General features: G+C 47.4%; 5 protein-coding genes, 1 long non-coding RNA gene and 1 pseudogene across 7 annotated transcripts; 4 read left to right on the top strand and 3 right to left on the bottom strand.

The window, feature by feature from the left end:
- Window positions 15,360–17,356, bottom strand: LOC110431352. The gene is made up of 3 exons (XR_002448850.1): window positions 16,540–17,356; window positions 16,212–16,329; window positions 15,360–16,033 (listed from the first exon to the last, which is right to left on the bottom strand). It is a non-coding gene; the product is annotated as an uncharacterized LOC110431352 (long non-coding RNA).
- LOC8076413 lies at window positions 24,562–28,726 on the top strand (annotated as a pseudogene).
- On the top strand, window positions 32,269–37,871 carry LOC8073755 (disease resistance protein RPM1). 2 transcript variants are annotated; one of them, XR_002448427.1, is made up of 3 exons: window positions 32,269–32,586; window positions 33,784–36,813; window positions 36,893–37,871. XR_002448427.1 is itself a non-coding variant. In XM_002438212.2 (2 exons), exons 1-2 carry the CDS (start codon window positions 32,471–32,473, stop codon window positions 36,722–36,724), a joined length of 3,057 nt encoding a protein of 1,018 aa, XP_002438257.1. In that variant the 5' UTR covers window positions 32,270–32,470; the 3' UTR covers window positions 36,725–37,871. The 2 variants fall into 2 exon arrangements, 1 of the variants encoding a protein (XP_002438257.1); XM_002438212.2 differs by having other exon boundaries at window positions 32,270–32,586; window positions 33,784–37,871.
- On the bottom strand, window positions 39,167–40,315 carry LOC8073754. Its single transcript, XM_002436847.2, has 2 exons — window positions 40,205–40,315; window positions 39,167–40,116 (listed from the first exon to the last, which is right to left on the bottom strand). Exons 1-2 carry the CDS (start codon window positions 40,313–40,315, stop codon window positions 39,538–39,540), a joined length of 690 nt encoding a protein of 229 aa, XP_002436892.2. The 3' UTR covers window positions 39,167–39,537.
- Window positions 41,867–43,922, bottom strand: LOC8076412 (leucine-rich repeat receptor-like serine/threonine/tyrosine-protein kinase SOBIR1). Its single transcript, XM_002436845.2, has one exon. The coding sequence runs from the start codon at window positions 43,852–43,854 to the stop codon at window positions 42,319–42,321; it is 1,536 nt and encodes a 511-aa protein (XP_002436890.1). The 5' UTR covers window positions 43,855–43,922; the 3' UTR covers window positions 41,867–42,318.
- LOC8073752 (disease resistance protein RPM1) lies at window positions 51,710–57,398 on the top strand. Its single transcript, XM_021448851.1, has 2 exons — window positions 51,710–52,248; window positions 54,293–57,398. Exons 1-2 carry the CDS (start codon window positions 52,235–52,237, stop codon window positions 57,138–57,140), a joined length of 2,862 nt encoding a protein of 953 aa, XP_021304526.1. The 5' UTR covers window positions 51,710–52,234; the 3' UTR covers window positions 57,141–57,398.
- Window positions 62,545–64,247, top strand: LOC8076410 (UDP-glycosyltransferase 708A6). The gene has a single exon (XM_002438210.2). It carries the CDS (start codon window positions 62,617–62,619, stop codon window positions 64,045–64,047), a length of 1,431 nt encoding a protein of 476 aa, XP_002438255.1. The 5' UTR covers window positions 62,545–62,616; the 3' UTR covers window positions 64,048–64,247.

Genomic DNA, 70,809 nt, shown 5'->3' with positions numbered 1-70,809 from the left:
GTCCCTGTAGAGGGTTACCGAACCCTGTAGGGGTCGCGGGGGTCGGATCGCCGGTACTGCTGCGTATCCTGTCAACAGTGGGAAAAGACCTCAAATTGTGGTGCTGATTAACCTCTCCCATTCCCTTTCTACTGTGCGGCAGTGTGCTACAGTGAGAGGGGTAAGGATGTATAGTGACAGAGGTAAGGCCACAGTGACCGGGGTGGTTGGAACAGTCGGCACCCTGCCCTGCCGCGGTGCTCAGGGTGGTTGAAACAGTCGTCGCCTTGCCCTGCCACGTTATGGGAGCCATCGCGTCCGTCATGTCGTGGGTACGGGCGCCGTGCGGTGGAAGTCTTGCTGCCCAGGTGGAGTGGGGTCCGGTGCCCGAGCCTGGACGGCGTCCGAGGCCCTGAGGGGTCGGGCGAGTCGGAACTGGCGTCCGAGGCCCTGAGGGGTCGGGCGAGTCGGAACTGGCGTCCGAGGCTCTAGGGGGTCGGGCGAGTCGGAACTGGCGTCTGAGGCCCTGAGAGGTCGGGCGAGCCGGAACTGGCGTCCGAGGCCCTAGTGATTGTATTTAGTATGTTTTTTTGTGTTTTTTAATTGCTCTGATTTGGGTATCCCATATTATGGTACCCAACAGTAGCCCCCGAGCCTCTGAAGGGGTGGGCTCACCTCTTTAGAGGTTCTTTCCCCGGGGACTGCTTTGGAGTTGACTAGGAGCCTTTTACTCTTCTCCAGGGGGGTGCGCGCGAGCGCACCCGCCGGGTGTAGCCCCCGAGCCTTTTGGAGGAATGATGTCATTCCTTCAAAGGCTTTCACCCCTTGACAGCTTTGGTCTGGAGTGTTTTAAGGGATAGGTTGCGTGTTCTTTACACGTAGTGCCTGTTCCCATGGTGCGAGGAAGCCCCCGAGCCCTTTCCCCACAAGGGTCGATCAGGTTCTTTCTCGTCTTGTAATTACGTCCCTCATTCTTCCTTTCGCTCGGAGGAGGGGTGGGTCGTGCCGTACTACCCTCGATGGGCGAGTGACGACGCTTCCCGGGAGCTGCAGGCGGGTAAATCCAAGTGGATGTCCGAGTCCCGTTCGATAGGGGTCGGCTAGTGGCCTTATGGGCACATCTCAAAAAGTACCCGAGGGCAGTCACGGTGGATGTCGGAACCGTTCGCTAGGTTCCGAGGGCTCGATGCCTCCCTCGATGGGATCCCACTCTCGTGACACCCGCATGGGTCTCGGATATGACTTGCAAAGATGCGCCGACTCCCTGTAGGGTTCGGACCTTGGCCTCTATTGTGCTCATCTCCAGTCATCCCTCGCTCAGTTATCCTGAGGCGACTGTTCGAACCTGTGTCGCAGGTCAGTCTCGCAACCTCTGGAACGTAGGTGGCCATGGCCTGGGGATTTTGGGCCTCGAAAGGCTTTTTTCAGACTCGTTTTATAGTGTTGGGGGTCGGGCGAGACGGAGAACTGCGCCCGACGGAGACCACCTTGCAACTTCGGCTCGAGGTCTTGATGGGGTCGGGCGAGACGGAAAATTGCGCCCGACGGAGACCTCCCTGCGACGCTTGGTCAGCGGGAGGGGGTCGGGCGCCGCGTCCCCTAGAAGGAACCGCCCTGACATAACTTTTCAAGGCGCTTCTTTTGAGGCGCGGCACGCGAGGACTCGAAACGGCCGTGCCGTCTCGCCCCGGCTGGATGGGACGTTTCGTCTGCGAAATTAATGCGCGCGTGCGGCGGGCGCGGGAATCGGAGGGAGTTGGCGCTTCGAGTTTTTCACCTGAGTGGGCAACGGTTGCTCGTCTAGACTCGCTTGGCCTTCCTCGCAGGGGCGTGGTCGTGGCTCGTCCCTTCTATAAAAACGGCTACTGGGGGCTTGATTTCTTTCCTCTCGCTCCTGCGCCACCAAGCCTTTGCCTCCTGCTCTTCCTTGCGCCGCCATCCCCTCCACCTCCATCGCGCAGACTCTCCTCTTCCTCCTGAAGCCATGGCCGGCGTCGAGGCGTGGCCGCCCAGCAATGTGACCAAGTCCGCGCTGGAGACGCGCGTGAAGGTCGGGATTCTCCGTCCTCTCAAGGACGTCGGGTTCCCGGAGTGGATCGTTCCCTCGGCGAACGACAGGGAGCCAAACCCGCCGCCGGGCTATGTGGTGTGCTTCCTGTCGTTCTTAGACCGGGGGTTCGGGGTTCCGGCCGGCCGCCTGATCAGGGCCATCCTCCACCACTACGAGGTGGAGTTACACAACCTGAACCCAAACTCGGTGATGCAGGCTGCCGTCTTCACCACGGTTTGCGAGGGGTTCCTGGGGGTTCCGGTCAACTGGAATCTCTGGCTTCACCTCTTCAAGGCGGAGATGTCGGCCCGTTACGTGGGGATGGAGAAATTCCCCCTGCGGGCCGGTGGCTGCACACTGCAGCTTCGTCAGCAGCGGGCCGGACTGTACATATGGAGCTCGATGCCTTCGTCGAACCGGGGGTGGCAGAGCGGGTGGTTCTACCTCCGGAACGACGGCGGCTTGCTCCCGAAGTACACCGAGAAGATGGTGACGGAGGTTCCCATGAAGTGGGCGTGGGGTGCTCCGACCGAGGAGCAGAAGAGGCTCGCCCCGCTTCTCGCGGGGCTTCAGAAGTTGCGAGATGCCGAAGTCACCGCGGCCACGGTGGCAACTGCCTTCCACAAGAGGAGTTTGCTTCCGCTGGCGCAGCGGCGAGTGCCCATGTTCGAGATGACCCGGGGGGTCCCCTGGGCAGGGACGAGGATGTTGGCCGAGCCGATATCAGCCTCAGACATCTCCGCCCGGGTCGAGAAGACGACGCACCCAGAGATGAAGAATTCCCGGGTGGTGCCGATGCGCCCTGAAAAGGGCTACATTTCCCTGGTAAGTATGGATTTTTTGCGCCTTCTTTTCGTTTCCTTCTTGCCTTTTCCTTGACTCCTGATCGTTCGCAGAGGATGGGGGTCGTCAAGGATTCCCTGCCCCCTGTCCCAGAGGACAAGGAGATCCGGGCCAAGAATCGGGCCCGGAACGAGGAGCAGAAGAAGTCCAAGGAGGACAAGAAGGCCAAGGCAGCGCGGAAAGCGCAGCGGCGGGAGATCTCCGCCAAAAATCATCGTGAAGCCGAGAAGGCGGGGGTCGCCCCGCCTCCGTCTCCCGAGACTTCGGTCTCGGAGATAGAGGGCAGAGGAAACAACACCGACTGGCTCGACGAGCTGGCCGAGGAGGATGATGTTATCCCTCCGGCCGGGGGGGAATCGAGGCCCCGGAGGGGTCGAAGGCCCGAGGGGGGTCGGAGGCCCCCCAGGGGGCCCAAGCGCCGGGGGCGGACAGGATGCCACCCATATCATTGTGGTTGATGAGGATAGCGCCGCTCGAGAGGGTTCAGGCCCGGTGGGTCCTCAAGATGGGGAGAAGGCGTTGGAGGTCAGATCCGAGGTGCTACCTCAACCGGTAGTGCCAGAGGCTCTCGGCGAGCCCGCCCCACTGTCCGGGGCGGGAACTGGTGCCTTGGTGGAGGCGTCGCAGGCTGAGACCGCCGTGGTGTCTCCTGCGCCGTCGGCAGGCGAGGCGGGGGTCGGACCGGCGGCCCCTGGCGCCGCGGGAGGCCCCTTAGGAGCTCCGAGCTCCCAGAAGAAGTCTGCTCCCCGAGCGAGGTACGTATAGGATTTCTGATTCCTCTGCTGATTTTTTGTTTTTCTCTTTCTTCTAACTTGATGTTGTTCCCCCAGCCGTAAGCAAAAGGCGCCTTCGGTGGCGCTGGCCCCCCTAAAAGCTGTGAAGAGGGGGGCTCAGTCAACTCCTGGGTCGGCTAGGCCCGTGTCTCCGCCGCCTCCAGGCTACGAGGAGGCAGGGCGCCACCAAGGGCAAGACACGGGGGTGCCGAAGCCCCAAGGACTGGAGGACGCTGACCTCGGAGGTGCGGCCCGGCCTGCGCACGCTGAGGAAGGCCGAGCCATCGTGGTGTCCAGCGCGGCGCCCGAGGCCCCCACGGCGGGAAGGGAGGAGGAAGCTGGATGGGGCAAGAGTCCCGTAATCTGGCCCAACCTCGTCGATGCCGAGGGGGGAGCCAGATTTGTCCTGGATGACCCGTCAGAGAATTACCTCTGGCAGGGTCTGGATGCGTGTGGGCGCGCCGGTGTCGAGGCCCTCAACCGAGCTACCCAGCTCGTGGGCCGTGACATGTTTAATTTGGCTCAGGTAAGATTTTTATCCGTGTTGTAAAGTAGTTTTGTCCTTGCTTTTGCGGTATTAACTCCCTGTGTGACCTCTGATCTTGCAGGCGCTCAAGGCCACCTCCCAGGAGAAGTCGGTATTTCTCCGTCGGGAGAAGGATGCTTGGGCGTCCTTTGAGAACGAGAGGGCTGCCAGGGAGGCGGCCGAGGGGGAGCTTGCGAAGGAGTGCGAGATTTCTGCCGAGCTTCGGCAGAAGTGCTCGGCACTGGCCACCGAGGCTCGGGAGGCCCGGGACAAGGTCGGCCCCCTAGAGGAGAGGATTGGGGTCCTCACCCAAGAGTCTGAGGCGCAGAAGGCGGCGGCTGAGGGGTACAAGGTTGAGGTCGCTCGGCTTGAAGCTTTGCTTGCCGAGAAAGACCTTGCCTTGAACCAAGCTCAGACCGACCTGGCCGGGGCTCTGAGCCAGGTGGCCCGCTGGCATCAGAGCTCGGCGGAGCACGAGAAGCGTGCCGAGGGTAAGACTTGCGCCCTTTACCTCGGACTCCTTTATACTTCTGAGTTAGCTTTTCCTGACTTTTTGTTTCTTGTTCTGTTTTTCGATCAGAATTGGAGAGGAAGGCGGTCGAGACGTCTTCTGCTGCCGAGGCCCTGCAAAGGTCCCTTGACGCCAAGGCTTCAGACCGCTCGGCTCTTGAAGCCGTGGTCACCTCGGCGTGTGAGGGGCTCGGGGTATCGGCGTCGGGGTCGTCGCTGCGGAGTCGGATCGAAGCCCTTTACTCCCGGGTCGGGGAGAGGATGAAGGAGGCACTCCACGCTGGGGTGAAGAAAGCCCTGGCGGTGGTGAGATCTCACTATGCCGGCATTGATTTGCCGGCAGTCTGTGAGGGCTATGTTCTCCCGGATGATGAGGCTGAGGCCCAGGAGGAGGTGCAGAGGCTTGAAGATGCCGTGGCTGCCCCCGGAGATGCCTTGGCCACCTTCTTCGACGACGAGGTGGAGCTTCCGCCCCTTGGGGCTCGAGGACCTGAGTAGACAGGGCAGAAGGCCCTTAGGTTTCTTTTCTTTTTGTGGGTGTTGAGGCCGGTGGGCCTTGTAATATATATATACAATGTTAATGTAGATATTTGTGTAATTGCTCTTTAAGCTGTTTCCTTATGCCGATCCGACCTCGGCAGCGCGAGGTCGGGTAAGCTCCTTGCGATAGCCAGAAACCCCAAGCCTAAAGTCCTCTTCCTTTTTCTCTTAGTGGTTTTTAGAAGTCCGAATCTGTCCCCCGAATCTAAGGTGAGTAGGAGCGGTCTCTTGCTCGTGAGCGCTGACCTTTCCTAGTGCTCATGCCTTAAGATTTGTGGGGCGAGTTTCCGGTTTTCCTAAAACTTTCTATGAGAAAAAAGGTTTGGAGTTCTTTTAACTTGCGCGAAAAAAAGGAAAAAGGTTTGGAGTTGACACGGGGGGCTCCCTCCAATGTAGCCCCCGAGGGGGGCTCAGACTCTGCTGGGCAGGTCCGAGGCTCCCTGATAAAAAAGGGCCATATGACTTAAATTTTCATTTATTCCTTCATGGTGGTGAACAAACGAAAATTTTTTTACAAAAGTTCTAAGGGTAAAAGCGACGTAGCTGTTCTATGTTCCATGCGTTTTTGAAGACCTCTCCCGCTTCATTGGCGAGCTTGTAGGTGCCGGGTCAGAGGACCTCGGCGATGATGAAAGGTCCTTCCCAGGGGGGTGTGAGCTTGTGACGACCCTTGTTGCTCTGTCTGAGCCTTAGCACCAAGTCGCCGACTTGAAAGGCTCGGCCTCGGATTCGTCGAGCGTGGTATCGGCGGAGGGCCTGCTGGTATTTGGCAGAGTGTAGGAGGGCTACGCCCTGGCTTCATCCAGCTGGTCCAGCGCGTCTTCTTGGAACGTCTTGCCGCTATTTTCATCGTAGGCTTGTACCCTCGGGGACCCGTACTCCAGATCGGTGGGGAGGACGGCTTCCGACCCGTAGACCATGAAGAACGGGGTGAAGCCTGTGGCTCGGCTTCGGGAGGTTCTCAGGCTCCAGAGTACGGCTGGTAGCTCTTTGAGCCACCTTTTTCCAAACTTGTTCAGTCAGTTGAAAATCCTGGGCTTGAAACGCTAGAGGATCATGCCGTTGGCACGCTCCACTTGACCGTTGGTCTTGGGGTGAGCCACTGCCACCCAGTCCACACGTATGTGGTGTCTGTCGCAGAACTGCAAGAACTTTCGCCCGGTGAACTGCGTGCCGTTGTCGGTGATTATGGAGTTCGGCACTCCGAATCGATGGATGATGTCTGTGAAGAACAACACTGCTTGCTCAGCCTTGATCCTTGTAATGGGTCGGACTTCGATCCACTTAGAGAACTTGTCGATTGCGACAAGCAAGTGGGTGAAGCCCCCAGGCGCTTTCTGCAGAGGCCCGACCAGGTCGAGGCCCCAGACAGCGAAAGGCCAGGTGATGGGGAAAGTTTGCAAGGCCTGAGCGGGTAGATGTATCTGCCGAGCGTAGAACTGGCATCCCTTACAGGACCTGACGATCTCTGTGGCGTCGGCTACGGCGGTGGGCCAGTAGAAGCCTTGTCGGAAGGCATTTCCTACCAGCGTCCGAGGCGCGGCGTGATGGCCACAAGCCCCCGAGTGAATGTCCTGTAAGAGCTTGACCCCCTCTTGACGTGGGATGCACCGCATGAGGACGCCCGAGGGGCTTCGCTTGTACATCTCCCCATCAAGGAGGACAAAGGTCTTGGCACGACGAGCCACGCGCCTTGCTTCAGCCTGGTTCAGGGGCAAAGTGCCGTCGACCAGGCGTTGAAGCAAAGGGTAGCGCCAGTCGGGCGAGTCGTCAGGTGCAGGTGGCTCTGGCTCGATGTCCATGGCCTCCTGTTCTTGAACGGCAGCGTCCTTGGGGTCGGAATTCTGTTCGCTTGGGGGTTTGTCCGATCTCCCGTCGTTCTTGTAGTCGACGAAGGGCTTGTAGAGGTCGCTGACGAAAACATCCGGGGGGACCGTGGCCCGCTCGGATGCCATCTTGGCGAGCGCGTCGGCGGCCTCATTATACTTCCTTAACACGTGGTTAAGTTCGAGGCCGTCGAACTTCTCTTCCAGGCGTCGAACCGCTTTGCAGTACGCGTTCATCTTGGGGTCATGGCAGCCAGACTCTTTCATGACTTGATCGATGACGAGTCTGGAATCGCCTCGGACGTCGAGCCGCTTGATCCCAAGTTCGATCGTGACGTGAAGACCGTTAAGAAGGGCCTCATACTCTGCTGCGTTGTTCGAAGCAGGGAAATGGAGCCGGATTGCGTATCGCATCCTTACCCCGAGAGGTGAGATGAAGACAAGGCCCGCACCGGCCCCAGTTTTCATCAGAGACCCGTCGAAGTACATGGTCCAGCATTCGTGCTGGATTTGTGGTGGTGGGAGCTGAGTCCCAGTCCACTCCGCCACAAAGTCTGCCAGGACCTGGGACTTTATGGCTTTGCGAGGCTCATAGGTGATCCCATCACCCATGAGCTCTATGGCCCATTTGGCAGTCCTTCCATTGGCCTCTCGGTTCTGAATCACTTCTCCCAAAGGGAAAGATGAGACCACTGAGACCGGGTGAGATTCAAAGTAATGTCGGAGTTTGCGCCGGGCCAACACTACAGCGTAGAGTAATTTTTGGATCTGGGGGTATCGGTCCTTTGTGTCGGAGAGTACTTCACTGATGAAGTATACCGGCCTTTGGACCGGCAGGGCGTGCCCTTCTTCCTTCCTCTCGACCATGATAGCCGCGCTGGCCACCTGGTCAGTGGATGCGACATAGAGAAGAAGTGGTTCCCCCTCGGCGGGGGGCACCAGGATGGGAGGGTTGGTGAGCAGAGCCTTGAGCTTGTCAAGGGCTTCCTGGGCCTCGAGGGTCCAGGAAAAGTGCTCAGATTTCCTAAGTAACCTATACAGAGGCAGCCCTTTTTCCCCGAGGCGAGAAATGAAACGGCTTAGGGAAGCTAGACATCCCATTACCCTCTGTACTCCCTTTAGGTTACGAATGGGGCCCATATTTGCGATGGCCGAGACCTTTTCTGGGTTGGCCTCGATCCCCCGCTCAGACACAATAAACCCAAGGAGCATGCCTCGGGGGACACCGAAAACGCACTTTTCGGGGTTGAGTCTGATCCCTTTCGCCCTAAGGCATCGGAATATTTCTTCCAGGTCGGCGACCAGGCCGCTCGCTTTCCTGGACTTGACGACGATGTCGTCTACGTAAGCCTCTACCGTTTTGCCTATAAGGTTCCCAAAAACCTGGAGCATACATCGTTGATATGTAGCCCCCACGTTTTTGAGGCCAAAAGGCATGGTTACGTAACAATACATTCCGAAAGGGGTGATGAACGAAGTCGCGAGCTGGTCGGACTCTTTCATCTTGATTTGGTGGTAGCCGGAGTAAGCATCAAGAAAAGACAAAATTTCACATCCCGCGGTGGAGTCAACTATCTGATCAATACGAGGCAATGGAAAGGAATTCTTTGGACATGCTTTATTTAAACTAGTATAATCTACACACATCCTCCACTTCCCATTTTTCTTCTTAACTAGCACGGGGTTGGCTAACCACTCGGGATGGAATACCTCCTTGATGAATCCGGACGCCAGCAGCTTGTGAATCTCCTCCCCGATGGCCCGACGTTTCTCCTCGTCGAATCGGCGCAGGCGTTGCTTCACGGGCTTGGAGCCGGCTCGGATGTGCAAGGAGTGCTCGGCGACTTCCCTCGGTATTCCAGGCATATCCGAGGGGCTCCACGCAAATATGTCGGCGTTTGCGCGGAGAAAGTCGACGAGCACCACTTCCTATTTGGGGTCGAGGCTGGAGCTGATCCTCAACGCCTTGCCCTCAGAGGTTCCGGGGTCGAGGAAGACTAGCTTAGTGTCCTCCGCCGGTTCGAAGCTTCCGGCGTGACATTTGGGGTTGGGGACGTCCTGGTCGCAGTCGCCGAGGCCGGTAAGAATGGCCAGAGATTCTGCCAGAGCCTCGGCCTGCTCGACGCACTCGACGTCGCACTGGTAGGCGTGCTGGCTGGTCGTGCTGGCGGTGATGATGCCCTTTGGCCCTGGCATTTTGAGCTTGAGGTAGGTGTAGTTGGGGACGGCCATGAACTTGGCGTAGCATGGTCGTCCCAGGATCGCGTGGTAGGTTCCTGGGAACCCGACCACGTCGAAAGTGAGGACTTCCCGTCTAAAGTTGTCAGGGGTCCCGAAGCAGACGGACAGATCGATCTGTCCGAGGGGGTGGGCACGATGCCCCGGCACCACTCCATGGAATGGCGCAGTGTCGTTCCTCAGCCGGGACTTGCTGATCCCCATGAGGGCCAGAGTCTCGGCATAGAGTATGTTGAGGCCACTGCCTCCATCCATCAGCACCTTAGTGAGACGGGTCTCGGCGATGATGGGGTCGACGATCAGAGGATAGCTCCCGAGATTGGGGATCCGATCCGGGTGATCCTGTCTGTCGAATGTGATCGCGCTCTCGGACCATTTGAGGTACGAGGGCGCGGCCGTGCTGACTGCGCAAACTTCTCGGAGCTCGCGTTTCCTTTGACTCACGGTGAGGCGAGCCGCGCGTCCCCCAAAGATCAGAAGGCAGTTCTTGATCTTGGGGAAAACCTCCCCCTCGGGGTCGTCGTCCTTGGGAGGCTCTTCGGCACTCTCCTTGGTGATGATGTCGGTATAGTACCGACGGAGGACGGTGCACTCCTCGAGGGTGTGCTTGGTTGGCCCCCTGTGATAGGGGCACGGCTTCTTCAACATCTCGTCGAAGAGACCGGGGCCAGTAGGAGCCCTCTTGGGGTTCTTGCGATCAGCCGCGGCGACTAGATTGTTGTTCGACTGACCCTGCTTCCCCTTGCGACCCTTCTTCTTCTTTTTGGGGTCGCGGGATCCCGAGGCTTCGGCGGCTTCGGCCTTCTGCTTCCCTTTGGCTGCGCCGTCGGAGAAAATGGCGCCGACTGCCTCTTCGCCTGAGGCAAAGTTGGTGGCGATGTCGAGCAGCTGGCTAGTGCTCGTGGGGGTCTTGCGTTCGAGCTCGTGTACCAACTCCTTGCAGGTGGTACCGGAAATGAAGGCTCCGATCACGTCGGAGTCCGTGATGTTGGGGAGCTCGGTGCATTGTTTGGAGAATCGCCTGATGAAGTCTCGGAGGGACTCGTCAGGCTTCTGCCGGCAGCTCCTGAGGTCCCAGGAGTTCCCAGGGCGCACGTATGTGCCCTGGAAGTTCCCGACAAAGATCCTGACTAGGTCAGCCCAGTCGTGGATCATGCGCTCAGGGAGGTGCTCGAGCCATGCCCTGGCCGCATCGGCTAGGTGGAGTGGGAGGTTGCGGATGATGAGCAGGTCGTCATCCGCGCCGCCCAGCTGGCATGCTAGGCGGTAATCCGCCAGCCAGAGCTCAGGGTTCGTTTCCCCTGAGTATTTGGCAAGGTTGGCGGGCTGTCGGAATCGTGCCGGGAACTTGGCCCTGCGTATGGCCTCGCTGAAGACGCGGGGACCCGGAGGCTCTGGTGACGTGCTGCGATCGTGATCGGGGTCGTACCTCCCACCTCGGCGGGGTCGGTAACGTCGGGACTCGGCTTCGTCCCTGTCACGTCGCCTGGCCTCGAGGGTGGCCCGCACGTCCGCGCCTGCTCCGACGCGCTCATGTACCGACGGGGCCTTGTCGCCCCTTTGGGGGTCAGGGGGCGGCGGACCCTGTACCGTTGGTGCCTTGTTCGGAGGGGGTCGGTCCCCATGACGTCTTGTGCTATGGGATTGTGAGGCAGAACTCTCCACATTCTGCACCACAGCCTGCTCCAGGAGGCCACGTAACCCCTGGCGCACTCTTCTTCCCTCAGGGGTCGATGGCTCGGGCATCATCCTGAGGAGGAGCGCGGCGGCCATCACGTTTTGGCTGGCCGTGCTGAAGACCGGGGCATCACCCCCTTGGTCCTCGACGATACGGCGGTTGACGTCACGGGCACGGCGTCTAGCCTCGCCCCCATCCCCGCGGCCTGACGGCTCTCGGACCAGGGCCTCGCGGAGTTGGCGGAGGCGTGTGCGCTCTTCTTCGAGCCTGGCCTCTAGCTCATCGAGCTGTGCGAGGTCAGGACGGTGTCCCCCAGCGGGGGCAGATGCTACCCCACGGGCTCCGGGATTGGTTCCGGGAGTTGGATTGGGAGGTGGAGTTGCGTCCTCTTGCCTAGAGGGCCCTGCGTCCCCCTGGGCGTCATGCGGCGTGCCTCCGACTTCTAAGTTGAAGCACTCTCGTGACGGGTCGTAGCTTCCGTCGTCGGAGTCGGAGTAGCCGAGACAATAGTTGCTGGCCTCCAAGAAGCGCATGAAAGTGTCCGGGTCGCCATATCCGGAGAAATCAGTGCCAGCCCACTCGTCGTCGCCCGAGGTTAGGTCCTCTGGGTATGATGAGAAGGGCGGTGTGGAGACGAGGTCCAGTGTAGACCTCAAATGGTGCCCTGGAAGTTCTGCGTACGCACTTAATGAAGTGCTCACGGAAGAGGCGTAGGTGGCGGCGGCATTCCTGAGCCCAAAAGGTAACTCAGGAGGTGCCGCTGCTGCTCCTTCATCCATAGGTGGAGGAGGACGGGACGTTGAGGCCCCTTTGTCCCCCTTGCGGGGGACGGGTGTGGTCCTTGCCTTCCCCTCCGACCGGGGCGGAACGGGAGGCCGTGATGATCCTCTGTTGGTCCTGGGAGCGGAGCATGATGCCCCGCGAGCCCTTCCTCTAGCACCTGTCGGGCCGGAGGAGCGGGCGACCTGGTGAGGAATATGCGGGGGGAGGACCGGACGGGTCCTAGCCTCAGAGGTAGGGTCGGAGATCCTAGATCTCTGACGCCCCCTCCGTGAGCCCCCCGCATGGTGTCCCGAACGTCTCCCACGTACTGACTGTGGTGGGATCGGTTCGGGGCTAGGCTCGACGTCATCACGTGGCGGGAGGAGGACCATGTCGTAGCCGGAACCGAGGGACATGAACTCCAAACTCCCAAACATCATGATGGTGCCGCGATGGAGCGGGTGAAATCCGTCTGCCATCCAAACCTTCCTAGTAGGGACAGGTGAATGTCACGCAGAAGGCCCCTACCTGGCGCGCCAACTGTCGGCGTCTAGACTCGCGGTCTAGGCACTAACAAGTATAAGTCTGCATGACTGACCAAGCTTGGATGGTGATGCAAGTGAGACACAGAGGGTTTATACTGGTTCGGACCAAGAATGCCCTACGTCCAGTGTGATTCGGGGCTCTGTTTAACCTTGCACCCAAAGGTGCTCGTAGTAGGGGATACAAGCAGGTTGCGAGAGAGGGCTAAGTCCCAGGTCTCGGCTTGGTGTGGACAGTGTGCGGGTAGCTGCTCTATGAAAGAGTGTTGTGTGTGTATACTTGGCCTTCTGGACCCCTTTTTAGTTGTGAACCCTGGCTCCCCTTTTATAGCCCCAAGGGAAGACCAGGTATTTACATGAGTAGATTTCTTTTATTGAATGGTGAAAACACAGTCCCGACCCTGTTGAGGCTGGCTCATCTTGTCCTTGAGGGATGGTTGACAGCATGGCTGTCCCTGTAGAGGGTTACCGAACCCTGTAGGGGTCGCGGGGGTCGGATCGCCGGTACTGCTGCGTATCCTGTCAACAGTGGGAAAAGACCTCAAATTGTGGTGCTGATTAACCTCTTCCATTCCCTTTCTACTGTGCGGCAGTGTGCTACAGTGAGAGGGGTAAGGATGTATAGTGACAGAGGTAAGGCCACAGTGACCGGGGTGGTTGGAACAGTCGGCACCCTGCCCTGCCGCGGTGCTCAGGGTGGTTGAAACAGTCGTCGCCTTGCCCTGCCACGTTATGGGAGCCATCGCGTCCGTCATGTCATGGGTACGGGCGCCGTGCGGTGGAAGTCTTGCTGCCCAGGTGGAGTGGGGTCCGGTGCCCGAGCCTGGACGACGTCCGATGCCCTGAGGGGTCGGGCGAGTCGGAACTGGCGTCCGAGGCCCTGAGGGGTCGGGCGAGTCGGAACTGGCGTCCGAGGCCCTGAGGGGTCGGGCGAGTCAGAACTAGCGTCCGAGGCCCTAGTGGGTCGGGCGAGTCGGAACTGGCGTCCGAGGCCTTGAGGGGTCGGGCGAGCCGGAACTGGCGTCCGAGGCCCTAGTGATTGTATTTAGTATGTTTTTTGTGTTTTTTAATTGCTCTGATTTGGGTATCCCATATTATGGTACCCAACAACTCAGTTAGCTAATCAAAAGGTAGCAGGCTACTTGTTCTTCTTATCAACTAGAAAGCTCCTACAAAGGCATAGATACAATAATAATATGTGTTACACATTACCTGAAGGCCCTCTTGGATATCTTGGAGACAAGACCAAAAGGTAGCAGTCTGCTTGTTCTTCTCATCAACTAGACAAAGTTGTTAATTAGTTTACAAGAAATACTAAGAATTACGACAAGTTAAATATGTTGAATATACCTTTGTACTTGTTCCTAAGCCAATCCTGGGAGCACATAAGAGCCTCCGACATTTTAGTAGTGAGCCTACTACGATGCTCACTAAGTACTCTACCACTAGTACTAAAGGCATATTCAGAAGCAAATGTGGTAACACGAATAGCATATATATCCTTAGCAATTCTCCTCGGAGTGGGATATCTAGTTCCAGCAACCTTCCACCAGTCCAAGACATTGAAGTTCTTTGTGTGCATATTCACCATTTCTTCATCTAAGTAGCGATCAGGCTCAGACTGGAACCCCATACTTGCTGGCCTTCTACTTGCAATGCGTGCACTAATGTCAAATAAAAAATCATCATTATTGCCTAAAGGTGTTGTTGATTCGCTGCCCTCAACATCTTCAGCCACATGATACTCACACATCAAATCTGCCAATAAGTTCTTAACCTGCACAACCCTGTCCTCACATGCATTACCTACCTCTCCAAGCAAGTCCTCAGAACAAATCAGCAGCACGACCGTCTTAAATCGAGGATCAAGAATGGTTGCAATACCCATTAGCCCTTGGATGTCAGACCAATACTTGTCAAAGTTAGCTATCATGTTAGCCGACATAGCTTCTACCAATGGATTGCCACAAGATGACCACTGCCTAATTTGCTTCCTAATCTTTGCAATTCTAGTGAAGTAGATATTGGCAGTCACATAATCAGTTCCAGAAATTAAGACAGTGATATCATAGAACAACCTAAGCCTCTCCACAACATCCTCAGCAATTTTCCACTCTTCATCACTTGGCAAAGAAGTATATTGTTTGTCTACACGACTTGCTCTAGTGAAAACGACCTTATAGGGCAGCGCAGTAGACAACATGTTAAAAGTTGAGTTCCACCTAGTTCTACAATCAAGATGTATCAGGATGAACTGAAATAAATTGCAGCTAACCATATACCTTATTGTGTTTCTAGTTCCCATTTTGAATAGGGGCTGAAGTGCACCTACAAACCTCCGAAAACCAACATGATCAACCATGCTTAAAGGGTACTCGTGTAGTACTATCATTGCACTAAGTTCCCTTCTAGAGCATATCTCACTAAGTCACTCTTGAATTAGGTTTCTTTAGCAAGAGTTGAAAAGCCATGTTGACTGGTAAAAAAAAGTACGGCTTACAAGCGAACGAAACCCAAAATGTGGTTTTGGCTTCACCTACTACACCATAATGTAGGGCTACTGTAACAAGAGCTGATGAAGCCACCTCAAGATAGCTTCACCGGCTCCTCTCCCCCCTCCCCCCAACAGTTCATTTTGGAAAGAGAGAAGTATTATCTCACTAGGATCATGCCCGTGCGTTGCAACGGGAACCAACTAATGCTATAATAATTTTAAATTTAAACTTGTATTAACCTGTGAGCGCTATTTTTTGTGTAATTGCGGCACTTCACCTGATTTCATTGGTTAGTGGGTTCCCTGACACTGAGCATACACTTCAATTCTAGACTCTTGCAACACTCCGCCAGGTACAAAAGTCATAAACATGATTGAAAAAAGTACAAAGATCATCCATTGTTATCGAGGAACAACATATTGCTACAAAACCTAGTGCAGTAAAATTTGAATAAGAAAAGGTGGAACAATAATGCCAGAGATGGAGCAAAAATGAACAGCTTGTTCAGAACCCCATGTCAAATTTTCAGTGGATACGGTTTTAGGATAAACAAAAAAAGGCAAAGAGGCATGTCAAAAATTCTGAAGTCCATGTAAATCACGTTTTATCTTCAGTTTTTGTCTCATATAAGCAAATATTATAGGGTACAATAATGCCAGAGATGGAGCAAAAATGAATAGCTTGTTCAGAACCCCTCCCATGTAACGACATCAATTTTATAGTGACAGTAACTCTAAAAAAAATCTACAATGATAGTATGATAAACTCCCTACATCAAATCCTTCCAGATCAACCAACTGCCACAGCTGGTATCCATCATCACGCATTGTGGTTTTGGAGTTCAGACTGCTGCTCTGCAGCCGGTCTATGAACTTTGACCTTGATTGCAATCTTTGCCCAGTTCTTTGTCTTGCTCTGTCATACAAGATCCCTCTAGAGATATGTTTGGTGTCATCACCCACAACCAAAATCACCTAGAAATCAATAAAATAGTTTAGAGTTGTGCAAATATTTTGACAGAATTTGATGAGTCGTATAGGTTAGGAGCAGACACCCCTTTTTTGGGGTGAAGCTAGCCGAAAGAATCAATGGACTCTTCAAAATTACAGCAAAATGGCCTAGCGTAAATTCCATTGGGATCGGCTGACCCCAACAAGGTGGCCTAGCTCCAGCCCTGCTTTTTCCTCCTCGGGGGATGTGTTTTCCAAGAGACATTATATCCAGCATCCCAGTATTGGCAAAGGGTATTACAAATGGAGTGCTGCCAGCATCTGGTAAAACAAGAGGCAATAAAACTGACTAAAACTCAGAATTGATACACAAGTCTATAACGCATATGTATCAGCAGAGTGTAGGTTTTGCTATACAAACAGAAACAAACGGATGGCGATCGATTGTCTAGTATTTCTTTAGAAAAATGACAGTATAAGAGGAAAATAATTTCCTAACCTTGCAACACCTCTGGCAGGAGCAATGATTTTCCCTTCTTTCGTTCAACAGCTTCCATCACAAAATATATACGAACCCATCCACCACTATTAAGCTTTGAAAGTGCCATATCCATTCCCTAAACAAAGAAAAAAAATAGCTACAAGTGAAGAGTGAATCTGGTGATGCATCCAACTCAAGTCCAAATGTAATCAATAATACTCATTATTTTAGATCAGAAAAAGATGAAATATTCAAAGCATGAAGGCATTAACATTGTACAAATGGGACAAGGGCAAAAGGAAGTATGTAAACCCATGCAGCTAGGAATTTATTTAGAATAACTCACAGTTGCACATGTGCTAATCTCTTTGTGCAATGGAGAACATACAGTAACTAAGTTCTTGGACCAAAGCTGCTTGCTGAAGCATCTTCCACTTTCCAGTGGTGCCTAAACAATTTGGAAACAGACAAGTATATAGTGAACCTAAAATGATTGGAATAATTGAAAATCTTTGAACATCTGTGCCAAACCATAGGGCTACATAAACTTAATATTGTAGGTTTCGAAAACTTTATATTTTAGTTATAGCTGCACAATTAAGCAATATATGACATTGAAGATGCCAAATCAAAGATAGGGCCAGGAAGGGGAGGTCATGTACCTTAAGCAAGGAGAGCAACAACACCTGTAAGTAAGCAACTAAAGAGATTTGAAGAATGGGTTAGGGAACACACCTGCCAGCAAGAAAACACATATTGCAAGCACGGACCAAACCTAACACATGTCCATCACTCCATCTCCAGAGGGAGAGATGGGAGCTGCTCTGCTCTTGCCAGCGGCTGCTGCAGCGGATCGGACTTCACGATGTACACCCCATCCACGGCATCTACACCCCCATCCATGGTCAAGCGAGAAAGGGAGGTGAGGGGGCCAGGGGCGTTTGCCAGGCGGCACGACACGACGGAGCAGGGGGCGACCGGGCAAGACACGGAGGGGAGGGAAGCAGGCATTGAGCGCGAGGCGTGGCCAGGTGGTGGCGGTGTGGCGACGAGGGCAACGCGACTGCACGGGGTGAGGTGGGGCGACGTGCACCTAGGCGGCTGGCCCACATGTCGGCGCAAATAGGAGTCACCGAGCTAAACTGCGTAGCAGCTTCACTGGCTTAGTAGACGGGTCATCTTTGTATTTTTTAGTTGTAGACTAGGTAAATGTCCGTGCATTGCATCGGGAATAATAAAATTGTTACGACATAACAATCATCATGATCTGCATAAGGATCAGGATTTTTTTTGTCAAAATTATCGAAGATGAGTTGAAAAACAATTGTACCCGTGGTATAATGTCAACACATGCATGGCAACGACGATGTAAACCCCTTCTTCCACCTCTACCTGTAGCTTTATAACTAAACCGCATCTACCAGCAAAATTGCTAATTAACATGACAATTGACATCACCAGCAGCACAGATATGAAAAAAACCACAAACAAATCTTAAGACTGGTGAATTATATGTGCAGTTAAGTTTCAAAGTGACAAAGCACTTGCAAACAACATTTAGGTATATGAGACAACAAATAATCAGTCAAAAGTTTCACTCAACCAATCACAGAAGATGACCCCCTACTCTAAGCCTTCCTAGTAGCGATCTAGAATCCAGCCTAAAGAAACCATTGACCCAAATAGCACAACATTAATCCCTTGCTTTGACTCAAATAATCAGGCACAAAGAGTATACAACCAAATATAACTCTTTCTTCACAGACTCTTCCTTCTTCGACAAGATGAGCTCAATGTGGCACGGGGAGGACATCTAAGCTGCACCAGGTAGGTAAATAGGATGTTACGCTGCAAATAAAGAACCGTTCATAACATAACAAACTTTAACTTTAGAAAGATGTACAGATACCTGCAATATAGTATGATGGAATGTACATACAGCTTCAGTTATATAAAACCATTCATTTCATCTAAAAAATATTAAACTCAATTATACTGCAGTGCTCTAAAATACATAAATAAACTCAATTATATGTTAAGTGATACTCTAAAACCATTCAGGTACTTATTGAATTCTTTTATCATTCATCTAAGTGTTTTAGTTAAACATAAAAGAAAAGAGCTCTTATTGTTAATTTCATGAGAATGATTGTAGGTTGTAGCCATGTTCAGGTAAGATAAAAGGAATTAAATAGCAATTGCTGCATTTTGCAAGAAGCACCAGTGAGCAACGCGTACTGTCCGTGTTGAAATCTAACCTACTAATTGACATACTATCTTAGCTTAGTTAGATGTAACCTGCAGATTTCAAAACAAGACATGAATAAATTTGTCATGCCAGCTACGTCATTTGTTGAAAATAAATCCTATCTAAACTTTACCTGAATAAGAAGGTCCGCCAAACAAGTTAAAAAATTTCCCTGCGTCCCCTTAATTATTGTTATTTATGCATAATACTTAGTACCCGTTCCCTGAATGGAATGAAAATAAAGCCGCTAAAACAAAAACTCATTATCAGATTTCTCTACCAAATAGTTTGGATCCTCTATTACTCCATTAATGCAAACAGAAGCACATAGACTAAATATTCCTAAAACTACCAAAAATTGGTCAGACAAGCATATGCTTTTCCTTTAGAGTACATAATCACCGTGTCTGATCATTCCATAAGTTCTTCTAGGCATCTGTCAAATTTTTTGAAGGAGAAGGTAGCAGCATAATAATGTTGACAATTTCACACATATACAACCAGTAACCAGTAGGACACTTCCATAAGTTCTTCTAAGCATATGCTAGAGAGCAAAAGGATCATCTGTTGACCCTATTAGTACTTAGTTAGTGGAAATCTGTATTAACATTGATTAATATTTTTAGATTATGGTATTACTTTTTTGTTGCTTGGTGCTTACCGACAAGCCAAAAATAAGAATTTAGCTATGTGTAGACCTGAGTTTTCAGAGATGTTCAATTATATAAGTTTGACACCACCTAAAACTGGCTTTCCTAAGACAACCTGCTTGGCAAAGTATATTCTAGGTTCAGAAAACAGGGTAGTATAAAATTCTGGATTCAGAAAAACATAGAGAACACATGGGCCACAAAGAGAACACATGGATGCTTGCCTCCAACTGCCTGTTGATTCTGGAGAGAATTGGAGTGACGAAACATACAGCCACATCTTCCTGTTAGGATCTAAGCTAGTGAAGATTACTTAATGTAGCATTATAAAAGAAACTTCAAGCAAGTGCAAACATTGAGAGGGGACAATAGTGGACGATGCATTGTCTATGAGTAAACTACTACAACCATAGTCACGTCAAAGCTCAGGAAAAGTGTAGCTATTCCTGAAATTCAGTTCAATTCAGTCACACATTTCACGTTTTAGAGGTGGGGCAGCAAGAAAAGCAACCTGAAGCTGCTATGGCGGAGCCAGCTGCAGCTTCCATGTTGTTGCTGGCCTGCCGCGCCGGAACACACCCCCATGCTCAGCGGACGACGACAAGTAGGTTGATGTTCTTGACTGGCCTCTGATACGGAACGCACCAATCTCCTCTTCATCCTTGCCCTTGATATCAAGCAGCGGAGCCTGGCCCCTCTCCACCTCAACCTAGATCTAAAATTTGTTTGCTGCACATCCATGTATACGAGTTATAAGCAATTGAAATTTTAATTAGTAGTCAATACTAGATTTCAAGAAATGCTAATAAGAAGGTCAAATCAAACTACCTCGCAATCGAAGAGCACCCAATAATCAGGACGAGGCGCAACCATGTCACGGACAAGCGCGGTGGGACACCGGACAGCTGTCGACGAAAGCTAGTCGGCAGTCTACCTTGAGGTATACCCACGGTAGTAGTTTATCGGTAGACGGTGCGCAAGCTACGAACTCGATGGTGACGCAAGACACAGACAAGGTTTTTATCCAGGTTCAGCCGCCGTGTGGGCGTAATACCAACGTCCTGCGTCTGATTGTATTGAATTGTGTTGAGATGATCCCTATAGGGGGTTCCTTGCCTCTCCTTATATAGTCCAGAGGGCAGAGTTACAGATCTAGAAACTAATCCTAGTCGGTCACAATTGTCATAGATAGCACAATATCAATTCCTATTCTAACCGACCAAAATCCGGCTTGATCTCCACGTCTTGTTTCCTTGCGCGAAACTCCGAGTAGTTGGATCCAGCCTCGGACTGTCTTCGTGATGGGCCAAGCCTCCTGGCCCAAGCCTAGCCGTAAGGTATATGGGTTTATACCCCCACAGCTAATCCCCGAGCACCATGTATTGTGATGTAACACGCCGTCTTGAGCTTCTTCGACCAGTGAGGCTTGACATCTTCGATAACCAGGAAAGTCGCCCGAACAGTTGCAACGGTATTTTGACCAACTTAAAAGACAGTTGATCAACATTGACATCGAAGAAGCAGTTTGTTCGAAGAATGCATGGTGCTCTTAAGAAAAAATATTTCTTTCCCGATGAAGTGTGCCCACTTTACTTTTCTGGAAAGTAAAGACTTTCAAAAAGCAAGCATATTCACCGCAAGGTGAAGTGTACCCACTTAGTCCCCTAACATGCATCGCTAGATGCATCGTACCGATGTAGTCTCCGAGCTTGCTGGAAGGCGAAGTATGAGCCTTGTAGCAAGGTCTAAAAAATTAAAATTATCCAGTCCAATTCATATATAACTGAGAAAAGCATTCCCCAAGCTGTGGTCGGAGAGTTATCGAAGCAAGTCCCGAGCACAGCGCAGAGAGTGATTGATGAGTCTACGAGCACGATCGGTAATCAGCATAGTCCCCGAGCACGACATAGAGACTGATTGACCAGTCCCCGAGCATGGTTGGAAACGTAAACGTGCTCGGTGGTCAGCACAGTCCCCGAGCACGGCGTAGAGACTGGTAGACAAATCTCCGAGCGTGGTTGGGAACGTAAACGTGCTCAGTGATCGGCACAGTCTTCGAGCACAACGTAGAGACTAGTCGACAAGTCTCCGAGCGTGGTTGGGAACGTAAACGTGCTCGGTGGTCGGAGCAGTCCCCGGGCACAGCGTAGGGAATAGTTGACGAGTCCCCGAGCGTAGCTTGTTGACTGGGCCAAACTTCTGAAAAATAAATATAGAAAAAAGGTAGTACATGATGTATAAATAAACTCTAGATAAAAAATTATCACTGAGACATGTTTTAGATTTTTTATTATAAAATTAGCACGAGTAGTTAATTCATCCTAGAGCTTGTACCAGCTCTGGTCTAGCCAACAATCAGCATGAGGTGCGGAACCTAGGCACGCGTAGGATTGTCAGCCACGTCAGAGAGCTACTGTCGACCACCCGGAACGCAGATGGTGGATCTCGTGCACGTGTAGGGAGGAGTCGGAGACAGTACCGGCTCTAGAAAGCTCGTGTAGGAGAAAAAACTAGTCGGCTAAAAAAGTTGTTTTGAAGAATAATAATATTAAAAATATTATACCATAAATAAATAAAATATTAGAAGTGTACTTATCTTTGGACGAAAGTCTGGTCGGTGGTGACAAAATTGTCTGGCCCTCGAGCTTTTTGACTTGTTGTCATGACGGTGGTCGCGGTTGTCGTAGCGTCGTTCTTCGCGGCGATTATTATTGCGACTGGTGGTCAGAACAAGTAGGCCAAACAACTTGGTCAATAGCTCGAGCAGGTCGGCGTCGCCGATCTGCCTCCCTTTGTCGGCGCGGTCGGAGACGTTGCTAGAGTAGTCGGAGTCATAGCCAGCGTGGTTAGAGCCGCGACTGACGTCGATGAAGTGATTGCCGCAGATCGGATCTACGTCTCCTCCGGGGTCGTGGCGGTGAAGCTGTTGAAGCTGACGGTGAACGTGAAGCCGTCTGCCATGGCCGCGAAGTCGGGGATGATGGCCATCTTGTTCGTCTAGAAGACTGTACGCACACCCCCTACCTAGCGCGCCACTGTCGACGAAAGCTAGTCGGCAGTCTACCTTGGGGTATACCCACGGTAGTAGTTTATCGGTAGACGGTACGCAAGCTACGTACTCGATGGTGACGCAAGGCACAGACAAGGTTTTTATCCAGGTTCGGCCGCCGTGTGGGCGTAATACCTACGTCCTGCGTCTGATTGTATTGAATTGTGTTGAGATGATCCCTCTAGGGAGGTCCCTTGCCTCTCCTTATATAGTCCAGAGGGTAGGGTTACAGATCTAGAAACTAATCCTAGTCGGTCACAATTGCCATAGATAGCACAATATCAATTCCTATTCTAACCGACCAAAATCCGGCTTGATCTCCACGTCTTGTTTCCTTGCGCGAAACTCCGAGTAGTTGGATCAAGCCTCGGACTGTCTTCGTGATAGGCCAAGCCTCCTGGCCCAAGCCTAGCCGTAAGGGTATAGAGGTTTATACCCCCACAACAGCCACGACGGACCGCGGTGCGAAAACAGAGGAAGAAGAAAGAGAGCCTGGGTCTGCCGTAGGCGAGGACGAGCGGCCGGAGGAAGGGGCGATGGTGGTTCACCGCCCGTGGCTCGTGCCGCGACGCCGTCTCTGCAGGAGAGCAGCCGCCGAGGGCGGACAGGCACGGCGGGATGTGGGACGGCCACGACAGAGCATGTTGCAGAATCAGACGAAGGAAGAAGAAAGAGGGCCTGATCTGCCGTAGCTGAGGACGAGTGGCCAGAGGAAGGGGCGACGGCGGTTCGTTATCCGAGGCCAGCACCGCGACACCGTCTCCTCGAGGTGGCACGAAATAGGAGGAAGGACCAAACCGAGCGAGGGATGTGGAGGAGGGAGGAGCGGCAATGGCCTAGGGAGGTGATGGAGAGGGTCAATGGTGGCGCAACAATCACATGGTGGAGGGGCACACGGCGGCGGCTGGGTGTGGGTGCGGCATCCCCGGCGTGCTTTGCCCTAGGAGGGGCAAAGGGGAGTCCACGCTTCGTTTTGGGCGAGGGGGCGAGGTGAGTCTACGGTGAAGGTCGGTGAGGTAGAGATTTGACGAGGGCAAGCGGCCGAGCGAAGAGGCGCGTGCGAGCAGAAGGCATGGGCCCACATGTCGGCGCCAAAATTTTATAGGGACGCTTATGGTCGCCAGCTTCACCAGGTATTGGTAGACGGGTCCTCATCACCCTTTTAGGAGTAGAGATTAGCTATACAGTGTCAAATAGCAGTGCTACAGTATCACTTTTCTTTGTAAAAAAAGCTGAAATGCAGTTCGGTTCACTGACTCCAAAAACTTGCTTATAAAATAATAATAATAAAATGTTAAGTTCGCTTTCATGGAATAAATATGTATGGAGCTCTAGTGTATAATACCACCCTTGATCTGTTGTCACGTGTGCAAACAAACTAATCAAACGGGTCTCCTTCCACCTACACTAATTCGTGACTACATGTAGATCCATGAAAAATAGTGCGATGAATCAAAAAAAAGAGAGAAATGACTTGTTTGACACAGCTCAACAACTTCAGTAGTAAAACTGTTTTTTTAGAAAATAGCTTCATGAGTGACTTTTTAGATGAAGTTGAGCTGTTTTGGAAAATGTGTTTGGCAGTAGCTTCACCAACTACTCCATGCATAGTTAAATGAGAGAAATGAGGGAGAAAGCTACAATAAGCTACTTTTTTTAGCTTCATCCCAACTTATGTCTTTGTCTGTTTTAGAAATAAGTGTTTAACAAAAAAAACAGCTCATAACAACTCATAAAGCTGTTGTGAGCTATACCAAATAGACCCAAAAACAGTCTGATGCGGACTGTTAGATCACCAGGTGAGAACACGTGGCAGCAGATCAGGAGTGGCACTATATCTCCATGCATACTGTTTTTTTCTTCTTTTTTTTTTTGCATAGATACACTATGCATACATCTTCCGTTTCATGTTTCGCCTAAGGGGTGTTAGTTCCCCTAATTTAGGTTTTGATCTATCATTTTTACATAATGGAACTAAACAATATATAAATTTTTTGACAAAAAAAATATTTATTCTTCATTTTGGATTTTGGCAAAAAGAGCCCAAGAGAGCCTCAGGAGGTTCTCATAAGGACAATAAATTCTATATTTTGAATAGAACTAAATATAACCTTAAAAATTTTAATATTTTACAGTTTTGTATTTTATATTTTATGGGAACTAAACATCCCGTAATTTTTAGGAGATCATATAAGATTCAAATAATTATAAGCAATGAAAAAAAAGTAGAGCACGAATTTTTTCTGAATCAAAACAAAAGTTTTAATATTAAAATCGGATTATATATATATATATATATATATATATATATTCCTTAAAGTGTTTATAGATTTTTAAAAGGTCATTTCTCACCTTTATTTATTTATAAAAAATAAAAGAAAGCAAGATCGTCGCAAGATTTTGCTCGGTGCAGTGCACGCGCTCTCTATCTAATCCATTCCGCATTCCCTGCGGCCTGCGCATTGACTGCTCCGGTCGCGAGTGCCTGCATCGAACGACTGATGGCTGCGACGGTGGTGAGTATGGCGCGGGTGCTGTTGGGCAGCGCCATCAGCAAGGCCGCCTCCGCCGCCGCCGACGAGGCGAGCCTCCTTCTCGGCGTCCAGAAGGAGATCTGGTACGTGCGCCCCGCCATCTCGCTCCTCCTGCAGTCCTGCTGCCACAGTGTAACCCCTCCCTTATCCTGAAATTATGGAAGAATTACAAACTATAATCAAGAGAACAATTGCTAATTGACTTGGGGAGTCTTCATGGCGACGACTCTTTACCACGGCTTTAACCGCGCGTCGAGGCTAAACTTGTTAATATGGGATCAGTTGAACCCGCACAGCTTTATTTGATTATCATAGGATTCGTGGCCAAAGGTGTTTGATTATGCAATTTCCGTGTGATGCACAGCCACCACAGCTGTTTCACGGATATTGCTTAGTTGAGAGACCAACTGACAACCTCGTATGCTTGACACAGTTTACCAGGAAACTGCAGGACACATAATGTTCATTCACTGGGCCTGTTTCTAAGTGCCTAACTCATGTATTCTTATGTAGTTATGTTATGTCGAGTAAATTTAAAGAATGCGAGGGCCCTTTGGAAAACAAGCACCAATTCTTTGGACAGCCCAACCAATAGACTAATAAAGTGTATTTCCTATTGTTTCAAAATTTAGATTTTGTACATCATCTGTAGGCAGTAGGCATTGGTAGAAATAATGTTCATTCGTGGTTGTGCACAGACTTAGAAAAGGGAAGAATTGAGAGCTATGGTCTGAGCTAATTGTGTTCATTCATGGAAAGTAGCAGTTGAATTTCTCTAAGACATGCTGATGTAGTAACTGCTGCAGGGGAAGGGAATATGTGCCCCTCACTAATGCTACTTGTTAGTTGAGCTGGTCAGCCTCACTACACTATTGTAAATGATGGGCACTAGTTCCATTGAGAATAAAAATTGCGGACCATATGCAAAGTGTTGTACTCCAGTGTCAAAACTAAGTGTTGTTATAACATATCTATATAAATACATAAAATGTTGCTATTATAATGGTTTTTTTTTGTTACATAATCTTTTCATTTTGTTGATTGTTTTAGGCATTGAATCTTATGCCACTGGTCGTGGGGCAAAGGCCGCTCTAATTTTCTATGAACCTATGTTTGGCAGGTACATCAAAGATGAATTAAAGACAATTCAGGCATTCTTGAGAGCTGCTGAAGTAGAGAAGAAGAAAGATGAGTTACTGAAGGTATGGGCAGAGCAAGTACAAGATTTGTCCTATGATATTGAAGATTGTCTGGATGAGTTTAAAGTTCATGTGAAGAGCCAAAGTTTGTCGCGCCAACTGTCGAAGCTTGCTGATCGCCATCGGATTGCAATACGGATTCGGAACCTCAAATCTAGAGTTGAAGAGGTGAGCAACAGGAACACACGCTACAGCCTAATAAAGCCCATTTCCTCTAGCAGCACAGATGAGAGGGATTCCTACATGGAAGACATTCGCAACCAATCAGCTAACAATACAGACGAGTCAGAACTTGTGGGGTTTGCCACTCCTAAAACGGAATTGCTTAAGCTGATAGATGTCAGCCCTGATGATGGTCCTACTAAGGTAATATGTGTTGTTGGTATGGGTGGTTTAGGCAAGACTACTTTGGCAAGGAAGACCTACGAAAGTAAGGAGGATATTTCAAGGTACTTCTCTTGCTGTGCTTGGGTCACTGTATCCCAGTCATTTGACAGGAAGGAGATTCTAAAAGATATGATTAGGCAACTTTTGGGTGCTGATTCAATGGACATACTCTTGAAAGAGTTCCAGGGGAAATTGCTGGTTCAAGTGCAACATCTTTCTGATTGCTTGGTACAAGGTTTAAAGGAGAAAAGGTACTTTGTTGTCCTTGATGATCTATGGAGCATAGATGCGTGGAATTGGATTAATGATATTGCTTTTCCAAAGAACAACAACAGAGGTAGTCGCATATTAGTAACAACACGAGATGCTGGCTTAGCTGAGAGGTGTACATCTGAACCGCTTATTTACCACCTTGAACCCCTTCAAATGGATGATGCTGTACATTTGCTGCTAAGGAAGACAAACAAAAGTGAACAAGTCCTGAAAACAAGTGAGAACATGAAGCACATAGTTACAAAACTAGTAAAAAAGTGTGGTTGTTTACCACTGGCTATACTCACTGTTGGAGGCATTCTTGCGACTAAAAAGATAGGAGAGTGGGGAAAGTTTTTTGAAGAACTCCCTTCAGAACTTGAGAGCAATCTAAGCCTTGAAGCAATGAGGAGGATGGTTACCCTGAGTTATGACCACTTGCCATCTCATCTTAAGCCATGTTTTCTGTACCTAAGCATCTTCCCTGAGGATTTTGAAATTCAAAGGAGGCGCCTGGTAGGTCGGTGGATAGCAGAAGGGTTTGTTAAAGCCAGGGATGGGGTGAACATTGAGGAAGTTGGAAATAGTTACTTCAATGAGCTAATCAACCCAAGTATGATTCAACCATCAACAGTAAATGTAGAAGGAGTTGTTAAAAAATGCACAGTCCATGATATCGTGCGTGATATCATAGTTTCAATTTCTAGAGAGGAAAAATTTGTGCTCTCGCCTAAGGATAATGTCACTAGTGTAGAAGAGGAGAACATCCGTCATGTAGCCTTCCATGGGAACAAGTGCTCAGAAATATGCTTGGACTGGAGCAGTGTCCGTTCAATATCTGTATTTGGCGATAGGCCTATGGAGCCAGCACCTTCATTTTGTTCGCCACAGTTAAGAATGTTGAGAGTCTTGGATTTGGAAGATGCAAAATTTAAAATCACAGAAAAAGATGCCAACAACATAGGGGCTTTGCACCATATGAAGTATCTGAACATTTCAGGAACTTCCTATAATTTTGCACTTCTGAAATCCCTGGGGAAACTAAGATGCTTACAAACCTTGGATTTGAGAGAAGGAAATATTTCAGCACTAACTAGTAATATGATGGAACTTAGAAATCTCCGTAGTCTCCGCTGCAGCAAAAGGTTGGATTATAGTTACTTCAATTTGATGGACAACCCAAAGGGATGCCTGACTATCACGATGTGTTTTCCCATGATATTCACATCACTAGTTAATTTCAGTGACCGTGCCAACTTAATTGCGGAGGTACGGATGGCCTGTTCTACCTGTTGGTCTGATACAAAAGGTGTAAGGGTGCCAAGAGGTATCAACCACCTCAAAAAGTTACAGGTACTAGAAGTTATGGACATCAAAGGAACTAGTAAGAAAGTGATACAAGAGGTTGGAGAACTCAGTCAGCTAAGAAAACTAAGTGTGACATCGAAAGGTGCCACTGAGGACAAATACATGATATTTTGTGCGTCTATTGAAAAGCTTTCTTCACTCCAGTCTCTCCATGTGGATTCTGAGGGATCCTCAGATGTTGAATCATTGGAGTGGCTAGCCTTTATTTCCTCTCCTCCACCCCTCCTAAGGAGTTTAAAGCTGAATGGATCTCTTATCCAGGAGCAAGCTAAAGGAAGATAAAACAATGGAGATACTTGGGGCACTTCCCAATCTTATGCTCCTTCGTCTTTATCGGAATGCTTATGTTGGAGAAAAACTAGTGTTCAGAAGGGGGGCATTCCCAAATCTCAAAGAAGTTGATATTTACTTCTTGAAGCAAGTAAGAGAGATAATATTTGAGGAGGGCACTTCGCCTCACATGGGAAGTATTGAAATCTATGGATGCAGGTTGGAATCAGGGATTGTTGGTGTCAAGCATCTCCCAAGGCTTAAGATTATTGCAGTTCAACATGATGATGATGTAGCAAAGTTTGACATGTTGCATGTAGAAGTGGATACACACCCAAATCATCCAGTATTACAAATGTCTAATGTCCAAAGGTAGTATCCAATGTAGGTGCTGAAGTCACTAATACCCTGCCTGAGTATGAAGTTGACATCTCTTAGTGTTGATGTGGCTTTGATCAATGATTCCCCACACCTACTCACCAACGAATTGTCATCTTGTGGACAAGACAAGTCAGTTCTGCACGGGAATAACTTTGCCTTATGTGTGGTTATCAACTGAGACGTTTTTATTTGCAATTCCTATCTTATATCCCGTGTGAGCCTTTTGGCCATCAGTTCAACGGTACTTACTGCTGATGCCCGTTACTAGTTTAGGCCATGTTTAGTTCCCAAAATTTTCTTTTTGTCCCATCACATTGAATCTTTGGACATATACACAAAACATTGAATATAGATAAAAAAAATAACTAATTGTACAAATTGCTCGTAATTTGCGAGACGAATCTTTTCAGCCTAATTAGTTGATAATTGGACACTAACTGTCAAATAAAACAAAATGCTACAGTAGCTAAATCTAAAAATTTTCGTGAACTAAACGAGGTCTTATTTAGATCTCTCCCTAGGGGATGTAAATAAGCAAATGCCCGTGCTCTGTGACATAAGCTTAGGATTGGGAACGAAGCATCAGTATAGGCTGATTATTGAATTTGAGTTACTTTTACATTCATTTGATGCTAGGCTATTGAATCGCTTCAAGTCAAGCAATTTGTATGATGATGACACGTTTGCAGTCTTCCTTGCAGAATGCTTGGGTCTATGGAAGCTTGGTTTTTGGTAATGCTACCACGACCAGGAATAGCCAGTTTTATATGGCTTATAGAGGTGCTATGTGGATCACAGTCAAAGTCACCTAAATTAGTTCATCATCAGTTCAGCTTTCCAAACGTTCTACTGACGTTAGAACGCTTGCCTGTTAATGATAGCCTAGTGCTAAGAAGATGGAAGGCACGTAATCACCACTACTATCATTATTTGTGACAATGACAGAGCCCTAGTAGAGGGAATGTGTAGTGTCACCACTATAATTACTCATCATGTAATTCTATTAGCAACTCATTTTGTATCACCACTATATAATGAGAAGGAAAGCCATGGCTTAGTATGACAAAATGCTAAGTTAAACTAACTTGGTATTAGTTGTAGGGACCTTGACGCCTAGTGGGGGGATTAGGCTTTCTAAAACTCTACTTTGCCTCCGTATGTACTTATCAAAATCTATGCAAGAAATCTATTTAAATGTGCAACTAGTTTTGCTAAATATCGCTATCTCTATTACAAAAGAGTTATGTAAAATAAGGCTAGGAATATAAAGCACACAACCTAGGTAATAAACAAAGTAAAGTGCGAAGGTAGAGATACAAACTTTCATCGAACGACGATAAGGGATCGAGAAGCTAACACTTTCTCCTGGTTCTCATTGGAGCCCCTTGCAAGGACACATTTGCAAAGGCCAAGCTCTCTCGATTAGGTAACTCTGTGGATAGTTCTCAGGTCTTCCCTACAGGCAAGTAGGTCTCTGAGATGGCCAAACAGTTCCCCTCCGTCTTTACTATCAAGTTTCCGATTCAAACACCGTGGGCCACGTTCCCTCCGGTACATCATAGATAGGCAAACCACAATCATGATTTTGTGTGATCTTGCAAGCTTACAAGCATATAACAACGGTGTGTGCAAGCATCAAACTTTAGAAGTATGCAAACCTCACTGAACACTAGGCCTAAACCTAGAGCAAGTGCTAAAGCATTGGTCTAACTAGCTTAATCACTTCACAAAGCACCTACGCTAATCACCTATGTAATCTTTAAGCACTTTGGTGGCTAGAGAAACTAGAGATAAACCTCAGCTCTCCTACAACTATCTTGAGCTCCGACACTCTATTTGCCCAGCCATGGGGGGTATATACAGCCCCAGCTCCAAATATAGAGGTGCCAAAAGCAATAGGGTCCTGAAGGAGTTGCGGGGTACTCAGGAGTGTTGATATTGGACAGAAGCCTACTATGTTAAGAAACCTAGCCATGGCAGGGTATCTATGAGAACTAGGAGCATACCCCGCGCGTTGCTGCGAGAATTGTAGATTAGTGAATTGTATAGTATGATGATGTAGACTATACTTATTTGTCTTGCTGGCGTGGACACTAAGTTGTTATGTGTGCTATTGGATTTTAATTGTATATATGTGGTAGTGCATTGCATGTTGAGATAAATAGTTATTGAGATTTTACTTAGTGGATTTTAATTTAATATAGTAGTGCATTGCTTAGGTGGATAGCTTGCATACTTAGAGAAATAGTTAGTGGGGTTTAGGATTATAAGAGTTATAGATGTCAATAAATTGTCTGAAGCCCAACCTCCCCTCCCTCCGTTCTCTCATGTGGGCTCAAAACTTGGCAGACCACTCCCACAAAACTTTGTAGTTAGTATGGTAGTTATGCGGTGATTCTTGCTGCAATTTGTAAGAAACTATCTTGATCTGCATCCTCCATTTCACATTTCAACCAGTTTCAGATTTTAGGAGACCATGCAAAATTTAAATAATTCTAAGCAAGGAACAAAAGGTTAAAGCATGATTTCAGAAAAAAAAATAGTTTCATATTTTTTCAAATTATTTTTTTTCTAATATTAAATTAGATTTTAGTATTTTTAAATGTATATTTATTCCTAAAAAAATGTTTGGATTTTTTATAAATTATTTCTATATTTTTTATAAATTTTAATTGGCCTCTCTAAACGACTGTCAAACTCTAATTTACCTTCCTCCAAGAATGACTCTACGAAGAAAGCATATTTGATTGAATCAATCACTAATACTATGATGAAGTTAAAAAAAAGATCATCGAAGATTTTTTCTAGATGGGTGCATTTTTCTACTTTCGGAAGTAATTACTCTCATCTTCAATAAACTATATTACGAATATATGCCTACTCATTTACCAGTTTGGGTATGTTTATATACTCATTTTGTGATACTCGAAATCTTAATACGCAAATTCAAAAGAGCCCATGTGTTTTAGTGTATTATTATAATGTGGCATTATATATTATAGTATATATAAAATAAGTATAATTATATACTCTAAGTATAGTTGTATACTTGACATACATACTATTTTAGATGGTCTAGTACAATTATATACTCCGTCCATAGACACTTCATCAGGCCGTATATATACCTAAAAAATCTAGAGATATAGGAGTAACTATACACCCCATGAGTACGAAATAATTTCCCTTATCCAGATTATATTTGCGTGTGGAAGCTCTATATAGTAACTATCAATATTCATAAAATAAGAAACAATTCTCTCAAGTTTATATCTTTATGTTCTACTCTTTCCGTTCCATTAAAAATGTTGTTTTTAACTTTTGGATATCGTGTTTGACTATTTGTTTTATTCAAATTTTTTATAATTATAAAATAAATAAATTATTATAAAGTATCTCTAATAATAAAATAAGCCATAACAAAATAACTAATATTTATATAGAATTTTTGAATAAGAAACAAGATGTCACGGAGTTTAAAACGTCAGTTTCAATGGAACGGAGAGAATATTCTTTTCAACTACTGTCTCGATCATCGAAGACGAGGAGAAAAAAAGTTGTAACAGTTGCCAATTTGTTTCGCAACAGAAACCTATTACTTGTTTAGGCTGATGGAAGCGATGGCCCAGTGAGTGTGAATATGGGAGAAAAAGGTTATAACCTTTGGTTCTAAACTTGACGCTACAAAATCTTAATTGCCTGTCAAAAAGAAGTCTTAATCATGGTTGGTTTAGTAGCAGGTACTAGTATATATTATACTTATCGATACATGATCTACAGCAAGTTGCAGCAAGAAGTTGGTCATACTCGTACCAGTCCAACTCAAACCGACAAGGCACGCATATAAAAATATGTTTGGCCTGCAGCCTGCTGCTCGGTGTGCAGCTAGCGATTTGTAAGCTTGCGTTGATCGTGCGGAGAGGAAACGGGCAAACGGAGATGGCGGACACGGTTGTGAGCATGGCGAAGTCCTTGTTGGGCAGCGCCATCAGCAAGGCGGCGACGGCCGCCGCGGCCGAGATGAGCTTGCTGATGGGCGTCAAGAAGGATATCTGGTAAGTACGTCTCTGCAGCTACTGTTCGTATTCCTGCCGTTCTTTTCCGTTGGGGCGCCGCTTGCCGGAAGAGCTGGAGCGATCGTCGCGCCAAGCTCCTCGATCTCCCTAGGCAGTAGGCACCCTCTTCTTGCTCTTTTTGCGGTTATTAGAGGTAGCCGTGGTGGGTGCGGCGACGCCCTCGGCTGATCACCGCGACGCCCGCATGGTGTTCGACGGAATTCTGAGGTTGACCCGCGCGGCGTACATCTAACGCGGTCCTGACGAGAAGGAGCTCACCCTGATCCGGGGATCCGGAGATTGAAACTGGGAAAAGGAAGCAAGAGATGTGGGTTGACACTTGTGAGGATGAGGAGGACGAAGGCAGAGGGGTCTGTTGCTGTTTATTGTCAGCTTTCAACCCTTGGACCATACACACTGGAACTGCTTCATTTGATTTCATTAATTGCTTGTTGTGGTTGTGGTCTTGTGGATTGTGGTGGTCAATGAGGGAGAAGGTCACTTGATAGTGTTGGTGATCTTGGACATGGTGGCAGACATAGCAAACTCTTCTAGTTTTTTCTCACTGTATTTTCTGTCTGAATTACATGATGCTTTCTCTTTCAGTCTCAACAAGGAATTCACATCTAGGCACCTCATTTTCTGTCTGAATTTCTCCTGTTAAAGGAAAATCGATTGAATCCAATCATGCTGTATCTACAGAGATCAAAATACATATTGTATTAGACTTAGCACAAAAACTAAGAAGGTATGGGTAAATGAGATGCCATCTTAAGTTCTTAACCTCATTCAGCCCTTTCTAAATTTGTCTATTATTGATGCAACATGACTTCTTTGGCGAAATAACACAGAAATGTGATATGTATGTGAAAATGAGTTAGTTAATTAATGATGAAGTTGTGGAGGGTTATAAGACTGGACAACATTCCCTAGAAACTATAAAATAAGACGTATTTTGAAGATAGTAAAAGATGCTATAAAGTCAAATCTATTTCGAACTGGAGGGAGTATCTTCATGGCTTTGCATATGTTTTTTTTATAAGGACTTTGCATATGTTTAGATGTGCAATTAATATACACACGATCAGTTTATAACCTGTTGATGAAAGTGGAGAACTATCTGCACCACTTTTGCAAGTCACTAGATGTAAGGCACCTAGTCTCGTCCTAAATTCATTTTGAACTTTTGGCTGCCAGGTTCATCAAAGATGAGCTTAAAACAATACAAGCATTCCTTATGGCTGCTGAAACTGTGGAGAAGAAGAACAAGCTACTGAAGGTGTGGGTTGAGCAAATAAGGGATCTGTCATATGACATTGAAGATTGCCTTGATGAGTTTATGGTCCATGTTGGGAGACAAAACTTGTCACAACAGTTGTTGAAGCTCAAACATCGCCATCGGATTGCTGTCCAGATCCGCGACCTCAAATCAAGAGTTGAAGAAGTGAGCAACAGGAATGTACGATACAAATTAATCGAGCCCAATTCTGATAAGCTAGATTCCTACATGGAAGAGGATGTTCGTAATCTGTCAGCTAAGAACATTGATGAGTCTGAACTTGTGGGTTTTGACAACCCAAAAGAAGATTTGATTAAGTTGATCAACATTCATGCAAACCATGGCATTCACCAAGTGATTTCTGTGGTTGGCATGGGTGGTTTAGGGAAGACAACACTTGTTAGGAAGGTTTTCCACAGCATTGACATTGTTGAAAATTTCTCAAGCCGTGCATGGATTACTGTTTCACAATCATTTGACAAGAAGGAGCTGCTCAAGGAACTGATCAAGCAACTTTTTGGTGATGGCTCATCTAAGGAACATTCAAGGGAACTTGAGAACAATAAAGTGAGCGGACTTCAAAGTAAGAAAGTGGATGGCCTCATGGATGTCTTGATGCAAGGTCTAGAGGACAAAAGGTATTTTGTTGTTCTTGATGACTTGTGGAAAATAGATGACTGGAATTGGATTAAAACTACTGCTTTTCCGAAGTCCAACAAGAAAGGTAGCCGGATACTAGTAACCACACGGGATGCTAGCCTAGCTAAATTATGTGCTTCTATTGCTGGTTCTTTTCACTCCCTTGTCTATTGCCTCGAACCCTTACAAGATCATCATGCTAAGGAGTTGTTGTTAAAGAAAACTAACAGAAGCCATCAAGCACTAAAGATAGGAGAGGCTGAGCACATATTTGATATGATACTCAAAAAGTGTGCAGGATTACCGCTAGCTATTGTCACAATAGGAGGTGTCCTTGGCACAACACATCTAGAAGAGTGGGCAAAATTGTATCAACAACTGCCATCAGAGCTTGAGAGTAACCTAAGTTTGGAAGCAATGAAGAAAGTAGTCACTCTTAGCTACACCCACTTGCCTTCTCATCTCAAACCCTGTTTCCTGTACCTAAGCATTTTCCCAGAGGATTTTAAGATAAAAAGAAGATGTCTGGTAAACAGATGGATAGCAGAGGGTTTTGTTGTGGCTAAGATAGGAATGACTGTGGAGGATGTTGGGAATAGCTACTTTGATGATCTGATCAACAGAAGCATGATTCAACCATACAAATTTTGTAAACGAGGACTGGTGCAGACCTGTCTAGTCCATGATATCATGCGTGACATCACAGTTTCTATCTGTTTAGAGGAGAATTTCGTATTCTTTCCTATGGAATATGGCACTGGGATTGTGCCGGACAGCGTTCGCCACCTTTCTATCGACGGAAGGCAGGAGTCAGAGCTAAGCTTTGACCTGAGCCGAGTTCGGTCATTAAGTGTGTTTTACAAGCCTATTGAACCACTAGCTTCATTGTGTTCACCACAATTGAGGATGCTCAGGGTGTTAGATCTAGAACATTGTCACCATCGCATAACGCAGCAGGATATCAGGAACATTGGATTGTTTCACCACTTGAAGTACATATCTGTCAGGAAAGGGTCATACATATATGCTCTTCCAAAGTCTATTGGGAGACTGCGAGGATTACAAACTCTGGACATAAGGGGATCGCATATGACAAAACTTCCTGTAGAAGTCACTAAGCTTCAAAATCTGCGTATTCTTCGGTGTAGCAGCATTTCAGTTTACAAGTACTATAAACCAAGTATATATTTGCCCAAAGAGAGCTTAGTCAAGTTGCCCTTGTTATTGAAGAATTATGGTAATCGAGATAAACGAGCGGAGGTGGTTGCAGACTTGTACAATGGCTTCTCTAGTTGTTGGTCAAGATCATCTGGTATAAGGGTGCCAAAAGGAATAGGGGCCCTAAAGCAGTTACGGGTACTTGAGAGTGTTGATATTGGGCGAAGTACCAACACAGCAGTTCAAGATTTGCGGGAGCTTACTCGGCTGAGAAAATTAGCCGTGGCAGGGGTATCCAGGAGAAACGTCAATAAATTGTCTGAAGCCCTTCAGAACCTCCCCTCCCTCCGTTCTCTTCGTGTGGACTCAAAACTTGACAAACCTCTCCCACTAGACCAGCTCTACCTTGCGTCTTCTCCTCCCCCATTGCATTGCCTCAAGTTGACTGGACAACTTGAAGAAATTCCTAATTGGATTGGTAAGCTTGTGAGCCTCGTGAAAGTTCAGTTAATTCTCACCAAACTGAAAGATGTTGAATTATTAAGAATGCTCGGGAAGCTGCCCAACCTTGTATGCCTCCGTCTTATTTTAGATGCATACATTGTAGAAGAACTAGTCCTTCACACAAGGACATTTCCAAAGCTTGGGATTCTTCAGCTTGGCCATTTGAATGAACTGAGAAAGGTGACATTTGAGGAAGGTACATCACCTAAGCTAGAAAAGATAATAATTGAAGATTGCCATTCTGACTTAAAGATATGTGGTATCAGCAGCCTCCAAAGCCTAGAGGAGATTTTACATTTCACAAGACGTAAGCTGGTGAAGGTAGACAGACCACATCAGAATGTGGAGACACATGGCAGTCATCCTTTGTTGCAAGCAGAGCAGAGCCAAAGCAGCCATGACATGCGGGATGCCGAAACGTCTATGAGAACAAAAGTTGAGACAGGAGAGAGTTCGCAGTCAATATCTAAACCTGATGGGCCTGGTATTCATCTATCCCTTCAGGGACCGAATTGGAAGAGAAGCCATTCCTGGCCACCCACAACTTCTGCAGGCTAGCAACAAGCGACCATGCTTCTGCAAACTATTTTAATTTGTATGCGTCCTCTTTTCGTCTGAATGGGAATATACATAAATGATAACAGAAGGTATGATGGTCCCTCATTTTTCCCCTCATTGAAGCTTCACCAGGGAATGAAACATATATGCTGTTGCAACTTTTTCTAGGTTGTCATATATCAGGGAGGACCATTTTGAACAATTCACTTTGTTCTCTTAGCACCATGATCGAAGTTTGGCTTGATTTAATCGAATGATTTCAATGGACCCAATGCATAGGTTGAGTTGTCTTTTTTTATCCTCCATGTACAGCTTGAGTTTTAAGTTCAGATTTAAGGTGTGACATAGGACATCATTGTTAATGTTAGGAAAAATACAATAAGAGTTTATTTTTTTGAACGATTCTTTTACAATAAGAGTTTATTTCATGGATTATGCACTTATATGACATTTTGGCACAATTTGAACTAGACCTATGGTGGCCATGTGTGTTGATGTGAGATCATGATGGTTTATCTCACCTTTCTAGTTAAAGAAAATCTCCAATGGCTCCTAATATTTTTCAACCCCCTCCCTAATAAAGAGTGATGCTGGAGATGCTTATGTAGTTATAGGATTAGGGGGGATGCAAACTCTAGTATCTCCTCCGGAATATCTAGCCCCAACACATGAGACCCACTTGTCATCCTTTACCTTTTTTTTTCCTCCTCTCTTATATTTCTTTCTTTCCTCTCGTGTTACAGTTGTACTTGGCACAAAGATTGTTAGAATATGATACCTCTAGTTAAGCGTAGCAGTCTTTGAGACTTTGAAAGGGTATTGCGAGTATGAGACAAGCTTACACCGTATTAAGAATGACATATATGAATTGCATAGAAATTTTTAGATGACGATGTTGAAGCAACCACAACAAGATATTAGGATTTTGATGAAGCTGTCCGTAAATTCTATAAGTACAACTCAAAAAAGTAAAAGTGATTGTTGTTCTCTCATAAACTTACTTGATCATCTAGTACAATAGAGCTGTCTAGCCTAATCCTCTTGAACACTCTTAATTGCTTCTTACATGCCTCGGAGATCCTGGTGTTGACTTGTTGATGCATACAAGTCGTAGTCTTATTCCTAGTAGGATTCTACATTCAAGTCCTGGTAGAATTAGAAGTCTCAGCTCTTGTTCTAGTCCAAGTGGGATTTTGAGTCACATAGAACAAAGATGTACGTGACACTACATATTTTCATATGACAGTTGTTGTGGTGATTACTCTAAATTGCTACATTGGTTGAAGTGTCCACATGGATTCTTGCAACAACCAAAGTAGGCTTGAATGCAACATTGTCTATTAACATCTGGGCTTTCACGGGATGGCTATAATGTGAGATATATTCTCCTGCATATATCTAAAAAAGTTACATAATTACAAGGTGTTTGGTTGCAGTCCACATGTAGCCAGGGCTCACTGGGGCCAAAAAATAGATGTTTGGTTGGTTGAAGAAGGTTTGGGGCATGGCCACCTTGGGCCAGCCTTTGAAAGCCCAAATTGGGCTTCCCAACTGAGCCTGGTTCTGGCCAGCCGCCTGGCCAAGTTCTCGTCACCGATCTTCGTCGCGTTGTCTTCTTCGTGGCGTGTGTGGCCGCCACCATCGCGCTCACGTCGTCCATTTGCTCGGCGTGCGGCCGCAAGCCAAAGCCGGCCGCCAATGCGGACCCGGCCGCGTCGGACCAGCCGGCCGGGACAGGCTCCATCTCCGGCGGCAGCGAGGAGGCTGCAGGCACCGGGGAGGGGTACGAGGAGGTGGTGAGGTTGTCGCCGGAGCTGGCGACGCACGGCGCCATCGACCCGGTGGCGCTGCCGTCGTCGACGTCGAAGCAGCGGCTCTCCAGATCCGCGTTCACCGGCCGCGAAGGCAAAGGCACGGCTTCTACAGCAGGGCGCGGCGGTTGTTTCGCGACAAGGCCGTGCAAGATGATGCAGCAGGGCGCGGCGGCCGCCGGGATGACCTTTGTCTCCGGAGCCTCCTCTTGAACTCGGGTAGCCACGCGCGGCTGTGCCTCCGTCGTCGCCTCGCGCCACGTCGCCTCCTCGTCGCATGCTACCTGCTCATCTTCCTCATGTGGACCACGACTGCCATTGTCGTACACCATCACCGCCTTCCAGCTCGCGTTTGGCTCCTTGCTCATCTTCCTCATGTGGGCCACCAGGCTCCACCCGGTGCCTAGGCTCTTCGCTACGCAAGTGAGGCCATTCTTGCCGCGACGACTGCAATCTCGGTTCCCCCTTCCCTTGGTAGTTTGTTGATTCGTAGTACAACTGTTGCGGCTGCAGCTGGGCATGATGGGAGGAGGAAGATCAGTGTGTGTATGCCAGGTGTTTGAGAAAATGTCTCAAAGGAGGTAAACTCATCGGCTCAAGGAAGAGGTAACTGTATGCAAACTAAATCAACAAACCAAACACGAATTCATCCTAGCCAGGCTCAGTAGCGTATGCAACAAAACAAGCGGGTCTTGGCTTGCTAAGAGCAGGCTTGAGATAGCCTGGTTTAGTTTTACTGGCCTGACTCGTATAGGAAACGAGAGCTTTTTACCTATATGCCATTACCAAACCACCATGCCACTAAAAAGTTGTTTCGCACCGCTATGCCCAACTTCATCTTCGACTATACCCGTGTGCCATTTCGTCCCCATTCCGTCTATTTTCTTCCGTTTAAGAGGTCTGACAAGTGGGTCCCAGGTAGCACAATGTCCTTCTTGCCCTTCTAGTCACGGGAGATAAAAGGAGCGAGGGCACCGTTCCCCACTCGCACTCTCTCCTCTCTCAAAACCCCGAGCTCGCCATGAGCCCCGCCATGGCCATCTTCGTCGGCGCGCTCTTCCCGCCGAAGATGCCCAACAGCCTCGTGTTGCGCGGGCACCTGGAGGAGGCGTGTCGCGTGCTGGAGAAGGTGCGCGGCACGCACAAGGTGGACGCAGAGTTCCAGGACCTCAAGGAGGCCAGCGATGCCGCACGCGCCGTCACGGGCACGTTCCGTAACCTGCCGATGGGGCGGGACAGGAGGCGGTGGTCGCCAAGGAGGAAGCGCACCGAGCCGACGAGCGAGTCCCCGCCGAAGTGCCAAGTGCCCGCGGCGACCGCGTAGATCTCGACGGAGACGGCGGCGCGCGAGTCGTCGGCGAGCGAGGCCTCGCGCACGAGGAAGAGGAGGCGGGCGTGCCACCCGGGCCGCCTTCGCGCTCTCCTCCGAGCGGGCCCACGCCGACGGGGCCGGCTCCACCTTCCGCTTCCCCGGCTTCTACTCCTCCGCCCCCGCCCAGGCCCCTTCACCCGCCGCGCCGACGCCCCAGCAGTCCCCACCGCTCTTCCCGGAGGAGCCGCCAAAAGTTTCGACTCAGCACACTCGCAGGATCACCGTCGACCACTTCTGCGGCTTCTTCTTCGGCAGGATCACCTTCACCGGCCTCCGCCCTGCGGCCTCCGTCGTCACAGCAGGCGCAGGCGTCGGCGCCGGCGCCGCCTCGCCTGACGAGGCCGCCGAGGCGCACAGCGGCCGCACTGCCGCGGCGCGCGTGGAGGAGGCGATGGCGAGCAGCAACATGGCCAGGAGGAGGTGGCTCCCCTCTCAGAGTCTCGGGAAATATCTCGGCGGGGGAAGAGCGGGGAGGGGAAGCCGCAGACGCGGAGGGAACGCGGAGTGATCAGGAACTGGGACGGCTGAACCGGAGATTGGCGTCGACGCGTATCCGTGTATGTCGTGGGGTCTCAACTCTCAAAAAATCAAATTTTGTTGGTGTTTTTTTTTAGCGTGTGTCTGTAAACGTACGTACTATCTGTGGACCCTGGCAGCAGCATACTCCATAGTGTTTTATTTACTGATTTCTAGCTCCAGTTCATTGCTTCTCTAATAAAGCGATTGGTGATACTCTTTATGTTCCTATCTTTTATTATATATTTATTATCGAAGCACATAGCAAATGTTACATATCTAAAAGTAATAATCAACACATCCTATAATTTGAAATAATGAGAGTAGAAGATATGTAATCGACTCTCTAGTTTGCTCTCTGTTGTGACTTGTGAGCTGAGCATCACTAAAATTGGCAGTCAGTGGCATTGGGGACAAGAAAATTTTATTGTGGAGACCAAGTAACCCAGGGACATTCAAGTCTATTGTCATGCCACTTAACTGCCGTTAGGCTTAAAAATGGACGGAATGGCACACGGGTATAGTCGAAGATGAAGTTGGGCACAACGGTACGAAACAACTTTTTAGTGGCATGGTGGTTTGGTCCATCTTTCATAATGGCATACGGATAAAAAGCTCAGGAAACTAACCAAACACACCCTATTTAGTGAATAGTAACCAAGTAAAAGCGACAAAATTTAAATAGCAAAGGGAAAAGAGGAGCTACGGATTCTTACAATAGTGCGTAGTATTTTCCTACTCTAAATAGGTGTATCATATTTGTATGGTTAAATAGCACAAGAAAACCACATTGTAACAGCTCTGCTTGAAACATCAAATAAATGTGGTTGGAGGTTGTGTGCTAACCAGACATTATACGTTTTAACATGGGAAATTGGTGTTCTCTTGCCCCTCTAAAGGCCAATTGTGATTTTAAACTCATTTTAATTTTTCAACTTTGTAATTTTATCCTCAGTTTTTGAATCCCAAGCCACTGTTTCGCTCCTTGTTTTAGACCCGTTAGATTAATGTTGAATAAATAAATTAAATAAAGTGAAAAAAATAAAGATGATATTAACTCCTTACTCCTGAGCTTAACCTAACCCTCTCGGATTTAGCTGATAGTTGATTAAGCATGTTCATTTTGTTAAACTTTGTTTAAATCTAAAATCTTTGCAAAATGTTTCTATAAGATTCTTTTAAAAGGTCGTCTGAATATTTGATATTAAAATAGAGGTTAAAGTCACATAATACTTACAATGCTCTTCTCAACGAAATAGGGGTAAACTCTGCCCTCACTTGGAAAAAGCTGAGACAAAAACCACGAAAGTTCAAGAAATAAGAGAAAAACACTTCAAATCAAACACAAGAATAATTAAGAACATAAGAGCCGCTTCTCAGGAGGGAGCTGTAGCTAGCATTATTGGATTTGGAAACTTGTACCGGAAGAAGATCGCTCGAATCTTTCAAGCAAAGATACTGTAGAAAAGGAGCACGTGAATCATACTGGTATTTAGCACTAACCATGCCAAAGCTCGCAAGCATCTCGCAAGCAAAAACAAAGGATAGAGATGCATTGATGTGTATACCAGGTCCGGTCCCTAGTCCAGCGCGTGCGCCGACTTCCCGATCTAGTACTATCCTACTGACCAGTCCTAGTCAACCGGTCCCACTTGACAGCTGCCGCGACGATTTCACGATACGTGCTACAATACAACAGTTGCTACTCTAGCTAGCACTAATCCACAGTCCAGAGACGCAGAGAGAATTTATTGAAATTTGAAACTACTTTCTTCGTTTGCCTAAAATGTTATGACTAAAGATACGATTCGCTGATGACTGGTAAATCTAGGAGATAATCTCAAACGGGTAGTAATTTGTATGTAGTGATTGATCTGATTGAAGTGGCTGGGTGGCTAGGTCTTGATCTGCGAGAGCATGCAGCGGACGTCCTTGGCGGTGGGCCGCTCCTTGGGGTCGTCCTTGGTGCAGAAGAGCGCGATGCGCAGCAGCAGCAGGATCTGCTCGTCGTGTCCGGCGCCGGCGATGGCCGGGTCGATGGCCTGCGCGTGCTCCCCGCTCTCCATGACTCGGCGCAGCCACTTGACGAGCCCCACCACCTCCTCCGTCTCCGTGAAGAACTGGTCGGACGGCTCCTTCCCCGTGGCCAGCACCGCCAGGATGACCCCGAAGCTGTACACGTCGCACTTGGCCGTGAACTTCACCGTCTGGTAGTACTCCGGCGCGATGTACCCCAGCGTGCCGGCCACGTTCGACGCCGTCACGTGCGTGTGCGAGTCCGGCATCGCCTTGGCCAGCCCGAAGTCCGCGATCCGGGGCTCCAGGTCGTCGTCCAGCAGGATGTTGGCCGGCTTCAGGTCCCGGTGGATGATCTGCGGCTGGTGGGAGACGTGCAGGTACTCCAGCCCCGCCGCCACGCCCACCGCCACGCGGAGACGCGCCGGCCACGAAAGCCCGCCGGAGGTTCCGGTGCAGGTGCCGGTGCCTCCGTCCTCGCCGCCGCCGCCGTCCTCGACCTCGACGGCACTGTTGCCGGCTTTCAGCGCGTGGTGCAGGCTGCCGTTCTTCATGTACTCGTACACCAGGTAGTGGCAGTCCGGGCGCGGCACGTGCGCCGCCAGCGGCAGCAGGTTGCGGTGGCGGATGTGGCCCACCGTGCGGATCTCCGACTGGATCTGCCGCGACCGCTTGTCCAGCTGCCGGCTCTCCTCGTCGCTGAGGTTGTTGTTGGTGGCCGGCGCGTCGCCGCCGTGCTTCTTGATCTTCTTGATGGCGATGAAGCGGGGCGCGTCGCCCTCCCGCTCCACGGGGAGCTGCGCCTTGTACACCTCCCCGCACCCGCCGCGCCCGATCACGGCCAGCGACGCCAGCCCGTCCTCCTTCTCCAGGAACGCCAGGTGCTCCGGCCGCCGGATCAGCTTCGGGGTGAAGATCATCACGCCGGAGCGCGACCGGTACCGCCCGCGGACGCAGTTGAGCGCCAGCCGGAACAGCACCGACAGCACCAGACCGGAGATGACGCCCGCCACGGAACCCACCACGAAGCCGATGATCCAGTTGCGCACCCGGTGCTTGTGGCTGCGGTGGCGACGCCCGCCGTCACTCTGCGAGGCGGCCGGCGCCGGCGCGCTGGCGTTGTTGGCCGTCGCAGGGGAGCTGCTGCGGTTCTTGGGACTGCTGCCGCCGCCGGTCGGGCTGCTCTTCTCCGCAAGGACGTACCGGTGCGGCACCGTGGTGGTGCGGCGGTGGTGGTGCTGCACGTGTCGGGTCCCCAGGCGGGACCGCCGCGCCATGACCGAGTGCGCCACGGCATGCCGGCCGTCGTAGCTCTCCACGGTGGAGACGAAGGTGACGAGGAGGAGCGTGGCGAGGGAGACGAGGACGACGACGGACCTGCCCGGCCCCGGCGTGGTTCTCGCAGCTGACGCCATGGTCGTCGGGCACGGGCAGCTTCGATCGGAGCCGGTCCGTCTCTGTGGGGGTGGGTGGAAGCAGAGGTTTTTAATAATGGCGGGGGTGTGGTGACTGCTGGACGCTGGAATGCCGTGTGGAACGGATGGACGGCTCTGGTGAGTTTCTTGACCGGATGGACGGGTCAGATTCGTGAGAGGGACGTATGCCCCACCACCCTCCCTGTTCCTGTTGCCTGCGACTGCGAGCTGCCCGGGTCCCGACCGGCGACGGCTGAGAGACGACTTGACTGGATACAGGTCAAGAACCGGCGTGCACGGCTAGTGTGGAAATTTTGCGAGGGACGGACGGGACGGCTATGCACCGGAGGCTGACTCTGCATCAACGACTTACGACTTGCTTTCGCTTGCGACCACATATTTGTAGCAAATCAGTGTCATGTTATGAATTAACTTAGTTGACCCGTCCTGACTCAGTCTTTTAGATGTGTTTATAAAAGTAGAATTTACTTAAATGTGTTTATAAAAATGAGTGTGTCTACGTTGTGAGTGTTTGTATTGTACCATGAAATTCTTGAAAAAATAACTTTTTTTTCTTTTCCGTGTGAGAGCGAACGTAATTGAGACAGAATCGTAATCACGTAGTACTTACTCTACTGGTTATAAATTTTGCATCGAGAGGAATACAGGAAGGACGGCAGCCGGCTCAACAAGCTCAAAGAAGACCATAGTGGCACGCCAACTACTGTAAATTTCACATAGCGGCTTCTTTGCTTAGTTTTTTTTAATCAATATAAACCAGAACATGTTTAAGCCTCTGACTCGGTATGAATACTCACATTCCAGTGATAATCAATATATGACTATGGATGGTGAGATGTCATCCACATTGTCTTTCCGAGGTGCTAAAGTATAAGGTCAATTTAACTGAGCTTATATGAGTGTGTATGTTTTGTATTGTGATACTTTTTTTCTCCGGCGGCTTGAGAGTTCTTGGGTAATTAGACAAAAAGTTGTGAAAATTTCAAAATAATGTTTACATAAAATATATATAATATCAGCAATTATCCCCTAAAATTTGATCCAATAAATTTCTGTAATGGAAGAAGGGTAGAAATGTTAGGAAAACGAAAGAAAAAAAAACTATTGGATTTTGATTTGACAAATAGCCGAAGGATAATGCTTCGATGGAGCAAATATTGCTGGAGGCATTAGTTGAACAGAATATTGCGAAAATGATTGATTGTGCCAGTGGCCACTCAAGTTTTTCACCGGTTGTGTGGCAACGATATATATAGTTCCTATTTTTATACATCAACACAGATGTTTTGTACTCCCTCCATTACAAATTAGAAATCATTCTATCTTTCTTGAAGAGTTAAAACATCTCAAATTTAATCAAATTCATGTAGTATAATATTTATGATACCAAATTAGTATCATTAAATTCTTCATTCATTATATTTTCATACTACTCTTATCTGATGTCTTTGTAATTCTTTCTATAATTTTATTTAAAATTAAGGTGCTTTAATTCTCTAAGAAAATTATAATAACTTATAATTTATATTTAGAATGGAGTGAGTATCTTCCCTTCGTAGTACCAAAGTAGACGAAGCATGTACTCATGTGGAGGACCATTGTGAAAAGTTTAATAAATGATAAAAAGTAGAAAGCGATGTTTCTAAGTTCCCCACTGAAGCACAATGCAAGATTTTTGAAGAATCTTTTCTTTTTGTGTGTGTGGCCAGTATGTTTTGCGTGTGCAAGATATATGAACATTGTTGTATTTCAGCGGCATCCAAATTATAGCTTACTAATTCCATGCAAGCATGTGGCAGCATACATTTATTTTCTCTCGAAAGATTTTGATTAATTATTAACTCGATATATAGCTGAGCCTAACAGTGTCTCAAACAAGTGAACAACCGTGTTGCATCGAAAGGCGGCCATCTAATTGTGACGCGACGATAGGAACCCGGACCCAAAAAAGAAGAAGAGGGAAAGGTGCCTGTTCTGTGAACCAGGCGTTAAAATAATCGCTGGCTTGCAAAAAATACTAATAATGCTCGTTCATTTCATATAACTGGATTCCATGAAAAATAATTAAAAAAATCCACTTCTTCTATATTTTTGGTGTCTGAAATTTAAGACGGTTTCAGATGATGGGATCCAAATCCAAAGATGCGATGCCCGCCCGTTCCTGCAAAGTGCTTGTATATTCTCGGTTAAGGCCTTGTTTAGTTCTATTTTTTTTTGTAAAATAGGAATAGTAGCACTTTCGTTTGTATTTGACAAATATTGTCCAATCATGAACTAACTAGGCTCAAAAGATTCTTCTCGTCAATTCCGACCAAACTGTACAGTTAGTTTTTATTTTCGTCTATATTTAATACTTCAGGTATGCGTCTAAAGATTTGATGTGACGAGGAATCCGAAAAATTTTGCAAAATTTTTTCGGAAGTAAACAAGACCTAATTCCAGTAGATAGATGAGATGAGAGAGCGCTGGTTGGAGGAACCAAAAAGGAGGGGGGGAAAAGCAGCTCAAGGAAGAAGAATCGTGTTGTGGTGTGGGCACCGGGCTACACTGACAATGAGTTGATGTTGAATGCTTGGCCCTCTTTTATCTACCAGCGACGTGTTCTTGGGCTGGCCGCTGGCGCCTGCTCTGCTTGTGCTCGTCACACTAGCGCACACTAGAGGCCAGGACCACCACGCGGTTCGTGGAATCGTCTCATCTCGGTTCGTGGAATCGCTGATTCTGCTGTCGTTTCTTTCGCTTGACCACGCGGAAGGGATTCTGTTTCTATGTGACAGAAACAAAATATACTCCTATTGACTACTGGTATATGTTGTTTAGTTCCTGAAAAATTTTGCAAAATTTTTCAAATTCCCCGTCACATCGAATCTTTAGACGTATGCATGGAGTATTAAATATAGATGAAAATTAAAACTAATTACACAGTTTGATCGAAATTGACGAGACGAATCTTTTGAGGCTAGTTAGTTTATAATTGGACAATATTTGTTAAATACAAACGAAAGTGCTACTATTCCTATTTTGCAAAATTCTTTGGAACTAAACAAGGCCCTAGAGCAAACCGATTAAGGGAGTGTTTGGTGGAAGCGCTAAAGTTTAATAGAGACAGTAGCACATTTATAACTATAGTAACCAATATTTATTTATATATTAATTAGGTTTAAAAAAATCGTTTCGCAAATTATTCTTCGTATGTAGTTTTTGGAACTAAAAAAGGCCGTAACATGCATCGTATCATTTCAAAATTTTCTTAAACTCCTTGATATGTATTTTTAGGATGTTTTACGTTTCCACCGTAACAAGGGTGGTTTGCAACCATTAGTTTCCTCACATGGGAATCATTGTATGATTCTTCTTTTCGCAGCTCTCATCTAGGCTTGTTTAGATTCTAAAAAATTTTGTAAAATTTTTCAGATTTCTCATCACATCAAATCTTTAGACACATGCATGAAGTATTAAATATAGACGAAAATAAAAACTAATTGCACAATTTGGTCGGAATTGATGAGACGAATATTTTGAGTCTAGTTAGTACATGATTGGATAATATTTGTCAAATACAAACGAAAGTGGTACTATTCGTATTTTACAAAATTTTTTGGAACTAAACTAGGCCTAAAAATTCTGACAAGGTCGAAAGCCCGAATAAGTGTGCAAGGGCAGGGAGGTTTACCAAGCTCACGAAACCAGTACTTGATGGTGCTAACAAGCAACCATGTGAACAAATCAACATATAGTTTTTGTTATAAGTTTCAGAAATAAAGAACCATCATATATAAGCTAAGATACATAGTACAGTTTCGTCCTAACGACTGCAACTGTGCCGTACAAATTAATACTACCGTAAATAGAAATGTGTTCTCCATCAGCTATTGAGCTGCTTTCAGCATTCGCGTGCAGTTATAAAAATTCAAAAGGTTTTCATCGCACATTGTTATTGTGCCATGCATGCTCTGTGATTCAACTTTTCAAGATCCAGAGAGAGAGAGAGAGAGAGAGAGAGAGCGCTACAAAAGGACGGACGGCATCTGGGTAGCCCAAGACCAGACACCAAGGATGCCTTGAGATCGGCAACAAGGAACTGATGTGTAGCTTGAGCTGCTTGCGCAACCATGGTGAGGAGACTCCGACAATAGTTATCTACTCCAGGGGCAAAGCAGGACGCTGCTGGTGCTCCCTTTTGCTTGCCTTCAAGGGCTAGCAAAGTACGTAGACACCGCCGAGACGGGAGAGCATCCCAATTCATCAGATCAGATCCATTCTGCCCTGCTGCTGTAATTACATTAGCAAACAGTTGAACTCGAGAGTATACAGACAAGTGGGAGGAGGAGAGAGTGCTGCCATGGCGGAGACCGCGTTGGGCATGGCTACCACGCTGGTGGGCAGCGCGCTCGGTGTAGCCTCGTCGGCCGCGAGAGAGGAGATGGGCCTGCTGCTTGGCGTGCAGGACGATATCTGGTACTTCCTCTGCTATTTCTTTATAGTAATATAATAAAAGCATACTAACCATATATACTCGCGTTGTTAGGAAACTTTTTTAAAAATAAATAAATAAATAAAATGGTTATATGTACGAGTTAGGTTTATATGTTGTTGAATCGAATTCTTATCAAAATTGGGCATAGCGATAAAAGAATTAGGAGCATACCCGCGCGTCGCTGCGCGAATCTGCGGATTAATTGATTATGTAGTATGATGATATGGACTATACTTATTTGTCTTGCTGACGCAGACATTACAGTTGTCATGTGTGCGCGCTATTGGATTTTAATTGTATATGTGATAGTGCATTTCTTAGGTGGATAGCTTGCATGCTTATAGAAATAGTTAGTGGGGTTTAGGATTATAAGAGTTATAGATTCAATATAAAACTAAAAGAATTGGGTTGAATTATAAGATGATGAAACCGCAAAACAGATAAAAACATATGCATGCTTTGTATATTTCTCATATATTAAAAATAGTAATCACATTTAGTGGAGGTGATGTGGATGGTTTGTATTAATAGATTAAAAGTTAGTGGGCTAACGTGCAGTAGCGTAGCCAGGGGGCTAGCAGGGGCCAAGGCCCCCTATGGTCTACAACTTTTGTATATATTTCTACTTTAACCACTAGTATAAGTAGTTATTTTAAAGGAAATAAGTTCTTCAAGGTCATATTTTTCATGCCTTTTTTTTTGTCTTGACCCCCTAATTTGTTTCTCTGGCTCTGCTAACGTATACATTAGTGGGACATGATATAGATAGTAAGAAATGACATAGATAGTTTGCATCTTGAGGGTCTTCGATTTTCTTGAGCTAGTGGCTTAGAATCTTTGATTTTGATCCTCCGCATAGTGTAACCCCCTCCTATCTCAGTTCATCGAGACACAATGCTCGTAATCTCATTTAGATCTTAGCTATGCTACTTTGCCCACCATGCCCTCTCTTGCACTTTACTTTTGTTTAGTACTTCAACCCTTTCCCCCTATATTTTCCTTGCCAAACCATCCTCAAGTCAGACCGTGTCTTGAGTCAATACTAAGCATTCAATTGAAATCCATTTTTCCTATATCACAACCATTGCTTGATTGTCATCCTTGGTTTGATTTAACAATCTCTTTAACGGACAGAAGTCCATATCTAGTACCTTATGTCTTGCTCTTCATTTTTCAAGTATGCTTACCAGTCAATTAATTATGAAACCCCAATTATGACCATCCATAATATAGACAAGCTTCAAATAGATAGACCAAAAAGATATCCATCAAATTCCCCTTTTACATTTTAACCATTGCTTTGTCAATTATGTGCTTGATGATAAATCATCTTGGACTCATTTCTCATTTTCATGTCACTTGCTTAATTTGAGCCCAATAGCATATGTCAAACCTAGGGATAAACCCATGCATACCCATCCTAGTGGCAGTCCGCGAGCTCATGGAGCACGTCAACATGGCCCAACGTGGCCACATGCGCACACAACGTTGTCGATAGCCATGGTGCCCGTCCGCCATGCAGCCCCAGTTGGATGCTGCCATGAACCTAGAGGAGCAAGAGCAGAAGGCAGCGGCTGGATAGTCATGAAGGTAGGTCGCTGAGGCCGGCACGGTGGCGCAGACAGGTGGCAGGAAACACCGAGAGGGATGACATGGATGGGCAAATGATATGATTGGGAGAGAGGGGGATATTTTTAAAGGCTGAACCGACATGTCAGAGCTACCAAACTATGAAATTCACATGGAATGTGGACAGAGTGGCGTGGAGGAGCTACCAAACTATGAAATTCACATTCACATGGAATGTGGACAGAGTGGCGTGGAGGACAAAAAAGTTTAGACCAATATAACGGTTCCTTTGTCCACCCAACTTTTTAATAGCACATGAAATTTGAAACTTTTATAGCGAAAAGATGTAAAAAAAAGCTTTGGCTCCTTTTAGCTTCTTCCCAGAAGCCGCTTTAAAACAACCCGTTTTGTAGGGCTCTAGGTGAATCGGGAGCAGAAGCCCCTTCGGAGCCCTACCGTGGCTAACTTGATTAAATGTTCTATCCGTTTAATTTATAGTTTTATAGATATATATATACTACCTCTATCACAAAAGAATGTAATTGTGGAAACTATGTCCGTCAGACTCACTCATGTTTAACTAACTTTACTATAAAAAGTATTAGCATTTATATCTCTAAATAGTATTTATTTTGAAAGTTTATTTTATAACTAATTTGATGATACTTATTTTGTATGACGAATGTTAGTACTTTATTATATTAATTTATTTAAAATTTAAACTGTTTGACTGCTTAAAAATAAGAATTGTACTCTTTAATGGAGGAAGGGAATAGTGATTTGTATGTGTTTGGTTGCATGGATTGAAGTCGAAGTATGGTGTTTAGGTTTTGTTTAGTTCTCATCTATAAACTTTTTACTTTATCATATTATTAAATATTTGGACTTTAATGGAGGAAGGGAATAGTGATTTGTATGCGTTTGGTTGCATGGATTGAAGTCAGAAGTATGGTGTTTAGGTTTTGTTTAGTTCTCATCTATAAACTTTTTACTTTATCCCATTAAATATTTGGATATATGTATTGAGTATTAAATATAGATATAATAAAAAAAAATTACACAAATTAATTAGATTTCGCGAGATAAATATTTTAAGCCTAATTAATTTATAATTAGATACTAATTATTACAATAACATATGTGCTAATGACGGATTGTTGCCGTTGAAATTTCACATTTTTTATGTTGAGGTTCGAAAAAAATTTATATTGGTCAAATTTTTCGGTTAAATTCATGTTATGCTTTAAAGTTACTCCAAACCACACTAAAATGACTCATTGTATCTTCTAGTCTTATCTAAGCCCTAAATTTCTTTAAATTTATTTAATTTTCTCACTCACATATTCCATGGCACTAGCATATGCAAGTCACCCACCTTTAGTCTGTTGTACTATCGCAATAATATATTATGTTATTTTATTGATATTATATACATTTATGACGAGTGATAGATTAGAAAGTTTTTTCAGTGAAATGATGTTAAAATTTTTAAAAACCTATTTTAAATTTAGTCTAAAATATCTTAGGCCTTGTTTACTTCCAAATTTTTTTGCAAAATAGCAATAGTAGCACTTTCGTTTGTATTTGGCAAATGTTATGCAATTATGGACTAACTAGGCTTAAAAGATTCGTCTCGTCAATTTCGACCAAACTGTGCAATTAGTTTTTATTTTCGTCTATATTTAAAACTCTATGCATACGTCTAAAGATTCGATGTGATGGAGAATCTGAAAAATTTTGCAAAATTTTTGGACTTAAAACCCTAAACCGTAGACCCTAAACCCTTTCGCAGTGCTCCCATTCGCGCGCATCGACCATGCTACCGCCGTCCGCTGCTCGTAGCGCCTGCCTCCCCTACGCCCCGGGCCCGGGGCGAGGCAAGAAGGGATCCGCAGCCATGGCTCATGAGGGGGCTGTCTCTGTCTGCCTGTCGGCACGACGGGCGCGAGGCTTGGCGCGTGAGGCGGGCAGGGACGTAGCCAACGCGCCAGCGTGCCCCAAGCGCAGCGCGCGCTGGCGCGTCCCTTCCCTTGGCGACCGGCGGAGAGCCGCTCCAGCGACTGTGTCACTGTGATGAGCCACGGTGGGCGGTGGCTAGCAGACAGCCGGTGGCGATCTGCTACGCCACCGCGGCTGCGGGGAGCCCCATGCCTGTGTCCGGCGCCCTAGCGGATATGGCCTGTGTCCTCACTCCTCAGCCTCTCAGGGGGAGCTCTCACCTGTAGCTGCTGGCAATCAACCGCAGTGACATCAACTAAGACTCAGTCGCACTCGTAGCCTGCAACGAACTTGAGGATCCGTAGGAGCACCCTGATGCGATTTCCATGGTATGGCTCTGATGCAGTTGTCTATTCAGTTCACTTATCACCACTTTCACCTGAAATTTGTGCGGAGTAATTATGCAAAGTACAATTTTACTTCAACCTCAAATATAAACTTCTTTTACAAAAAGTAATATTCGTATTACTCACTTGTCTAGAATACCTTGCTGTGCATAAGTGATGACTACTTCCTCCCATAACAGTGTTCTGGATTAAAGTAGACATGTAAAGTTAATCTTGATTTATTTTATTTTGTTTATAACGTTCAATTACAGTAACTTAAATGGGTTGGCAAGGCTTTGATCAATACATCTGTAAAAAAAAAACAGCAATAGCAGTGTGGAACTATGGATTTATTTCAGTTGAGGGTGAAAGTGTGATCTCGATTTGGTTGTAGAATTTGGAAACTTTTGGGTACGTTAGATGCGTTAACCTGATCTGTTTTGCATTCATCAATAATCATATGTGAATGAACAAACAGAGCAAAAGACAGTAATGTTATTGTTATGACTGTTCTATTCCATTAACTGAACAAGGTACAAAATACATGCATCTTGTGACTTCTCTGATTGCGTGAAAAACAAAACAATACATACATCTGGTTGCATTTCATTTCCATTCTTTTGCTTCTGATCTGATACACCATTTCTTCCCCGCCCTCAATAGGTTACCTTTGTTTTTTTTACTCGAGAACATGCACATAGTGCGGTGATAGGGATGCAGGAAGCACAACCCACAGTCGAGAGCTCGACTCCCCGTTCTCATTAAAAAGGCCACTCCTTGTGTTATTTTCAGCGAAATACATGGTCTATTAATGATTGCAGCGTGATATGCGGCCACAGGTGTGTCCTTGCCGCTAGTGGATCATCCTAATTAGCCAGGGTTTGTGGCCTTTTCTCAACCATGCGGAAGAGAATCTTCTACCTTCCCTTGAGTGCCTCAGGGGAGGTCTTATCCCCAAGTGTCAAGTGTTTTTTTTCATTCATAACATGTTACTAGCTGTTCCTTGATACATACATGTGCAATAATACCCTAGGGGGAAATGGGAAAATGCACTGTTCACTGATCTTATCTTAAGTTCTAAATTCATCAATATTGAAACTTCCTTGTCTTTGAATAAACACACTTTTCAGACTTTCAGTATTGAAACTTGGCAATGGCTGCACCATAGAGCCTTTATTTGTTGTTGGGCATCATGCTATATTTTCTATCACAACCAGGCACTAACACAATCTGCCAATCTATAAATCGAACCATCAATTCTGAAAACTAGTAAGCAGGAATTACACAATTCTCAACTGCTGTACTTCCACCAAGAGGGAACAGGCAAACACCCTATACTGGCCCAAATCTTACTTCGTCATCTGCTATATAAGTTATCTTCATCTGTTCTCCATGATCAAACTTACCTTGTGGTTATAGCCTCGACTCTTATACTCCACTGCTGCTACCTTGGTTTATAATTATCTGTCTCTGATCAATATAATACTACTCATGATACTGTGATCTGTAAATTTTACGTTATAAAGTAATGTCGCTGAGATATAAAACAAAGTTACAGTAGCCCAACAAAACGTGATTCACCCAATAACATGCTCCAAGCAAGGCATGGCTTTTCTAGTCATAGAGTAATTTGTAACCAAAATTTATCACAATCAGGTAGATGTTATAAAGTATGAGTACGGGTATATAGTTCTAGAAATCAAACAAATGAGAAGGAGAACTAAGATAAGTGATTTGATTAGTTAAGGGCTCAAATTTATCCAGGAGACGTTGAATTTTAAATTATCATCTTCTGAATGTTCACATTTGATGGGCTAGTCCACTAAATTGGAATCTATAGTGTAGTCTCTGAATCCAAAATGTAGAGTACAATATGCTAGGAAACTTCTAAATTTTCAAACATTGAAATATTGTTTTGAATGGATCATATATCTTTATAACATTTATAATGTATTGGTTTTATATATGGTGGAATATGTTAGAATGAAAGAAAGTATAATAAAAAAGCATGGGAAGAATATTTATCTACTCTTTCCATTATTGTTAGGTTCATCAGCGATGAGTTAAGGATGATGCAAGCTTTCCTCAGAGCAGCCGATGGAGCGCGTGAGAACACTGGGGTGCTCAAGGCGTATTTGGAACTGATCCGCGACTTGGCCTATGACATTGAAGACAGTCTTGAGGAGTTCATGGTTTTCATCAAGCACAAGAGCCTTGTGCAGCAACTGCTTAGCTTGCGAGCGCGTCATCGCATTGCTGTCCAGATACGCACTCTCAAACTTAGAGTCCAGGAGGTGAGCCAGAGGAACACACGGTACAACTTGATCAAGCTCACACCTTCCATCTCCAGTGATGTGACACTTGACATGGAGCTGACTCGAAATCTCACAGCACTATATGTTGAGGAAACACAACTATTTGGTTTGGACAAACAGAAGGAGAAACTAATGGACTTAATAGCCAATCCTAAGGTGCCCGTGGACATGGAGCCAGGAATAAGCAAATCTGGTCCAAGAGTGGTCTCTGTTGTTGGAATGGGCGGCCTTGGCAAGACAACTCTTACCAAGAAAGTGTATGATAGCAAGGATCTTGGTGACATTTTTGAGATCCGTGCTTGGATTGCAGTGTCTCAATCATTTGACCCAAAAGAGCTTCTCAAAGAGATGATCAAGCAACTCTTTGGGGCTCACTCGTTGAAAGAATTCTTAGAAGAACATCAAGGGCAAGTGCTGGAAGTAAAACACCTCACGAACTACCTGCGTGGAAGACTCCTGGAGAGAAAGTATCTTGTTGTTCTGGATGATGTTTGGACCCTTGAAGCTTGGAATTGCATGAGTATTGCTTTCCCAGAGAACAGTAAGGATGGCAGTTGTGTAGTATTGACTTCACGAAATCACAAATTAGCTGAGCTTTGTAGCCCCCCCTCACAGATATATCAGCCTGAAATCCTTGAGGAAAAAGATGCTAGAAGCTTGTTTCTGAAAAAGACAAATAAAAGCTCAGGTGACTTAGACAAAGATGATCGTACCAAGGGAATAGTTGAGAAGATACTGAACAAATGCGGAGGACTACCACTCGCCATAGTGACAATAGGAGGCCTACTAGCCAGCAAGGATACAAGGGAGTGGGAGAATCTGTACAATCAACTCCCTTCAGAACTTGCAACCAATCCTAGCCTTGAAGCACTGAGGCGAGTGGTTCATCTTAGTTACAACCATCTGCCTTCACATCTGAAGCCTTGCTTTCTGAATCTCAGCATCTTTCCTGAAGATTTTGAGATTGAACGCAAACACCTGGTGGATAGGTGGGTAGCTGAAGGGTTTGTAACAATTGCTACTAATAGGAGAACACTTGAAGAAGTTGCTGAAAGTTTCTTCTATGAACTCATCAGTCGAAGCATGATTCAACCAGCTAAGTTAGATGCTCTTGGAAATGTGAAGACTTGCAGGGTTCATGATATTGTGCATGATATTGCAGTGTCAATCTCTAGCCAGGACAACCATGTTTTCTTAGTCGAAGAGCATACAAGTTCCACCACTACATCAAAAGAAAGCATCCGGCACATATCATGCTTTGCGAATAGGAAACTGAATATTGGCATGGACTTAAGCTGTGTTAGGTCTTTTACTGTGTTTGGAGAACCTTTGGAGCCAATAGCGTCACTTTGTTCTTCTAAATTCAAGATGCTTAGGGTTCTGGATCTTAAAAATGCTGGTTTCCGTGCAGGGCAACAAGACATCAGAAACATCGGGTTGCTGCTACACTTGAAGTACTTGCATTTTCCTAATGTGGTTTCAGACATGTATTCTCTTCCAAGATGCATAGGAAACTTGCAAGCCTTGCAGACTCTAGACATTCAGAAATCAAGTTTTTCGGCACTACCAACTAACATGAGTAAACTTCAAAATCTTCGCCGTCTGCGGTGCAGCAGGGTACCAGAAAGTCCTCCCAGCAGCACCTTACATTTATTAAACCGAGCCAGCCATGGTGATCGTAATGCAACTGCCATTCTGCACATGACCTTGTCTAGCTGTTGGTCTTTTTCATCTGGCATTAAAGTGCCCAAAGGAGTGGGAAGTTTAAAAAGGCTACAAATACTAGAGAAGGTTGATATCAAGCGAACAAGTCGAAAAGCAATTAAAGAGCTAGGGGAACTAACTCAGCTAAGGAAGTTAGTTGTGAGAGGGAAAGGGGCCTCCAAGAAAAAGTGCAGTGCGTTCTGTGTAGCTGTGCAGAAGCTGTCCTCCCTCCGTTCCCTCAATGTGGGAACTAAGTCAACTTATGAAGAGGGTAAAGCAGATGGGCTGGATATGTTGGTTTCTTTTACATCCCCTCTCCCTTTCCCCTCTCTCGAGCGGCTCAAATTGAAGGGGCTTCTTCAGGAGATGCCTACATGGGTTGGTAAATGCGTGAGCTTGGTGAAGATTGACTTGAAGTATTGTGAGCTTAAGGAATTGGAGGCCGTAACTGAACTGCCAAACCTGATGCAGCTTCGTCTTTATCATATGGCATATGGTGCAGAGAAATTAGTGTTCCACAAGCATGCATTCCCTGAACTGAGGATCCTACAGCTTACTCATTCAGCGGCACTAAGGGAGGTGACATTTGAGGAGGGCAGCTCACCTAACATGGAAAAAATAAGGATCGAGGATTGCAGTCTGACATCAGGGATCAATGGTATCAAGCACCTTCCGAAACTCAAGGAGATTTATACCGTGGAATGTATATTGGCAAAGCAAGATGTGTTACAAGAGGAAGTGGACAAGCACATGAATCGCCCTGTGCTGCAAATGCTGTCCTGTGAGCCTGCAAACCCTGAAGAAGAGACTGAGGGAAAGGTGGAAGTTACGGAGTCAATTTCTGAAGCAGGGCAGAGCTTGCAGCTGCAGTCTTGATCTGTCCTTACCCTCCTCGTTGTCATTTGAGAATCAACGGCAAGTCGGGCCATGCTCCTGCACATCATAACGGACATTATTCTTCATTGTCACTCTCCGTTGATTATTGCAGTATCTATCGTGTGTACTATTCCATCAATTTGTGTCATTGTATCTTGTGGTTGCGGTTATGTGTAAATAATCTGACCAGCAGACTTGTTCACTGTATTCTGTACCGCATGCGTGCTCATGTCTGTCATAAGCAAAACTTTTCTCCTATATGTTTATATATATAGTGTGACCAACATGCATCTTATCTATAAGTCAATGTGCTTCCTTTGTCAGGGATCATTACAAGTGTTGGTCCGTACTATGTCAAGGCAAAACTGCTGCGTTGAAATATATGCTTGATGCTTCTGCTCGTTTGTCTAAGCGATATTTTCTTCTTCATCAGGGACAGTGTTGTTCTTTTGGCGTATGAAATCCGGCATCTGAAACTCTGAATTTCAGTGGCATCCCTACAAACAGAGGAGCAAATAATCAAACAGCAGTGAAGTTAGTACTATGCAATCCATCTTATCTTTAGATTGGCTCTGACCTCTGAGTATATGCTAACTGCACCCCAAAACATCATCTTCCGAAAGCACGTGAAAAACGTGAAACGATATTATTTGTTGAGAGTGTTTTTTTTTTTGGTGAAACTATTGGTTGAGAGTTGAGACTTGCGTGGTTAGCTACAGCTGCCCAATCACGAGCCAAACTGCAAGCACAGCTACTACGCCAGCGTACCTGTTTCGTTTCTTGTATACTCCTACGGTGTGTGTCGACGCTCTGCGTTCCTTGGCAATGGTGTACACGCTCTCTGAATTCTGATGATAGAGAAAGCCAGATTTGATTTAGAACTTGGTCGAGAGATGTTGTTGTTGTTTTTTTGTTTTTTTTAAAAAGGAGGAACCTCTACTTTTAAGAAAGCAAGAATCTAATGCAATACTGGGTAGACCATGTTTAACCATCGCAGCGTACCAGTGGCGGATCTAGGATTTTAATCGTGGGGGTACGAACAAAAACGATATAGTTTATTAACATGGACATAAGATAATTAGATCACTAAATGGTGATAAAATAGTTATGAATATAAAGTATTAAGGTTGTTGTATGAGCTGAACAGACTAGCAATTATATATAATAATATATTATACATGTATATGTTATTAAAAGGTATATATACCAGATGTTTTTCAAGCAATTTTGGGGGGACAGCTGTACCCCCATGTTACTACTCTACATCCGCCCCTGCAGCGTACAGTAAAGAAAACTAAGCGCCTATTACAAGATTCAAATTTCAATAATGTCGAAGGCATCACAGGACTAGGCTTGAACCCTTTCAGCCACATCATGATATCATCCTTGATCTTCTCAATACGTCCCTGTCCTCCTTATACATGACATCAGTGGAGGCTTTTGGAAACTTCTCTTGATAGCCATCTTATTCCTAGTGATCCAAAGTGCCCAGGCGAAACCTGCAAAGATAAACATGATTAACATGTTTGGGAGGGGCCCCTTGCCCTGCAGCCAAGATTCCGAAAGATCTAATTCCAATTATAAACCTACACAATGATACTCCAAACCAGTTTAACTAAGACACAGTTAAAAAGAATATGGTCAATTGATTTCCAGCAGTTCATCCGTGGGAGATCCATTGCTGACACTTTTGTCTACGCATTGGAACTCCTGCAAGTCTGTCATAAGAGGAAAAAACCAGCAATAGTGCTGAAGCTTGACTTTGCCAAAGCATTTGATACAGTGCATTGGGAGGGGTTGACTGCGGTGCTTAGTGCTCGAGGGTTCTCAGTCCAATGGATATCGTGGATTCGTACCCTGCTATCCTTGTCTCTGACAGCTGTCCTGGTAAATGGGTGCGCAGGCCCTTGGATCAAATGTAAGCGGGGACTCAGACAGGGAGATCCTATCTCCCCATACCTGTTTCTGCTGGTGGCTGAAACGCTACAGTGTCTCATCCGACAACAAGCTACTGTCAAGCACCCCACCGAAATGAACCTCCCGGCTGCTGTTCTCCAATATGCGGATGATACTCTGATTGTTATGCGGGGCGAGTTGGAGGGTGCTGTGGCTGTGAAGCAGACTCTTGACCTTTTTGCAGCATTCTCAGGGCTCAAAATTAATTTTGACAAAAGCACTTTGGTGCCGATCCACATGGATGAGACTGTGTCTGCTCAGTGTGTTGAGGCTATTGGTTGCAAACTTGAAAGTTTTCCGCAGCCATACCTCGGCCTACCCCTTTCAGTTCACAAGCTACCGATCTCGGCGTTTACCCCATACATTCAGAAAGCTGATCGTCGGTTGAGCTGCTGGCAAGCTGGTCTCTTGAACAAAATGGGAAGAACGGTCCTAGTGAACTCTGTCCTGGACTCTCAGCTAGTCTATCTGATGAGTTCGATTCAGGTGCCTCCAGGGGTCATCAAACACGTTGACAAGACCAGGAGGGCTTTCCTATGGAGTGGTGACAAGCAAGGGAAATCGTCCCCGGGTTCATGCCTTGTAGCTTGGACTGCAGTGTGCAACCCCAAGGAGTTCGGCGGGCTTGGTGTCAAGGACATTGGAGTGCAGAATGTTTGCCTACTTCTTAAACTCATCCACAGATTATACTGCCCTGGCTCCTCGGCGTGGTCGCAGTGGATCCAAGGACGCGTCTCCCTAGCTACACTGCAAGGCGAGGTTCATGGTGAGCATTGGCAAGTGCTGCGCCAGCTTCTCCCTCTCTATCAAGCTATAACCAGTGTCAAGCTGGGCAATGGAAAATCATGCTCCTTCTGGAACGATGTCTGGATTGGTGATGAAGCCTTAGCGGATGCGTTCCCGTCACTGTTCAGCCACTGCACTTTCAAGAATGGGTCTGTTCATGAAATCCTATTTAACGGACTTGAGCATTACTTTGTGCCCAGGCTCTCTCATGCTGCCCAGTCTGACATGGTGGGCATTCGGCTCCTACTCTCGCAAACCTCCTTGTCTAATGATGAAGACAGGCGCACATCATGCTTTGCCAAGGCCGATTCCTCACTTCACAGTGGCGCCATCTACAAGATGATCAAGGCACGAGGCCAACCTTCTGACCCATCAGCAGTTTTTGTGTGGAAAAGCTATGCACCGCCTAGGATCCAACTCTTCATGTGGCTTTTGGCACAAAACCGGATTCAGTGTCGCTCCAACCTTCACCGCAAACACATTGTTGATAACCCATACTGCGAGATCTGTCAGCAAGAAGAGGAAACAACACAACACATCTTATCCGCATGCCCCCTGGCGTCTCAGCTATGGCAGAGTCTGCAGATGACACCCCCTCTTCAAAACCTTGCAAATATTCAGAATTGGGTGCCTCCTCCTTCAATCCCCACGGATGGTTCCTCGACCTTCATAGCCTTGTGCTGTTGGCAGCTATGGAAGGCCCGAAATGAGAAGGTATTCAGAAACCAAAACACATCTCTGTCCCAGCTTCTCCAAAGCTGCATCTCCTTGGCAGCGCAATGGAGCATCCGCCTCCCTGTTAAAAAGAAACACTTAGCCCAAGTCTGGGAACTTGCATTCCAGGTGGCTCGACAAGGTCAAGGATAGAACTCATGCTACTGTTGTTGTATTTCTTTCCTTTCTTTGCTTGTATCCTCTGTAAAACTCCAAACCGTTTTGGGCACATGTGATTAATACATACCAGGTGGGGAACGCCTCCCCCCGTTTAAGTAAAAAAAACAAATATTTCCTCCGTTCTAAATTATAAGTCGCTTTTACTTTTTTAGTTCATCTATTTTGCTATCTATCTAAACATATTATTTATCTGTATAGTAAAATAGATGTACCAGAAAAGTCAAAGAAATTTAGAACCGAGGGAGTACAACATTTTCCACTACCCATCCACCCCTTTTTGATAAGACTCAGCCCCACCTAGAGCTTATATTATTAAAGACTTGCCATAAGAAAAAGTGATCGTAAAAGCTATCCTACATTTCCAAATTACTCCAGCCACCTGCTGGGAAAACCTCAGTTGGTCAGGAATCCGTACAAGGATTTGGTGGAATAAGGCCTTGTTCAGTTTCACCTAAAAACCAAAAATTTTTCAAAATTTTCTGTTACATCGAATTTTGCGACATATACATGGAACATTAAATATAGATAAAAAATAACTAATTACACAACCTGTAATTTGCGAGACAAATCTTTTGAGTCTAGTTAGTCCATGATTGGACAATAATTATCAAATACAAACGAAAGTGCTACAGTGGACCAAAAAGTTTTCGTGTAGGAACTAAACAAGGCCTAAGATCCTTGTTTTTCCAAGACTCAAGTTACGAGTCAGAGTTTAAAGAAACTGACTGAGCGAAAAATTTTGGATTCGTTATTGTAGCACTTTTGTTTGTATCTAACAATAATTGTCCAACTATGAACTAACTAGGTTTAAAAGATTCGTCTTGTAAATTACAGGCAAACGGTGCAATTAGTTATTTTCTTTTATCTATATTTAATGCTCCATGTATGAGTCTAAAGGTTTGATGTGATAGAAAATCTTGAAAATTTTTGAGAACTAAACAAGACCCGAAAGCTCGTTACGTAAAGAATTCCAGCTCTCAAACTCAGTTACTGACAGAGATCTAAATCCACATACCAGTCATCTTGATCCCAACATTCAAGGACAGAACACTATGGCTCCCTTACCATTTTATACATGTTCTCATAGGCAATCTTTAGAGGGACATCCTGCAGCTAAATATCTTGCCTAACTCCATTTCCTACCTTAAAAATGGCACCCCATTTGAACAGATTCTTTACTTTATGCAGGCCTTGCCAGAATTGAGAGCTCCCCTTGCTCGTAAAGAAGTTACAGCCATTCAAGTATTTCACTTTGAGAATCTTAAACCAAAGAGCATCAGCATGTTGTAGGATTTTCCAAATCCATTTTACTAGCAATCATTCATTCATGACGAGCAATTTAACGATGTGATATTTATTTTTTTCCTCAGTCCCTAGCCATAAGAAATTTGCTCTTATGCTGTCCATCTTTTTGTGTACCCCATTTTGGGGACAGTAAAATCCCATGAAGTAAAGTGGAATGCTGCTCCGACATGTATTAGTCAAAATCTGTCTCCCACAGAAGCAGATGTTTGCCCAACGGCAGGGTAATGATCAACGGTCAGCAGAGCGCCACCGCGGCGCCTGCCGTAGTTGTTGCATCGTGCGGTGCAGATTCGGTAGCACCCGTGCTGCGCAGCTACCACTGTCTCGCTCGAAGCCGGTGGCAGGGACCCCGGCCCCACCGTCGATGTCAACCTCCGGCGACCACACCGGCGGGGCCGCGTGTAGGTTGTTGCTTCGTGTGGTGCACATTCGGTAGCGCCCCCACCTTATTTATTAGTGCCTCCCTGCAGGTTTGTTTAGCAACCACTGTCACGCCGGCCGGAAGCAGGCAGGTCGCAGTTGTTAGACTTGGCGCATGGCCCCATCGGCGATGCCGGCCTCCGGCGACCACACCGGCGCTACACCGCACGTTGTCCTGCTCCCGAGCGCCGGCATGGGCCACCTCGTCCCGTTCGCCCGCCTCGCGGTGGCCCTGTCGGAGGGACACGGCTGCGACGTGTCCTTCGCCGCCGTGCTGCCTACCGTGTCGTCGGCGGAGTCCAGGCACCTGCGCGCGCTCTTCGCCGCCGCCCCGGCCGTCCGCCGGCTCGACTTCCGCCTGGCGCCGTTCGACGAGTCCCAGTTCCCCGGCGCCGACCCCTTCTTCCTCCGCTTCGAGGCCCTACGCCGGTCCGCGCCGCTGCTCGGCCCGCTCCTCGACGCCGCCCAGGCGTCCGCGCTCGTCACGGACATCGTCCTGGCCTCCGTCGTCCTGCCCGTCGCCAAGGCGCGGGGCGTCCCGTGCTACGTCCTCTTCACGTCCTCCGCCGCGATGCTCTCCCTATGCGCCTATTTCCCCGCCCACCTCGACGCCAATGCCGCCGCCGGCGGCGGCCGCTTGGGCGTCGGCGACGTCGACATCCCCGGCGTGTATCGGATCCCAAAGTCCTCCGTCCCACAGGCGCTGCACGACCCCAAGCATCTCTTCACCCAGCAGTTCGTCGCCAACGGTCGCGGTCTCGTCGCCGCTGACGGCATCCTTGTCAACACGTTCGACGCCTTCGAGCCGGACGCCATTACGGCCCTGCGTCAAGGCTCCGTCGTCTCCGACTTCCCGCCTGTGTTCGCCGTGGGGCCGCTGCAACCGGTGAGGTTTCAGGTGGCGGAGAAGCCGGCGCACTACATGAGGTGGCTCAGCGCGCAGCCGGCGCGGTCCGTGGTGTACGTCAGCTTCGGCAGCCGCAAGGCCATATCGACGGACCAGCTCCGGGAGCTCGCCGCCGGGCTCGAGGCCAGCGGCCAGCGGTTCCTGTGGGTGGTGAAGAGCACCGTCGTGGACAGAGACGACGCCGCCGACCTCGCCGACCTGCTTGGGGACGGGTTCCTGGAGCGGGTGCAGGGCCGCGCGTTCGTGACCAAGGGGTGGGTGGAGCAGGAGGAGATCCTGCAGCACGGCTCCGTCGGCCTTTTCATCAGCCACTGCGGGTGGAACTCCGTCACGGAGGCGGCGGCGTTCGGTGTGCCGGTGCTGGCGTGGCCCAGGTTCGGCGACCAGCGCGTCAACGCCGCCGTGGTGGCGCGCGGCGGGCTCGGCGCGTGGGAGGAGCGGTGGACCTGGGATGGGGAGAAAGGCTTGGTGACCGGAGAGGAAGTGGCTGAGAAGATCAATGCCGTGGTCGGCAACGATGTGGTGGCGAGGAAGGCGGCCAGGGTCGGCGACGCCGCGGCGGCGGCCGCAGGCAAGGGCGGCACGAGCTACCAGAGCTTGGCGGACTTCGTCGGCCGGTGCCGCGACGCGGGGTGGTAGGCACGACGGATTTCGATCGGTCGGCTGTGAATCTGTGATATATATATATATATATTTTTTGTGACTTCAGTTGTTTTCTGAGCCGAGGTGACCGACGTTTGCACCGTGTCTATCTATCTTTTTTAATCTTGTTAGTATTATTACTGTTGTGTAAAACACTGATATAGTGATATATATATTGTCGCAACTCCTATCTATCATTGTACTTGGTTATTTCTTCTTGTATATACCTCCCAAAAGTCTGCACAAGGAATTTCAGAAAGTTACACATTGATAGGGCAAAGCAAGTAATCTGTACAGACTGACACAAATTTGGTCATTTGGAGAAATCCTAATATTAGGCCTTGTATACTTCTACCCAAAAAGTCAAAATTTTTCAAGATTTTCCATCACATCGAATCTTTAGATGCATGCATGAAGTATTAAATATAGATAAAAATAAAAATTAATTGGTCGAAATTTACGAGACGAATCTTTTAAACCTAGTTATTCCATGGTGAACAATAATTACCATAAACAAACGAAAATACTACAGTATCGCGAAATTTTTTCTTTCCGAAACTAAACACGGCCTTAGAGGCCTAACACGGTTCCTGACACTGACCGTTTACTGTTTCTACACTGTACACGACACTATTTCACCACTGTAGGTAACACTGTTTAGCCCTTTTTTTATTGTTCTCCGGTCACTATTTGTTGCACTATTTATTTTCGTTTTTCTGTTCATAAAAGCCGGTGCAGCATGGCGGCGCTCACCGTGCTAGTAGTATTTGCTGTGGACCTATGGTACATTCTATTCGTAATTTCGTATTCAGGCCTTGTGTTTCTAGCCACTTTCTATGGTATGCTTTGTGCTTCTAGCCTAAAAATACGACCTTGCATTAGTACAAACTGAAATTTCTAAATTGTCCTTGCATTAGTACAAACTGAAATTTCTAAACTGTCCTTTTGCATTAGTACAAAATAAGTACGATGAAATTATGAACACATTAAATGAAATTGAAGAAAAGTGATTTTAAGCATTAGTACAAACTGAAATTTCTAAACTGTCCTTTTGCATTAAATGAAATTGAAGAAAAGTGATTTTAAGCATTGTTCTATGTCCCTTTAGGCAAGAATAGGAATATATGGGTGTGAGAAAAGGCAGCACAGTTTTGTGTCTTTTTTTTTGTCTTTCCACATAGCCTTATTAAACGTAAACGATACAGACCTCATTCTTTATAGCTATCAAATTTACCTTCAAAAGAGGGTCGGAGCTTCGGAGTAGACCACCATTAATTGCAACGGGCAATCGTGCGTCTTCATGCAAATCATGTTAAATTTTAAATTTTTCATGTTAACCGGCAGTGATTGAGAGCAGTACCCAGAATCTTTCTCTTTGCCCTTTGTGGCCGTTATGGTATTGAACATGCTTTCGGTTACAATTTTAGTTATATATACATACAATCAAGTATGTGATGAACAGATATGAACGATTAATAGGACAGTTTTCAAAATACAACTTTTTCCACGAAGAGCCTTTCAGTGCTGGTACGCTTTCTTCACCCTTTCCAAGTACGACTCTAAAGTTTATTCACTATTTTAAAGATCTTTCTCCCATTTAAAAGACGAGAAGCTAGGCGATTATCAGCTGTGTTGTCAGAGGATTTTTTATTATTACTGCGGTACGGATGTCCTACACTAATAAGCCATTTAGCATCAATGTTCTCCAAGCAAACCACACATCATTTGTATCCTTTCCTAACTTGTCCCGACAAGCAACCAAAGCTTGGTGGGTTAGTGATTATTACGATATTACGAATAGCAACACTTTCAAAGTGAAGTGCTCTCGCTTGTACTTGTCCTATACCTTGACACCTTTTTGCCACAGTTCTATTAGATCACCCACCAATGGTTGCAGACACCAATACCATTGCCAGGTTGCTTTGACCCATGCATCAACAATGACATCATAATGTAGGTGCGCTTCATACACAACCAAGGCGGAAGGTTGTATATGCACAAAATCACAAGGTAGGTGTTGTGTTTCCTGCTAACCATGTTGAAAGGATTGATCCCATTCGTATTCAACTCGAGTCTTATGTTCCTTATTTTCCTTGAAAATCACTTATTGTATCTGAAATTAATAGCCCTCCACTATGATGAATCGGTTGGGTGTATGACCTTTCCAATTCACCTTTGTTTGGCATGCCATCTCATCAGCCTTGTTGTCTTTTCATTCGCAAATTACCTCTTTCAAGCGTGGAATTATAGAGAAATATCGCACAACCTTATCAGAGGAACCTTTGTTCCTGTCACCTATCATCGCCTTAGACTGGACACACGCATCCGTCTCTGCTTATTTGTCATGGTAGAATATGCAATCATTTGATGCATGCATGAATTTTTTGTACTTAATTCCAGCCCTATTGGATAGATCATTTTGCTTCGCCTGATATGTGTTCTCGGGCAACTCATTTGGTCGTGGAAGTATCTTCTCCAAATGAGTTAATAAATCATTGAATCCTTTGTCGGATAGAGCATTCCTTGATTTGAACTCAAGTAGCAAAATGTCAGCTTCCAACATAGTTACAGTAGAACCAGAGTACAAGCGGTGCTCTTGCATCCTTTGTCATTTGCTCCAACTTCTTCAAATTTCTTGCATTGAGGAACTCTGGCTCCCCATCACATATCATCTTGTCTAGAGCCCACATCATAATCCACTAAAGTGTCATGACCTGTTCATCGATGGTTTCTTGCATGGTGTCGGCGTCTAGACTCGTGGTCTAGACACAAACGAGTATAAGTATGCGTGACTACCTAAGTCCGGATGGTGATGCAAGTGGAACACAGAGAATTTATACTGGTTCGGGCTAGGGATGCCCTACGTCCAGTGAGATCGATGATCTGTATTGCCTTGCACCCAAAGGTGCTTGTAGTAGGGGAGTACAAGCGGGTTGCGAGAGAGGGCTAAGTCCCAGGTCTCGGCTTTATGTGGTGGACAGAGTGCTAGTTGCTACTCTATGAGTGAACTAGCTTGGAATTCTGAAGTGTGTGTGTGACGTGGTTGAGCTTGCTTTCGTCGTGTGCCTGTCTTGGCCATGAACCCTGGCTCCCCTTTTATAGCCTCAAGGGGAGGTAGGGTTTTACGTGAGCGATTGGAAACTTTCCCTGCCGAGAGGTGGATCCACAGTCCCGACCCTGTAGAGACTCGCCCATCCCGTCCTCGAGGCATGGCTGATAGCATGGCTGCTCCTGTGGAGGATTACCGAGCCTTGTTGATGTCGTGGGGGTCGGGTCGGCGATACTGCAGCCTGTCATGTTAACAGTGAGAGAAGACAGCAAATAGTGATGTTGATTAACCTCTCCCATTCCTCTTTTACTGTGAGGCGGTGCACCATAGTGAAAGAGGTAAGGCTGCACAGTGAAAGAGGTAAGGCTGCAGTGTCCAGGGTGGTTGGAACAGTCGCCACCTTGCCCTGCTGCGGTATGGGAGTCACTGCGCCTGTCATGTCATGGGTACGGGCGCCGTGCGTTGGAAACTTTGCCCTGGTCAAGCGAAGCGGCGTTGGCGCCCGAGCCCTGGGGGGGTCGGGCGAGACGGAACTTACGCCCGAGGCCAAGGGGGGTCGGGCGAGGCGGTGTCTGCGTCTGAGCCCCGAGGGATCGGGCGAGACAGAACTCGCGTCCGAGGCCTGTGGGGTCGGGTGAGCCGCGATTTGGGCCCGAGATCGAGGAAGCAGATGGGCTGGGGCCCGCGTCCTGGTGATTGTGGATGACTTGCTTTGTCTTCAGCGTTTCTTATTGCTCTGATTTGGGTATCCCTTTTTATGGTACCCAACAGTAGCCCCAGAGCCTTTGAAGGGGTGAGCTCACCTCTTCAAAGGTTCTTCCTTTTGGAGGGACCATTTTTTGTTGACCGGGAGCTTTTTCTTTACTTCCTCCGGAGGGTGCGCGCGAGCGCACCCACCGGGTGTAGCCCCCGAGCCTTTTGGAGGAATGGTGTTATTCCTTCAAAGGCTTTTACCCCTGAGTGATGTAGTCGGGAGTATCTGAGGGATAGGTTGCGTGTTTTTTACACGTAGTGCCTGTTCCCATGGTGCGAGGAAGCCCCCGAGCCCTTTCCCCGCAAGGGTCGATCAGGTTCTTTCTTGTCTTATTAATTACGTCCCTCATTCATCCTTTCGCTCGGAGGAGGGGTGGGTCGCGCCGTACTACCCTCGATGGGCGAGTATCGACGTTCCCCGGGAGCTGCAAGCGGGTAAATCCAAGTGGATGTCCGAGCCCTATTCGATAAAGGTCGGCTTGTGGCCTTATGGGCACACCTCAAAATACCCGAGGACAGTCACAGTGGATGTCGGAACCGTTCGCTAGGTCCCGAGGGCTCGGTGCCTCCCTCGATGGGATCCCACTCGCGTGACACCCGCATGGGTCTTGGATATGACTGGTAAAGATGCGCCGACCTTTTTGAGGGGTTCGGACCATGGCCTCTATTGTGCTCATCTTCAGTCATCCCTCACTCGGTCATCCTGAGGCGACTGTTCGAACCTGTTTTGCAGGTCAGTCTCACAACCTCTGGAACATAGGTGGCCATAGCCTGGGGATTTTTGGCCTCGAAATGCTTTCTGATTTTGTTTGTAGAATTGGGGTCGGGCAAGACAGAATCTGCGCCCAACGGGAACCGCCTTGCGATTTTCGCTCGGGGTTAGCAAGGGGTCGGGCGAGACGGAGTCTGTGCCCGACGAAGACCGCCCTGCGACCTTGGTCAGCAGGGGGTCGAGCGCCGCTTGCCCTGGAAGGAACCGCCCTGACATAACTTTTCAGGGCGCTCCTTTTGAGGTGTGGCGCGCGGGGAGTCGAAACGGCCGTGCCGTTGTACCCCGTCTGGATGCGACGTTTCACCTACGAAATTAATGCGTGCGGCGGGCGTGAGAATCGGAGGGAGTTGGCGCTTCGAGTTTTTCACCTGGTGGGAAGCGGGCGACGGTTGCTCTTTCTTCCCTTTCGATCTTGCGTGCGGGCGGTGTGGCCGCGGTACGCTCTCTCTATAAAAGCAGCCGCGGGGGACTTGGTTTCTTTCCTCCTGCTCCTGCGCGAAGAAACTCTTGCCTCCTGCCTTTTCTCGTGCTGCCATCTTCTCCACCTCCGCCGCGCAGACGCCCTACTTCACCCAAAGCCATGGCTGGTGTTGAGGCGTGGCCGCCCTGCAATGTTACCAGGTCCGCGATGGAGGCGCGCATGAAGGCAGGGATCCTCCGCCCCATCACGGACGCCAGGCAGCCAGAGTGGATCGTTCCCTCGGCGAACGACAGGGAGCCGAACCCGCCTCAGGGCTATGTGGTCTGCTTCCTATCGTTCTTAGACCGGGGTTTGGGATTCCGGCCAACCGCCTGATCCGGGCGATTCTCCATCACTATGAGGTGGAGCTGCATAACCTCAACCCAAACTCGGTAATGCAGGCAGCCGTATTCGCCACGCTGTGCGAGGGGTTTCTGGGGGTTCCTCCCCACTGGAACCTCTGGCTTCATCTTTTTAAGGTGGATATGTCCGCCCGCTACGTGAGAGGGGAGAAGTTCCCCCTGTGAGTTGGCGGTTGCACGCTGCAGCTCCACCAGTAGCGGTCCGGCCAATACATCTGGAGCGCGATGCCCTCGTCGAATCGGGGGTGGCAGAACGGGTGGTTCTACATTCGGAACGACGGCGGGCTGCTCCCGGAATACACCGGGAAGATGGTGAAAGAGTGCCCCCAGAAGTGGGTGTGGGGCGCTCCTGCGGAGGAGCAAAAGAGGCTCGCCCCGCTTCTTGCGGGGCTTGAGAAGCTGCGCGACGCCCGAGTCACCGCGGCCACGGTGGCGATGGCATTCCACAAGAGGAGTCTGCTCCCGCTGGCGCAGCGGCGAGCATTCATGTTCGAGATGACCCGGGACGTCCCCTGGGTCGGGACAAGGATGTTGGCCGAGCCGATATCGGCATTGGACATCGCCGCTCGGGTTGAGAAGACGACACACCCGGATATGAAGAACTCCCGGGTGGTGTCGATGCGCCCTGAAAAGAGCTACGTTTCACTGGTAAGAGGCTATTTTTTGCTTTGATTTCTTGCGCCTGTTTCCCTTTTGTTCCTGCCTCAATCTCCTTTTTCCGTTTGTTTCGTAGGGGATGGGGATCGTCAGGGATTCCCTGCCCCCAGTCCCAGAGGATAAGGAGATCCGGGCCAAGAATCGGGCCCGGAATGAGGAGCAGAAGAAAGCCAAGGAGGACAAGAAGGCGAAGGCTGCGAGGAAGGCGCAGCGGCGAGAGATCTCAGCCAAGAACCACCGTGAAGCCGAAAAGGCGGGGGTTGCCCCGCCCGACTCTCCCGAGACTTCGGTCTCGGAGATTGAGGGCGGGGGAGACAACGCCCACTGGCTTGACGAGCTGGCAGAAGAGGACGACGTGATCCCCCCTGTCGATGGGGGGATCGAGATCCCAGAGGGGTCGAGGGCCCAAGGGGGGTTGGAGGCCCCCGAGGGGTCCCAAACACCGGGGGCGGCCAGACCATCCCCCACATTGTTGTAGACGACGAGGACGGTGCCCCACAAGAGGGCTCAGTCCCTGTGGGTCCCCAGGAGGGGGAGAAGGCGTCAGGGGGCGAATCCGAGGCGCCCCCACAACCGGTAGCGCCAGAGGGCCTAGCCGAGCCCCACCCAGCGTCCGGGGCAGAAGCCGGCGGCTCAGTGGAGGCAACACAGGCCGAGACAACCGTTGAGGCCCCTGCGCCATCCGCGGGCGAGACGGGGGTTCGGC

This window comes from Sorghum bicolor, chromosome 10 (genome assembly GCF_000003195.3).
Source record: "Sorghum bicolor cultivar BTx623 chromosome 10, Sorghum_bicolor_NCBIv3, whole genome shotgun sequence".
Taxonomy (NCBI): Eukaryota; Viridiplantae; Streptophyta; class Magnoliopsida; order Poales; family Poaceae; genus Sorghum; species Sorghum bicolor.
Note: the sequence above shows the minus strand (reverse complement) of the source record. Positions and strands in the feature narration are given on the sequence as shown.

Bases quoted from the DNA above. Each gene is read 5' to 3' on its own strand.
- LOC8076410 (XM_002438210.2), top strand. From the start codon at position 62,617: ATGGCCCCATCGGCGATGCCGGCCTCCGGCGACCACACCGGCGCTACA.
- LOC8073755 (XM_002438212.2), top strand. From the start codon at position 32,471: ATGGCGGACACGGTTGTGAGCATGGCGAAGTCCTTGTTGGGCAGCGCC. The intron at 32,587-33,783 runs GTAAGTACGTCT...TTTGGCTGCCAG, and splicing joins GGCGTCAAGAAGGATATCTG to GTTCATCAAAGATGAGCTTA.
- LOC8076412 (XM_002436845.2), bottom strand. From the start codon at position 43,854: ATGGCGTCAGCTGCGAGAACCACGCCGGGGCCGGGCAGGTCCGTCGTC.
- LOC8073754 (XM_002436847.2), bottom strand. From the start codon at position 40,315: ATGTTGCTGCTCGCCATCGCCTCCTCCACGCGCGCCGCGGCAGTGCGG. The intron at 40,117-40,204 runs GTGACGACGGAG...TGATCCTGCGAG, and splicing joins CGCCGACGCCTGCGCCTGCT to TGTGCTGAGTCGAAACTTTT.